The 72,089-nt window shown below is 43.9% G+C and overlaps 1 protein-coding gene across 5 annotated transcripts; it reads right to left on the bottom strand.

Moving 5' to 3' along the window:
- Window positions 1-12,639: 12,639 nt before the first annotated feature.
- LOC125449052 (zinc finger protein 239-like) lies at window positions 12,640-43,954 on the bottom strand. Of its 5 annotated transcripts, none has more exons than XR_007246806.2 (5): window positions 43,883-43,954; window positions 42,082-42,134; window positions 38,831-38,945; window positions 16,658-16,787; window positions 12,640-12,845 (listed from the first exon to the last, which is right to left on the bottom strand). XR_007246806.2 is itself a non-coding variant. In XM_048524649.2 (5 exons), exon 5 carries the CDS (start codon window positions 30,253-30,255, stop codon window positions 29,332-29,334), a length of 924 nt encoding a protein of 307 aa, XP_048380606.2. In that variant the 5' UTR covers window positions 30,256-30,362; window positions 31,985-32,133; window positions 38,831-38,945; window positions 42,082-42,134; window positions 43,883-43,954; the 3' UTR covers window positions 24,340-29,331. The 5 variants fall into 5 exon arrangements, 2 of the variants coding, with proteins under 2 accessions (XP_048380606.2, XP_048380605.2); XM_048524649.2 differs by lacking the exons at window positions 12,640-12,845; window positions 16,658-16,787 and adding exons at window positions 24,340-30,362; window positions 31,985-32,133; XR_007246807.2 differs by lacking the exon at window positions 16,658-16,787 and having other exon boundaries at window positions 12,656-12,845.
- Window positions 43,955-72,089: the final 28,135 nt, after the last annotated feature.

Here is a 72,089-nt window from a genome sequence, read left to right as displayed (position 1 = left end):
TGACCAGAGCCCCTCTATCACCAGTCATCCAGAGTTCCCTACTTCTGTCAGCATTGTCACTGTCAGCACTAACAGGAATATGCTGGCCATGACCTCTCATTTTATCTACTTCTGAAAGTTTCCCACTTGCCAGATGTCTCTTTCCCTGCAAATACCCTCACCCAATCAACTTTTGAAAATTCCTCTCTAATACAATCAAAATTGGCCTTGACTCAAGTTTATAATTTTAACTTGTGGACCAGGCCTGTCCTTTTCCAGAACTACTTTCAAACTAATAGAATTGTGGCCACTTTGCCAAAGTGCTCCCCACTAACACCATTGTCTCTTGCCCTACCTTATCACCCAAGTGGAGTTCACATTCATTCCCTTCTCCAGTTGGGCCATCTACATATTGATTGAGAGCATTTTCTTGACACTTAACAAATTCCTGCCCATCCACACATTTAACCCTATGGCAGTCCCAGTCTAGGTTTGGAAAGTTAAAATCCTCTTTCATTACATGCCTATTATTTTTACAGCTATCCGAGATCTCCTTGGATATTTGCTTCTCAATTTCTCACTGACAGTTGGGGGCCTATAGTACAATTGTATCAAGGCGATCACCCATTCTTATTTCTCACTTCCACTAATATAGCTTTACTGGGCAAGCCCCAGGATTATCCTCTCTAAGAACAAAAACAAAGTTGCTGGAAAAGCTCAGCAAGTCTGGCAGCACCTGCGACGGAAAAAACAGAGTTAACATTTCGGGTCCGGTGACCCCTCTGCAGAACTGTGCTTTTTAACCCTGTCTAATGGTTTTTATCCTCTCTAAGTGCTGCTGTGATGTTTTCCCGATTGAAAAATGCCTCTCCCTCCTCTCTTGCCTCCTCTTCTATTCTTCCCATAGCATATGTACCAGGGAACTGCAGATCCTAACCCTCCTTGAGCTGCCTTTCTGACATGGAATGTTCCCATCCATGCCCTAAGTTTATTGCCTTTCCCTGTCAGTCCTCTTGCATTGAAATAAATGCAGTTTAATTCATCAGTTTTCCCTCTGCCTGCCACGTTCTTGCCTGTCTTGTCTATTTCATTTGTTCTCTTTAAGTTCCGTACCAGCCTCAACTTCCGTTCTTGCCTCACTGCTATATAAGTTCCCACATCCCTGCAAGACTAGTTTGAATCCTCTCGGGTAGCTCGAGTAATTCTGCAATTCTGCTCACCAGGATATGGTTCCCACCCACACAACCATCTCCCTCCCCCCACCCCCAAAGTGCAAGTGTCTTCACCACGCTGTCTACCTATGCTGACACCTTCAGATCTATGGACATGTCCACTAAGAACCCTTTGCTCCTCAGTACTCTGCAAGGACTGACCATTCGTTATGTATGTCATTCACTTATCATACCTCTCACAGGGTATTACTGCACACATATCAGAGTAAATTCCTTCTTCCATTACTCTGCTTAGTTGATCAGCTGACTGATATCAGTCTGCAGTTTGAGATTATCCGCCTCACTATGGATAACACCTCCAACTTTCATGTCATCTGCAAACGTACTAATGATGCCTTCTGCTTTCACATCCAAGTCATCAATGTACGCAATAAACAGCACCAGTCCCTGTACAGATCACTGTTGTATACTACTGGTGAAAGGATTTCAATCCCCCCAAAAAGCAGCTCTCCACCAATTTTGGATCCTGTTTCTGAACTTGCCTTAAAGCCCATGGGCTGTTTTGGACCAGCCTTCGTTGTGGTGCCTTGTCAAAGACCTCCTTGAACTCCATGTAAACCACATCATTTGCACTGCCCTCAGCAATATTTTCAGTTGTGATTTCTAAGAAATCAACTGGATTCATCAGGCAGGATGACCCTCTACCACATGCACGCTGACGACCCCTAATTGGTCCCTGCCTTTCCAAGTGTTGATTTATCCTGTCCCTTGAAATGTTTTCCAAGAATTTCCCTCCCACTGATGTCAGACTATTTGAAAATACCTACCCTGTCTCGGCTGCCCTTCTTGAACAAATAAACAACATTAGCTATCCTCCAGTTACTTGACACTTGACCTGTGGGTGGCAAAGTATTAAATATATCCACCAGGGCCTCAGTAATCATGACCTTGCCTCTCAATAGCAGCCTGGGATATATTTCATTGGGCACTGGTGAATTCTCCACCTCTTATATACATTTAATTCCTCCTCCTCATTGAGCTTAACGTGTTCGAGAATCTCACTTTTCCAACTGAAATCTCTGGCTATGATGTCTTTCCCCTTTGTGAACTCGGATGAGAAATATTGATTTAAGGCATCACCTACTTCCTGTGGATTCATGCACAGATTGCCACTTTAGTTTCTAATAGCCCCACCCTTGCCCTAATAATCCTCTTCCTCTAACTACATTTGTAAAATGCCGTGTGGCTTTTTCTTAACAGTATCTCCCAAAGATATTTTGTGGCCATTGTTTGCCCTTCAATTTTAATGACCTCCTTGCACACTCTATACTTTTGATGGGCTTTGCCCGTTTTTATTGCACTGTCAAACTTACGATATTGCTTGATCAGTATTTGTTGGACTTGCTGCAGTTGCCACTCACTCTTTGTGGAACATAGTGCCCCTGCATTCTCAGTGTTTCACTTTATAATGGTGCTACTTTCCAAATCTCGACTCAACTGCAAGTTGTTCCTCCCCCAGTCTATATTTGCCAAATTCTGTATAATGATAGTGATAATGTCTAGTGACTGAAATAATCCAACGATAAATTGCCTTCCCCAAATTTAGACACTTAACTTCTGCACTATCCTTATTGCTTTCTGTAATGACTTTCAAACTTAGAATTATGATCTCTATCCCCAACAAAACTATAAAAGTCTTTATCTCTGTCAACTTGTCCAGTACCTACAGGCCACTTTAACCTCCTTCAGCCCCTACAGCACTCCTGCATCCTGTCGTGCAGCAACTCACTCCCTCTAGCCTTCTACCATTGGCACAAACCTCCCTATAAAGTCCTTCGGTTCCTACAGCCTTTCCTCCCAACCGTCCCTTTGTGTAATGTTCTGAAGCTACTTGTACCCACCCTGTGTCTGTAACCTCACCCAGTCTCTGCAACCTTCTCTATCTCCTGTCACTACAATGCTCCCCATCTCTAACTCATCCAGTCACTACTAGTTTTTATAACTGTGTAGCCTCCTGCAGCCACTAAAACCATCCATGTTGTGTAACATCCTCTCTTTAGAGTTTATTCATTTATGGGTTGTGGGTGTCAGTAGCAGGCCAGCATGTATTGCCACTTCCTAATTGCCCTTAAGGTGGTAGTGAGCTGTTTTCTTGAACTGGTGCACTCCACCTGCTGTGGGTTGACCCACAATGCTGTAAGGGAGGGAATTCCAGGACTTTGACCCAGTGACAGTGAAAGAATGGTGATCCATCTCCAAATCAGAATGGTTGAGTGGCTTGGAGGGGAATTTGAAAGCGGAGGTGTTCCCAAATATTTTCTGCCCTTGCCCTTCCAGATGGAAGTGGTCGTGGAGGGTGCTGTTTGAGTTTCTTTGGTGAATTTCTGCACCACATCTTGTAGCTAGTACACGCTGCAGCTATTGAGCACCTGTTGTGTGGGAGTGGATGCTTGCGATGGAGTGTCAATCGAGCAGGCAGCCTTGTCCTGGATGGTGTCAAGCTTGTTTAGTGTTGTTGGACCCGCACTCATCCAGGCAAGGAGGAAGTATTCTGTCACAGTCCTGACTTGTGCTTTGGTGGACAGGCTTTGGGAGTCAGGAGGTGAGTTACTTGCCGCAGTATTCCTAGCCTCTGACCTGTTCTTGTAGCCATTGTCTTTATGTGGTGAGCCCAGTTGAGTTTCTGGTCAATGAGAACCCCCAGGATGTTGATAGTGGGTATTCAGTGATGGTAACACCATTGAATTTCAAGGGGTGGAAGTTAGATTGTCTCTTATTGGCGAAGGTCATAGCTTGGCATCTGTGTGGAGCGAATATTACTTTATTGCTGTAATGACTTCCAGTCCCAAAAACTGTCTCTGTTGTAACCTCTGGCAGTCCGAAGAACTCTTGCTTTGTGATGTTGTCCAGTCTCTGCAACCCTCAGTTTTACTAACTTGATCCATTCTCAACAACCATTCCCTACCTCTGTAATTGTATAGAGCATCCACAGCCCTTCCTATTGCTGTAACCTCCTCCAGATCCTCGCTTGCACACTATGTAAACTCCTCTCATTCCAACACCACACCCTGACTGTATCCGCCTCTTGTTCTTATAACCCTTGTGAACTTTATGACCTCATCCAATCTCTGCAATGCTCTATATCATCAGATCTTCCTTCAGTCCTGTCAACAGTCTCTCTCTCTTGAACCTTGCCTCGTCTGCACTACTCTCCTTATCTCAGTAAATGCCTGCAGTCTCAGAAACACTCCTGCCTATGTAAGCTTCTGCAGTCCTTACAAAGATCCAAGTGACTGTCACCTCTTGCCTCATCCTGCACTTAGAATTCTCTCTGACTGCAACCTTTGCTGTGCTTTACAGCAATTCCCATCACTGTTAACTCCTGAAATTCAGAGAACCATTCATAACCCTGTAAACTGGTCTAGACGGTATAAACTCCCCTTTTGACTGTAAGCTTCTCAGTCCCCATCTATATCAATAAATTAAGTCTTGATAACCCTCGTGGTCACTATAACTGCCACACATTCCTAAAACACTATCTGTGTAACCTCTTCCCAATTGTACAGCCCTCCCTTACATGGTTTATATCAGTGTAACCTTCTCCAGTAAATACAACCTTCCCTCTGTAGGTAAACCCCTACAGCAGTCCCTATCCCTGGAATACAGCCCTCCATAACTGTGAATTCGCCTTCAGTGCCTACATCCCTTCCTATCTGCATAACCTTCTCCATGAAAAATGTTCTGGTCTCTTCGGCCATCCACATCTGTGTAATCTCCTCCTAGCCATGAAAACGCTCCCTATCTTCAACTTCCGAAAGCCACACAACCCTCGCTATTTGTAACCTGCTTCTCTCCTTTAAAAACTCCCTGTCTCTATAAACGGTTCCAACCTCTCCAAATTTTTCTATCTCCATCAACTCCTGTAGCTCCGACAACCGTCCCTGTCTACCAAACCTCTTCCGTTCCCAAAAACACTATCAATCTGTGAAGACCCTACAATCCTCCCTATTTGTGTAATCTTCCTGGGTCCCTGGAACAATCCCGATCTGTAGAACCCACTCCAATGCTTGAGAGTATCTGGATCCGGTTCCTACAAGACTTTGTGATGGGAGGATGTGACATAGAAACTATCACCCACTATGTCAATGTAAGCTCCCTAAGTCTCTCCATCCATCTACTCATCTCCATATTCTTTTCCAGCTCTTAACCCTGTCTGTGTAAAGTTCACCCTCCCCTACAGCCCTTCTGTCGTGATGACCTCCTCTAATTTGTTCAATACTCTTTTATCTGTGAAACTATCTCTAATCCCAATTGCTGTCCCTACCCCAGAAAATCTGCCAGACTCCATACCCTGCACATCTAAATAACCCACAGAACCTAAGCCTTCCTATATCTATAAACATCTTCAGTCAATGCAACCTTCCATATCTCTGTATGCTCTTTTAGTACAACTGTCTTTATATCTGTAATTGCTCCATCCCTTAAACACTCCCTTTATGCATAAACTGCCCCTGTCCTACAAACATCATTATTGCTGTAAATCGCTCCATCGCTCCAAACCCTTCCATCTCAATGAACCCATACAGCTCTCCACATTTCTGTAACCTGCTGTGGCTCTATGCTTCTCCCTTTTTGTGAAACCACCTCCAGTCCCACAATCGTCCCAATCTGGGTCACTTGCTCCAGATCACACTATTGGTGTCTTGTTAATTTCCTCCATTCCTGAAAGGTCAAAGAGATGGTGTAGGAGCCAGTAAAGGTGAGTGTAGGTAGGGTTACTGTTAGGGTTAGGGATAGTTAGCCTTTACTGGCTCCATCCCTGCCTCTTTGACCTGTCTGTCTCCTCTCCTGTCCACCTATCTTCTCCTCTATCAGTCTTCTACCCACTTGCACCCCCCCCATAATTTATTTCCCTTCCCCTCCCCCTACCTCATCCCAAAACCAGCCCAGTTGTCCCCACCTCCCTAAACTGTCCTTCCTCCCACCTCAAGCCTCACCCCCGTTTCCTACCTACTAACCTCATCCCACTCCCTTGACCTGTCCATCCTCCCTGGACTGACCTATTTCCTCCCTAACTCCCCACCTACACTCACCTTTACTGGCTGCATCTCCGCCTCTTTGACCTGTCTGTCTCCTCTCCACCTATCTTCTCCTCTATCCATCTTCTATTCGCTTCCCCCGCTCTTTCTATTTACATAGAGTTGTACATAGAACATTACAGCACAGTAAAGGCCCTTCGGCCCTCTATTTATTTCAGAACCCCCCCCCCCCCCCCATTTCTGAAGAAAGGTCTAGGCCCGAAATGTCAGCCTTCCTGTTCCTCTGCTGCTTGGCCTACTGTGTTCATCCAGCTCTACACCTTGTTATCTCAGATTCACCAGCATCTATCCCCAGTCAAAGAGGAGGCGGGTCTGGAGCAAAGCCCTGAGTCAGTATTGATGGTTGGACCCAGAACACTGTTCCGCAGTAACAAGGTGTAGAGGTGGATGAACACAGCAGGCCAAACAGCATCAGAGGAGCAGGAAAGCTGCTGTTTCAGGTCAGAAATGGGGGAGAGTAAGGGAATTCTGAAATAAATAGGGAGAGAGGGGGAGATGGATAGAAGATAGATAAAGGAGAAGATAGGTGGAAAGGAGACATAGGTGCTGTTCCTGCAACCTTTGGGTGGCAGGTGCAGTTGTTTGTTGTGAACCATTTCAACTCCCCTTCCCACTCTACAGACGACATGTCCATCCTGGGTCTCCTGCAGTGTCACAATGATGCAACCCTAAGGTTGCAGGAACAGCACCTCATATTTCACTTGGGGACCCTGCAGCCCAATGATATCAATGTGGACTTCACAAGCTCCAAAATCTCTCCTCCCCTGTTAGATCCCAAAACCAGCCCAGCCTGTCCCCGCCTCCATGTCCTGCGTGTCCTCCCACTCATATCTCCTACCTTCCAGCCTCATCCCACCCCCTTGACCTGTCCGTCTTCCCCGGACTGACCTATTCACCACCACACCCCCAAATCCCCACCTACACTCAGTTTTACTGGCTCCTACACCTCCTGTCCACCTATTTTCTCCTTTATCCATCTTCTCTTCACCTCCCCCTCTCTACCTATTTATTTCAGAGCCCGCTTCCCCACGCCCATTTCTGAAGAAGTGTCTGGACCTGAAACATCAGCTTTCCTGCTCCTCTAATGATGCTTGGCCTGCTATGTTCATCCAGCTCTACATCTTGTTATTTAAGATACTCCAGCATCTGCAGTTCCTGCTATCTCTGAAACATTGTTCCGTGGATCTTGTTCACCATCACCTCATTATCATCGGGCTTTCACTGAGCAGGGCCAAAGATTTTTCTGTTGTGTCTGTGGAAGAACATTTCCGAGATGAGTGTTACAAGGAAAGCTCCAAGAGATGCAGAATTGTATGCAGAGCAGCCCCGGAGGATGCGTCAGTGTACCACTGTTGAGGAAGGACAGACTGGACCTTCCTTGGGGTAGGAGTGCAGGTTTGCTCCAATGATCCCTGGACTATAGGGCTACGTTATGAGCAGAGGTTGCAGAAATCAGTCTTCGATTCATTATAGAACGTAGAACGTAGAACAGTACAGCACAGAACAGGCCCTTCAGCCCACAATGTTGTGCCGACCATTGATCCATGTATGCACCCTCAAATTTCTGTGACCATATGCATGTCCAGCAGTCTCTTAAATGACCCCAATGACCTTGCTTCCACAACTGCTGCTGGCAACGCATTCCATGCTCTCACAACTCTCTGTGTAAAGAACCCGCCTCTGACATCCCCTCTATACTTTCCTCCAACCAGCTTAAAACTATGACCCCTCGTGCTAGCCATTTCTACCCCGGGAAATAGTCTCTGGCTATCAACTCTATCTATGCCTCTCATTATCTTGTATACCTCAATTAGGTCCTCTCTCCTCCTCCTTTTCTCCAATGAAAAGAGGCCGGGCTCAGTCAACCTCTCTTCATAAGATAAACCCTCCAGTCCAGGCAGCATCCTGGTATAAACCTCCTCTGAACCCTCTCCAAAGCATCCACATCTTTCCTATAATACGGCGACCAGAATTCCAAGTGCGGTCTAACCAAAGTTTTATAGAGCTGCAACAAGATCTCACAACTCTTAAACTCAATACCCCTGTTAATGAAAGCCAAAACACCATACGCTTTCTTAACAACCCTGTCCACTTGGGTGGCCATTTTAAGGGATCTATGTATCTGCACACCAAGGTCCCTCTGTTCCTCCACACTGCCAAGAATCCTATCCTTAATCCTGTACTCAGCTTTCAAATTCGACCTTCCAAAATGCATCACCTGGCATTTATCCAGGTTGAACTCCATCTGCCACCTCTCAGCCCATCTCTGCATCCTGTCAATGTCCCGCTGCAGCCTACAACAGCCCTCTATACTGTCAACGACACCTCTGACCTTCAGGTCGTCTGCAAACTTGCTGACCCATCCTTCAATCCCCTCATCCAAGTCATTAATAAAAATTACAAACAGTGGAGGCCCAAGGACAGAGCCCTGTGGAACCCCACTCACCACTGACTTGCAGGCAGAATATTTTCCTTCTACTACCACTTGCTGCCTTCTGTTGGCCAGCCAATTCTGTATCCAAGCAGCTAAGTTCCCCTGTATCCCATTCCTCCTGACCTTCTGAATGAGCCTACCATGGGGAACCTTATCAAATGCCTTACTGAAGTCCATATACACCACATCCACAGCTCGACCCTCATCAACTTTTCTAGTCACATCCTCAAAAAACTCGATCAGGTTTGTGAGGCATGACCTACCCCTCACAAAGCCGTGTTGACTGTATTTGATCAAGCCACGCTCTTTCAGATGGTCATAAATCCTATCCCTCAGAATCCTTTCTAAAACCTTGCAGACGAATAGTGCAGGGAATTCCATGAAGCGTGAAGAAACAATCAATGTAGGGAGGTGATTGCGTAGTAATATTATTAGCATTATTCCAAAGACCAAGTGATGCTCTGGGTTCAAATCACATCATGGCAGTTGCTGGAATTTGAATTCAATTAAAAAATCTGGAATCAAGATCCAATGATAGTCATGAAACCAATGTTGGGGAAAAACCATTTTGTTCACTAATGTACCTTCGGGAAGGAAACTGCTGTCCTTACCTGGTCTTGCCGACATGTGGCACTAGACCCACAACAATGTGATTTTGGCCTAGCAAGCTACTCAGGTGCAATTAAGGGCAACTAGGGATGGGCAATAAATGCTGGCCCAGCAAACAAAGCCCACATCCCATGAGTAAGAAAAAGTCCTGGACCAAATGTGGCTCAAGGATTCTTTATTGGACCGAGAGGTTGTCCTCTGTACCATCTTGCCAATACAAAAATAAACAAGTAAAATAAATCATTTGTTCTGCCTCTATTATGGCACAGAGTAAGTAATTTAGCCTATTTCCGTACAATAATGCCATCTCTTCAATTCTCCTGCTCCCTTTCCAAAATCTTGCGAATTTATTTATCTTGAATGCTTATCTAATTTTCTTTCTTATGTAATTGTTTTGCGTCCTTTCCACCCATAAGCAGAAAGGACTGCTTAGTTCCTCTCATTTGGGGCGGGGGGGGGGAAGAGTATTATACCACTGTATCTGTTGCTGAATAGTTCAGCTTGGGAATATATTAGCCTAAAGATAAAAAGGTTCCTGCTTCAATCCCAGCATTCGCTAATCAATTTTGGGCATGATGTTGGCCCATTGGAGAGCACTGCTGCCTTGCAGTGCCAAGAACTTGGACTGAATTCCAGCAAAGCATGACCGACTGTGTGGTGTTTGCACCTTCTCAGTGTCTGCATGGTTTCTGCTGGGTGCTGGACTTTCGTCCCATAGTCCAAGGATGTGTACTTTAGCTGGATTGGCCAAGCTAAAATTTGCCCTGTAGTGTCCTGGCCTTCCTAGAGCCAGAACTCCATACAGTACTCCAGAAGCAGCCTCAGCAACATCCTGTACAACTAACACATGACACTCCAACTCCCAGACTCAAAAGGTCTGAGCAATGAAGGGAAGTATGCCTTCTTATCCAACCCATCTACTTGTATTGTAAATTTCAAATGATTATGTTTCTGAACCCCTGTTCTACAACACCATCCAGGGCCAACCATTAATTGTACAAGTCATGTGATTGTGTGCAAGTATAGAGTCATAGAGATATCCGGAACGGAAACAGACCCTTTGGTCCAACTTGTCCATGCCAACCAGATATCCTAAATCAATCTAGTCCCATTTGCTGGCATTTGGCCCTTATCACTCTAAAGCTTCCCCATTTATGTACCCATCCAGATGCCTTTTAAACGTTGTAATTGTACCAGTGTCCACTGCTTCCTCTGGCTGTTCATTCCATACATGCACCACGCTCTGCATTAAGGCATTGCCCCTTTGATCCCTTTAAATCTTTTCCCTCTCACCTTAAACCTATGCCCTCTAATTTTGGACTCCCACACCCCAGGGAAAATACCTTGTCTATTTACCCTATCCATAACCCTCATGATTTGATAAACCTCTGTAAGGTCGCCCCTCAGCCTCCAATGCGCCGGGGAAAATTGCTGCTGTCTGTACAGAGTTATAGGAGGTTGAGGAGTGACCTTATAGAGGTTTATATAAATCATAAAGGGCATAAATAATGTTCAGCCTCTCCCTCTAGCTCAAACCCTCCAACCCTGGCAACATCCGTGTAAATCTTTTCTGAACCCTTTTCAATTTCACAACATGCTTCCTGTTAGCAGGGAGATCAGAATTCCATAACTGGCCTAACCGATGTCCTGGACAGCTGCAACATTACCCCTCCCCAAACTCCTGCACTCAATGCACTGACCAATAAAGACAAGCATATGAAATCCCTTCTTCACTTTCTATCTATGGGCGAATCTACTTTCAAAGATCTATAAAACTGCACTCCAAGGTCTCTTTGTTCAGCAGCACTCTCAGGACCTTATCAATATGTGCATAAGTCCTGACCTGATTTGCCTTTTGAAAATGCATAACCTCACGTTTATTCTAAATTAAACTCCAGCTACCACTGCTTGGCCCATTTGCCCATCTGATCAAGATCCTGTTGTACTCTGAAGTAACCTTCTTTGCTGTCCACTACACCTCCAGTTTTGGTGTCATCTGCAAACTTACTATCATACACCCTATTTTCACATCCAATTATATAAATCATTTATATAAATAACGAAAAGTAGTGGACCCAACACTGGTCCTTGTAGCACACTGCTGATCACAGGCCTCCAGTCTGAAAAGCAACCGTCCACGACCATCCCCTCCTTCTACCTTCGTGCTAGTCCCATATTCAAATGGTTAGTTCTCTCTGTATTCCATGTGATGTAACCTTGCGAACCAGTCTATGAGGAACCTCGTTGAACCCTTTAATGAAATCTATATAGATCATGTCCACCACTTTGCTCTCATCAATCTCTTTGTTAGCTCTTCAAAAAACCCAATCAAGTTAGTGAGACACAATTTCCCACACACACAGCCATGTTGACTACGCCTAATCATTCCCTGCCTTTCCAAATACGTGTAAATCCTGTCCCTCTGGATTTCCTCCGATATAGCCTGTGGTGAAATCAAGTATATACAGAACAAAAACAGAAATTGCTGAATAAGCTCATAAGGGATGATAGCATCTGTGGAGAGAAATCAGAGTTAATGTTTCAAGCTGTGTGACCCTTCCTCAGAACAGAAACGTTAACTCTGATTTATCTCCACAAATACTGCCATAAGACCTGCTGAGCTTATCCAGCAATTTCTGTTTTTCCTTTTGATTCACCGCATCGACAGTTCTTTTGGTTTTTATAGACTATATATGGGTTGAGCTGAGAAAAACAAACGGGAAGTAAATGAGAGTAAGGCTGTGCACAGACTCCAAAATGCAGTAATAATATTCGCGAAGGTATTAGAATGGAATTTAGAGATGCAAGTAATAAAGCTAGGGCCATAACTTTGGGTGAGTTCAGCTTGCATGTAAATTGAGCAAATCAAATTAGTTGTAGTTCAATAGAGGAGGTGTTCTTAGTGTGCATATGGAACTGCATATGGATCAATATATCAAAGAAATAACAAGGTTTTGGGTAATGAGAGAGGCATAATTGATAATAAAGTTGAGGGATGTTTCTGAGACCAGGGTCCTGTGATTATTTTTTTTAAATTACAATGATATGAGGTGTGAGCTAGCTGTGATAAATCATGGATCAGTATTTAAAATGGGTAATGGGCAATTGTCCATGCACTCTTTAAGTGCTTGCCTGACCTAACTACAAAAGTTATTCATCCCAATCTGGCATGAGAACAATATGAGAAACATTGTCAAGGTGTAGTAAAAAAATGAGAATGATGGTTATTCAGGAATGTACAAATTATCCAAATAAATCAACTGTCTTGAAAATTGGGAACTGTTTAGAATTCAGCAAAGGGAGACAAAGGGATTGATTTAAGGAGGAGAAAATAGGGTATAAGAGGACACTTGTAGGGACCATACTAACCAATAGTTTTTTTTTATTCATTCACATAATGCGGCACCAGAATTTATTGTCCACCCCAATTGCTCAGAGGGCTGTCAAGCGTCAACTGCATTGCTGTTCGTTTGCAGTCATACGTAGGTCACACTGGGTAAGGATGACATTTCCTTTTCCATAAAGGACATTAGTGGATCAGATGGGTTTTTCCTGATGAGAAAAAATAGTTTCATGGTCATCATTAAACTCATAATTCAAGATTGATAGTAAAATGTTAATAAAGATGAATAGAATTTCCTCCAATAAGAAACAGGGGAATTTATAATGTGGTACAAAGTAATGTTAGACCAAAAAAGATCACAAATAACATCCCCAAATTAAGGGGAAATCACAGGGTCTAATGAGTAGGGGAAACGAAAGATTAAGATCATAAGACATAGGAGCAGAAATTAGGCTATTCAGTCTATCGAGTCTGCTCCGCCATTCAATCATGGCTGATAATTTCCTCAACCCCATTCTGCCGCTGTCTCCCCGTAACCTTGATAATCAAGAACCTATCTATCTTAGTCTTAAATGTACTCTATGACCTGGCCTTCACAACCTTCTGTGGCAGTAAATTCCATAAATTCACCACTCTCTGGCTGAAGAAGTTTCTCCTTATCTCTGCTCTGATAGGTCTTCCCTTTACTCTAAGGCTGTGCCTTCGGGTCCTTGTCTCTCCTACAAATGAAAACATCTTCCCAACATCCACTCTGTCCAGGCTATTCAGTATTCTGTAAGTTTCAATTAGATTCCCCCTCATCCTTCTAAATTCCAATGAGTATAGTCCCAGAGTCCTCAAATGTTCCTCATATGTTAATCTTTTCATTCCTGGGACCATTCTCGTGAACATCCTCTGAATCTGCTGCAGGGCCAGTACATGCTTCCTGGGATATGGGGCCCAAAACTGCACGCAATACTCTAAATGTGGCCTGACCAGCACCTTACAAAGCCTCAGTAGTACATCCCTTTTATATTCAAATCCTCTCAAAATACATGCCAACATTGCATTTGCCTTCCTGACTAATGCACCTTGAGAGAATCCTGGACTAGAACTTCCAAGTCTCTGTGCACGTCAGACTTCTGAATTTTCTTCCCATTTAGAAAACAGTCCATGTTTTTATTTCTGTTCCCAAAGTGCATGGCCTCACACTTTCCCATGTTGTACTCCATTTGCTACTTTTTTTTGCCCATTCTCCTAACCTGTCCAAATCCTTCTGCAGCCTCTCTGTCCTCAATGCCACCTGCCCCCCCACCTATCTTTGTATTTTCTGCAAACTTACCCAGAATTCCCACAGTTCCTTAATCTAGATCATTAATGTATAAAGTGAAAAGTTGTGGTCCCAACACTGACCACTGCAGAACATGCCTTTCACTAGCTGCCATCCTGAAAAATACCCTTTTATCCCTGCTTTCTGCCAAACAGCCAATCTTATATCCATGGTAGCACCTTGCCTCTAACGCCATGGGCCTTTATCTTACTCAGTAGTCTCCTATGTGGCACCTTATCAAAGGCCTTCTTGATTTAGTTCTTTTTTTAAATTCATTTATTTCATTTTTTCGAGAATATTAATACCTTTACCTGGACAGGAGATTTGAAAATCAGCCAAAACAGTCCCTGATAAAATTTGGTTGAGTTCTGGATGCGATTTACATGGAAATCCAGGCACTACAGTTAATTATGAATGCACTGGTGCATCAGCAAGATGGATGACTGAATGAATTCCTTCCTATACTCAAAGCAGGAGAACAGCCTCTCCACATTTCCCACATGCAGTGAACTGGAACCCAGTTATACAGTGAAACCACCTGAGCTGTCTCTTATTAGTGAGAGAATATTGATCTTGGGGCTAGTCCCATGAACCTCCAACCAATTTCTCTCATTTAAAAGGCCTCTCATCAATGTGAAATCACTGGTGTTCCAACAGGTTGGACAGCTGAGTTTTCAAACTCAGAATGAGCAAAAGGCCTGTCTTCAGTGTGAACTCACTAGAATTGGATGATTCAGTGAACTGCCCTCCCATTCTCAGCAGATAAACAGTTGCAGCTCAGTGTGGAGTTGTTAATTTACAGTGAGCTGTGAGGGATGACTGATTGAACTCAGACTTGCAGTAACAGCATTTGAAGGATCTCTTGTCCGTGTGAACCAGCTGCTGTGGCTGGAGACTGGATAACTGACTGAAGCACTGACTGAATCCTTTCTCACATTTTGGAGCAGGTGAATAACCCATACCAAGTGTGAATTCATTGGTGAACAGTGAGTTGAAACAATTGCTTGAATGTCATTCTGTAGTGAGAGCACCTGACCATCTCTCGTCAGAGTGAACATATTGATGGGACTTCATTTTCCATGAATTTTATAGCCTTTCCAACATTCTGGACATTTTAAAGAGTTTCTTGCCAGTGTGAACTTGCTGGTGACTGAGGAAATTGTACAAATAAGTGAATCCATTCCCAAACTCAAGCAGCCTCTACCCAGTGTGAATTCATTGATGCACAGTGAGGTTGTATAATTGCTTGAAGCCTGCCCCACAATGAGACCATTGGAATGATCTCTTCTCAGTTGAACTGTTTGAGCAGGTCAGATGACCAAGTGAATCCTTTCCCATATTCAGCAGGTGAATGGCCTCTCTCCCCTGTGAACTCACTGGTGTACAGTGAGCTGAGACGGCAACATAAGAACTAGGAGCAGGAGTAGGCCATCTGGTCCCTCGAGCCTGCCCCGCCATTTAATAAGATCATGGCTCATCTTTGAGACTCTTCTCCACTTACCGGCCCACTCACCATTACCTTTACTGTTCAAAAATTTATCTAGCCTTGCCTTAAAAAACATTCAGTGAGATAGCTTCAACCGCTTCACTGGGCAGGGAATACTACAGATTGACAACACTTTGGGTGAAGAAGTTCCTGCTGACCTCAGTCCTACATCTGCTTCCCTTATTTTGAGGTGATGCCCTCTCGTCCTAGTTTCACCAGCTTGTGGAAACAACCTCCCTGCCTCCACTTTATCTATTCCCTTCATAATCTTATATGTTTCTATAAGATAAGCTAGCCACCAGGATACATGAACATCAACTAGCCACAAAACAACATGACCCACTATCACTTCTATCCTTACATACACATGACGAAGGACACCACTTTGATTGGGACAACACATCCATCCTAGGACAAGCCAAACAAAGACACGCACGAGAATTCCTAGAAGCATGGCATTCCAACCCGAACTCCATCAACAAACACATTGATTTGGAGCCAATCTACCATCCCCTGAGAAAAGAACAGGAAATGACATCACCAACCCAAGGAAACCTAAACAGATAAATAGAAAGCGGGACATAACACCAGCGCTTCGTCGGAGGCTCACTGATGATGTTACCTAGAATGGTGATGAAACGTCTGAAAACCTTCCAGCTCAGCAAGCAAACTCACATCCATAAGATCTCCCTGCATGCTTCTGAATTCCAATGAGTATAATCCCAGTCTACTCAGTCTCTCCTCATAATCCAACCCTCTCAACTCTGGAATCTCCTCTGCACCTCCTCCAGTGCTAATATGTTCCTTCTCAAGTAAGAAGACCAAAACTGCACACCGTACTCCAGGTATGACCTCACCAGGACCCTATACACTGCAGCATAGCCTCCCTGTTTTTAAACTCCATCCTTTGAGCAATGGCAGACAAAATTCCATTTGCCTTTTTAATCACCTGCTGCATCTGCAATCTCACTTTCAGCGATTCATGCACCTGAACACAATTCCACAGTAACAGCATCTCAACCGTCTCTCTACAGCGTGAACATGATGAGACACCAAGTCCTTGGAACATCTGTAATTCTTCCCACAGTCTGGGCATTTAAATGGCTTCTCCCTGGTGTGAACCCGCTGGTGGCTCAGGAGGTTTGATAATTCTCTTCCCTGTGTGAGTGAGCTGATGACATTCCAGCTTAGATAGGGAATGAAATTCATTCCCATAATTCCCATACCTCCATGGTTTCTCCCCACTGCGAATGGTGCTTCTTCCATGTTCAAAATCTGATGATGATCAGGTTAAGAAAAAATGTGTGACTCCGTCAGATCCTGATGTGATGTTCCTGAATGCCTATCTCCCTGTTCCTGGAACATTGTTTTAAAAGAGAAACAAGGAGTGAGAGAAAACCCATAAAAATAACGTATTCTGATTTGGTTCCATTTCAATGTGGTAATGTGTGGGACTGACACTGGGAGCAAAGGACCATGAAACCCCTGGATTGTCATAAAAAATTCTTTGGTTCACTAATGTCCTTCAGGAATGGGAACTTGCCGTTTGTCTGGGCCCACACAAGACTCTAGCCTTGAAGGGAGGAGTCAGAGGGAGGTAACAGGGAGGGATTTTATGCATCTATGACTTCATCACAGCTTTGACAAAACCTCCTGAGCACTACTAACCAGAAAGACTAGGATAGTAGGTTTATGTGAATAGTATCACCTCCCAATCTCTCATTGTCCTGATTTGTCTGACATTGAGTGCCAAATGAGCAGAAGTTTTGTAAATATTGGGAAGATCGAAGGCATTGACCCTGCTACAAACTCCAGTTGCTCACCACCAAATCCATCCCTCTCCCCTCATAACTGTTTGAGGCTGGACTAGACTGTTCATATTCAAGGTGAGATATTTCATTTTTATTTTAATCATTCTGATATTAATCCTGAACTCCCCTGCCTGCTATTAGTTCTATTATTTCTGATAATTTCACAATTATAGACATTACATGTTAGAATCTAACCTACTCTGTGTAACTTTGGTCGAACTTTATATTGTGGTAAATAACAGAAAAACCCTGCCTTTTGCCTGATCTTGATCAAGTTTCCATTGAGGAGATCCTGTGCAATGGAATGTCTCCAATAATCAATGAGTCATCAACTGGATGAAATCAAATTCAAATCATCACCAAAACAGCCAGGTCCGGGGTGAAATATTGAACAGATGGTACAGAAATGTTCCAGACACACTCAGTGCCTCCAGAACAATGTCCCAGACGAAACTCTTAGTTTCTGTAATCTTTGTGTTCAGTGTTGTTCTCATCATGATGATGGATGCCATCACTGGGGTATGGGGCAGGCTGAGCACCCAGTGGCTGCTTGAAACATTCTCCAGTCATACGTAGCGCACGCTAGACTTTACCACAGGTCCGGGCGCTACAGCTCAGGTTAGATACACTTTGAACCTCCTTTCACATTATCCTCATTACATTGCCATGGGAATATATAGCACAGGTGTGATCGACAGTCAATATCCATTCACATCACACTGTCCCAGGCAGTTACGGCAGAGGTTAGATGTGCAGAGAATCTGCCTTCATATTATCCCCATTACACTGACCTAGTCAGATAAGGCATAGATTTGAAGAAGAGTAAAGCTCTATCTGCATTGTTATCATCCCCCTCCTGAGCAGGGAGACCACAGTGCTTAGATACAGAGTAAAGTTTCCTCTATGTTGTTCCCATTATACATTCAAAGGACAGGTATAATGTATTACCATGAACAGAGTAAAGTTACTTTAGTACACTCCACAACAAGTATTCCCAAAACAGGTTAGATCCAGTGTAAAACTCTCTTACCTGAAGGAAATTAGCAAAAGGATGAGCTGTGTAAAGCCCAGAATTAATGGGGACAGACACAGGATAATTTCTGCTTTACTGAGTGAAAAGGCATATTGGGACAACAGTATAACCAGGGAAAGAGTACAGCCAATGAGAAACCCCAAGTTGCCAATCAGTGAGTGGAACTGAGAAACATAGCTGTGGTTCTAAAATGAGTAGTTTGCAATGTAGAGAAGGCCCATGCAGGTATAGAAATCAGGGAGAAGGACTCTGAGTATTGAAAGAATTAGCTTTTTTTTTAAAAATAGGAGATATTAAAAGATTTATAGAGCTTGCAAGTGGATGAATCCCAGACTGAGATTAGATCTACCTGAGGCTGTTGTTGGTGGCAAGTGATGAGATTGTGGGGCACTAAAATTAATCTTCAAATCCTCTGTGGCCAGCCAAGGTGTGCCAGAGGACTAAAACGTTGTCAGTGTGACAGTAAAAGGGGGAGATCATGTCTAACAAATGCATTGAATTTTTCAAGATGGTGACTAGGTGTGTCTAGAACATGTGGAATTGATGTAGCCTACATAGATTTCAGTAAAGTTTTTGACAGAGTCATGCATGCCAATTTGGTAAATAAGCTAAGAGCAATTCAGGGCAGGGCAGCTCAGGAAACTTAATCGAAAATTGGCAACTGTGACAATGCTAAAGGTGATGGATGAAGGGTGTTTTTGTGACTTGAAGCCTGTGTCCAGTGGCATAACACAGGATGGTGTTGAGACCCTTGCTGTTTGCTGTGTAAAGAAAGTATGTCCAGTAAATTTGCAGATGGCAAGAAAATTGGTTATGTGGTAAATCACAAAGAGGAATGTCCTAACCTATAAAATGACATAAACAAGCTGATGGGCAGATCTGGAATTGAATCCTGAGGAGTGTGAGGTTACATATTTTGGGAGTACGAACAAGGTGAGGATGCACATGTTGAATGGTGAGATCCTGGGAAGTACAGAGGATCAAAGGAACATGGTGTGTATAATCATAGATTTTTCAAGACAACAAGATAGGTCCATAATGTTGTTATGAAAGCATTTAGGATACTTGCCATCATCAATCAAGGCATTTTAAATAAGAACTGAAATTACTGGACAAATACAACGGGTTTAATAGCATTTGTGGAGAGAAATCAGAGTTAGTGTCTCGAGTTCAGTGATCCTTTTGCAGAACAGAACTCGAAATGCTAACTTTGATTTCTCTGCACAGTTGCTGCCAAACCTGCTAAGTTTCACCAGCAGTTTCTGCTTTTGTTTCACATTTCAAGCATGCGTAGTTCTTTGGTTTATTTTAAGGCATTTGGCGTACTTGACTTTATTAGTCAAGAACAAGCTATATGGTCATGGAATTGTGGGAGATACAGCAGTTTGGATAGGAAATTGGCTTGCTAAAAGAAGACAGAGGGTGTTCGTTGATGGGAAATGTTCATCCTGGAGACCAGTTACTAGTGATGTACCGCAAGGGTCGGTGTTGGGTCCACTGCTGTTTGTCATTTTTATAAATGACCTGGATGAGGGTGTAGAAGGATGGGTTAGTAAATTTGCAGACGACACTAAGGTCAGTGGAGTTGTGGATAGTCACGAAGGATGCTATAGGTTGCAGAGAGACATTAATAAGCTGCAGAGCTGGGCTGAGAGGTGGCAAATAGAGTTTAATGCAGACAAGTGTGAGGTGATGCACTTTGGTAGGAGTAACCGGAAGGCAAAGTACAGGGCTAATGGTAAGATTCTTAGTAGTGTAGATGAGCAGAGAGATCTCGGTGTCCATGTACACAGATCCTTGAAAGTTGCCACCCAGGTTGACAGGGCTGTTAGAAGGCATAGTGTTTTAGCTTATATTAATAGAGGGATCGAGTTCCGGAACCAAGAGGTTATGGTGAAGCTGTACAAAACTCTGGTGCAGCCGCACTTGGAGTATTGTGTACAGTTCTGGTCACCGCATTATAAGAAGGATGTGGAAGCTTTGGAAAGGGTGCAGAGGAGATTTACTAGGATGTTGCCTGGTATGGAGGGAAGGTCTTACAAGGAAAGGCTGAGGGACTTGAGGCTGTTTTCATTAGAGAGAAGGTTGAGAGGTGACTTAATTGAAACATATAAAATAATCAGAGGGTTAGATAGGGTGAATAGGGAGAGCCTTTTTCCTAGAATGGTGATGGCGAGCACGAGGGGGCATAGCTTTAAATTGAGGGGTGAAAGATAATAGGACAGATGTCAGAGGTAGTTTCTTTACTCAGAAAGTAGTAAGGGAATGGAACGCTTTGCCTGCAACGCTAGTAGATTCGCCAACTTTGGGTACATTTAAGGCGTCATTGGATAAGCATATGGACGTACATGGCATAGTGTAGGTTAGATGGGCTTGAGATCGGTATGACAGGTCGGCACAACATCGAGGGCTGAAGGGCCTGTACTGTGCTGTTATGTTCGATGTACTGAATGTTAGGTTAATTCAGCCATAGTCAGGGGATTGTGGGCAGATCATGTCACAGCACAGTAGGAAGAGCATGATTCAGTTGAAGTGGGAAAGGAACAGACTCACCGCTCCACCCACCAGCCCTACAGCCAGCGGCCTTGCCGGGTCTTTATCATACCCCTGACGGTCAGTCCTCAGTAAAGGGCTCACCTTTATCCAGTCCACCCGAAAATCAATAAATAGCGCTCACATCCGGACGTTGAACAGTTTTTTCCGCCGCATACACCTCCGCGCCTATTTCTTTAATCACACATCTAAGCCTCCCTCTGCAGACTCCTTCTCCCACCTTCAACACACACCATCCTCCTGAACACTACCCCAAGAGCTCCTACCCTCCCTCAACGTCTTCATCTCTAACTGCCAGCGCAACATCAATTGCCTCAACCTCTCCACCCCTCTCTCTCACTCCAATCTCTCCCCCACAAAATGTGCAGCTCTCCGCTCCAACCTGAGCCTCACTATCAAACCGGTGGGCAAGGGAGGCACAGTTGTGGTATGGCGCACTGATCTTTACATCGCCAAGGCCAGGTGCCAACTCTCTGACACCTCCTCCTACCACCCCCTTAATCATGACCCCACCCCTGACCAGCAAAATATCATCTCCAAGACCATCCATTACCTCATCACCTCAGGTGACTTCCCACCCACACCTCCAAAATCATCGTTCCCCCAACGCCAATCCTCCCGTTTCTATCTCCTTTCAAAATCCATAAACCTGACTGCCCTGGTCGACCCATTGTCTTTGCCTGCTCCTGCCCCACCGAAGTTATCTCCACTTATCTCGACTCCATTTTCTTCCCCACCCCCCCCAAGTCCAGCAACTCCCCAACTATGTGTTGGACACCACCCACACCTTCCATCTCCTCCAAAACTTCCGATTCCTTGGCCCTCAACACCTCATCTTCACCATGGATGTCCAGTCCCTGTATACTTGAATTCCCCAAGCCCTCTGCTTCTTCCTCTCCCACAAGCCCAACCAGTCCCCCTCCACTGACACCCTTGTCTGCCTAACTGAACTCGTCCTTACCCTTAACAACTTCTCCTTCAACTCGTCCCATTTCCTACAGACGAAAGCGGTGGCCATGGGTACCCACATAGGCCCAAGCTATGCCTGCCTCCATGTAGGATACGTGGAACAGTCCCTCTTCCACAGCTACTCTGGCACTATCTTCCACCTCTTCCTCCGCGACATTGATGACTGCATTGGCACCGCCTCGTGCTCCCATGAGGAGCTTGATCAGTTCACCCACTTTACTAACACATTCCACCCCAAACTGGACCATCTCTGATACCTCTCTCTCCTTCCTGGACCTCTGTCTCCATCTCTGGTAACCACCTTGAAACTAATATTTATTTCAAAACCCACAGCTACCTCGACTCCACCTCCTCTCACCCACTTTCCTGCAAGAATGCGATCCCCCATTCCCAATTCCTGTCTCCGCTGCATCTGCTCCCAAGATGAGGCATTCCACTCCCAGACATCGCAGATGTCCTCCTTTTTTAAGGACTGCAATTTCCCCATCACAGTGGTTGAAAATGCACTCAACTGCATCTCTTGCGTTCATAAAATCATAGAATCCCTACAATGTGGAAACAAGTCCACACTGACCTGCAGTGCATCCCACACAGAACCCATCCCCCTTTACCACTCATCCCTGAACACTATGGGCAATTTAACATTGCAATCCACCTAGCGTGCACATCTTTGGACTGTGGGAGGAAACCCACGCAGACATGGGGAGAATGTGCAAACTCCACACAGACAGTCGGCCGAGGGTGGAATCGAATCCAGGTCCCTGGCGCTGTGAGGCAGCAGTGCTAGCCAATGAGCCATTCTGCTTCCCGCACCTCAGCCTTCACACCCCCTCCCTGCAATAAAACAAAGACAGAATTCCCCTTGTGCTCATGTATCACCCCATTAACCTCTGGATTCAACGCACCATTCTCCACCACCTGCAACCTGACCCCCCACAATGAAGGATACATTTTCCTCCCCATCCTAATCACTTTCCAGAGGACCCCTCTCTTCCGTGACTCACTTGTCTGCTCCACACACCTCACTAGCTCCAACACCTTTCCCTGCAACTGCAGGAGGTGCTATACCTGCCCCTACACCTTGCCCCTCACCTCGATCCCAGGCCCCAAGAAAACCTTCCACAATAAACAGATGTTCCCCTGCACATCCGCTAATGTGGTCTATTATATTCCGCTTTTCTTGATGTGCCGTCCTCTACGTTGGTGAGACCAAACGGAGACTCAGAGACCGCTTTGTGGAGCACCTACCTCATCCTCGGACCAGCCCCACCACCTTGGCCTGTCTGTCTTCTCTCCCACTTATCAACTCCTCCCACCTCACTGACCAATCCCTACCACTTCCTACCTACACTCACCTCTACTGGCTTCATCCTCGCCTCCTTGACCTGAACATCATCTCTCCACCTATCGGCTCCACTTTCCCCCTTTTATCACGGCCCGCTCTCTATTTATTTTAGAGCCCCCTTCCCCTCCCCCATTTCTGAAGAAGGGTGCAGGCCTGAAACGTCAGCTTTCCTGCTCTTAATGATGTCTAGTCTGCTGTGTTCCTCCAGCTCCAAAACCTTGTTATCACCAGGAAGTTGCCTAGCCTGAAGTAATTTAAGTTTGACGAGTCACTGGACAGGCTGGGGCTGTTTTCCTTAGAGAAGGGAAGAATGACGGTGAACCTAACAGGAGTATACAGTAATGAGGGACAATGTGGATGTCAATAGACAGAAACATTTTCCCTGAATAGCACGTTCAATACTTTTAAGGCAAGGAGCAGAAGGTTCAGAGTGAATTTGAGATGGTGGTGAGCATCTGGTACTCATTTCCTGTAGGAGCATTAAAACGGTTGATCTTTGAGGACGTTGAAGAACTATGTCATGGAGGCTCCCCACTTGGTACTCCAGTCCCGCCTCTCATTCATCCCCAGTTGGTCCTCCAAGCCCGCCCCCTACTTTTTTATTGGTCTGGAGCTGCTTTTGATCGGCGGGGTCTCATTGTGAGCTGGAGCACGTTCAGTGCTAGCCCCACTGATGGATTCCAATGGCTGCATTGTGCTGTTACCCAGTGAGGGCCCTCGACAGACAAGGATGGAACGATTGAGCCCGTGGTTTAGTTGCCTAGATCCTGAAACACACAGACGAGAAGACTGAAACCTACTTGTATAACTTTTAATCTGAGGGTAGCTTCTCATGAGTTAACTGCCACCCTCCTGCACATAGTCAGAAGTCACAGGACACCAGGTTATAGTCCTTGTGATTTCAAATAACCCTATTACTGGACTATAACCTGATGTCATGTGACTTCTGACTTTGCCTACCCAGTCCAACGCCAGCACTCCACATCATCTTCAACGTGAGCTGGTGAACAACACCAGGACAACTGGTTTCACCCCTCATTCACTTCCATTGGTTGGTGCACTGTCGACGTTTGCTCGGTCCCATAAACCGACTACTACTACCACCACCACCACCACCACTCCCCCCCCCCCCCCCCCCCCCCCCCCCACCGCCCCCCGCCACCAACTGGTCGATCAGTCACTCAGCTGGTTTGAAGGAGATTTGCTGAACATCGGTTAGTGCATGCTATAAGCGTGTTTTACACAGAAGTTTGATTCTCAGATGACCTTACCATACAAAGTTTTGTTTTGCAAGCAGTACAGATAGATCATAACAAACAAAGATACACAGATCATGGGGTTGTTAGGGAGCATACAAGGTTACAGTTGAAATAGGAGGGGTCCGTTCCACAGGGGTAGGCAATCACAATTCATGTATACAAAAATATGAAGGGCAGGGACAGGGAGAAACATTTCCTCCTAATGGAGGGATCAATCGAATCAGTGTAAAGAGAAGGGTTAGAACAGTATTTAAGGAAGAATGTTTTCACCCAGTGAGTGGTGGGGTATCTAGAACTCACAGACTGAAAGATTGGTAGAGATGGGTACCATTTAAAACATTGAAGTATTCAGATGATCACTTGAAGCATCAGAACACACATGGCTTTGCACCAAGTGCTGAACAATAGGGAAAAAGTAGATAGTTGCTTGATGTAGATTAGCCAAAGGGCAGCAGTAATGCTTTAAACCTCTATGACTCTGCGAGAGAAGGAAAGTTTGTTTTTTATTGAATTTCATTCTTCTTTGGAGAGCATCAGGTGATACTACTTTTTCAGAAGGAATAGGGAGAGTGAATGTATCCTGAATGGCACAGATTGAAAGGCATGCAGGTACAGGCAGACCTAGATGCTATGGTGAAAAACCTTCAATAAGTGACAGGACATATTAAGAGAACATTTAGAGAAACATGCAGGATCCTGTGCTTCAGGATTACAGGTAATGTGATCAAACTCTGGGAAAGATGTAGAAATAGAAATCATAGAATCCTTACAGCGTGGTAAGAACCCAATTGGCCCAAAAAGCCACAGTAACCCTCCAAACAGCATCCCACCCAGACTTACCCCTTCCCTGTCACCCTGCATTTCCCATGGCTATTCCACCTTACACGTCCCTGGACACCACAGGCAATTTAGCATGGCCAATCCACCTAACCTGCACATCTTTGGTCAGTGGGAGGAAAGAGGAGCACCCAGAGGAAGCCCACACAGACATTGTGAGAATATGCGAACTCCACATGGTCAGCCGAGGGTAGAATCAAACTCGGTCCCTGGTGCTGTGAGGCAACAGTGCTAACCACTGAGCCACCATGCCACCCACTTTATAAGGATCTGCTTCGGTCACAACTGTGCCCACTTTTGGTTACTAGATGAATCCTGGAAAACAAAAGGACATTTAGATATAAAGAGTTAGTTTGGAGAAGCTGGCATTTTCTCCTTGAAGAAAACGTGTTGACGGAACATTGGATAGAGATGTGCATAATTATAAGAGGTTTAGGTAAGGGAAACAAAGCGAAAGCTGTTTCCAAATATGAAAATGTTGCAAAAAAGGTAGATGAGTGAGAATTTTTTTAAATGCAGTGACTGATAGTATGCAGAACGAGCTGCTTGTGAGAGTGATGCAAGTACAGATGATAAATGCACGAAAAAGGAAATCAGATCAGTAAGCTTGCACGGCTTTCAGAACAGAGTAGGGAATGAGATAGACTGGATTGTGCTCCAGAGATGCAACTTGCTTCAAGTCTATAATGAATCCCCTGTGCACTTTTTAACATGTGCTTATAATATAAATGTGGAATCCTGTATCGCTTTTGTAAGTACACTGTGCACTCCATGAAAGGCCAAAACGTTTTACACTTCCTCATCCCTGTGACTTGATTAACAGGTCTTTTTGTAATGTTTGTTTTGAGCTTCATGTCTATGAATCCTGTTCTACTGTTCTGTAAAAGGTGCTACATATGTCAATGTTAACCCAGGAAAGAAATGCAGAATGAGCAGATGTCTATGATTTCAGTTTGTGTATAAATCCTCACCTTCTAATCTCATGTTAAAATCTGATGGTGAGGGATTTGAAATTCAGAAATCACAAACATGGATTGAACTTACTGTGTGTGGGTGTCAACCTATTCCTCTTGACTCAAAAGATAGGTTGTGTGCATGCCCTATTCCACATTACACCTCACTAAAAATAGTGATCATAATTGCATCTTACACAATATTGACCCCAGTAATGCTAGTGGTGGTAACCTGGGCCCTTCACTGCGTGAGAAGGGTAGCCGTTTTCCTTTATGCTGGAAATGCGGGACCAAGAGTTTCTGATTTGGGTATGGCAGGGTGTACTGGGTGTTTATGAAACCTCCTATTTCACTTTGACTCCAATTTGCTGTCACCTCTCCATCATTGTTAGTTTTCGGTTTCAGCCCCAGGACGCATGCAGGGGAGGATGGTCATATTGTCAGAAACTAGCTCCCACCCTTAATTCACACCCAATGGTGCAAGAACTAGGTCCATCCCCACTTATGAGGCTCATCAGAACATATAGAACAGTACAGCCCCTTCGGCCCACGATGTTGTGCCAAAGTTTTACCCTAATCCTAAGGTCTATCTAACCTCCAACCCTTGTACTGTCATCCATATGCCTATCTAATAGCCACTTAAATGCCCCTAATGAGGCCAACTCCACTACCGTCTCCGACCACACCCCTACCATTCTCTCAGTAAAGAACCTACCTCTGACATCTCCCCAATATCTACCTCCACTCACTTTAAAACTACGCCCCCTCATAATAGCTACCTCCACCCAACGAAAAAGTCTGTGGATGTGCATTCTATCTACACCTTTGATCATTTTGTACACCTCTATCATCCTTCGTTGTTCTAAAAAGAAAAGCCCTAGCGCTATCAACCTTTCCACGGAAGACCTTCCCTCCATTCCAGGTAGCATCCTGGTAAATCTCCTCTGCACCTTTTCCAGCATTTTTCCTGTAATGAGACGACCAGAACTGGACATAATACTCCACATGTGGCCAAACGAGGCTTTTGTATAGCTGGAGCATAACTTCACGGCTCTTGAATTCAATCCCTCTATTAGTGAAAGCTAACACACCATACGCCTTCTTAACAACTCTATTCAAGTGGCAGCTTTCAGAGAACTGTGGACATGAACCCAGAGATCCCTCTGCTCCTCCACACTGCCAACAATCTTTCCATTAACCCTGTATTCTGCTTTCAAATTTGTCCTTCCAAAATGAATCACCTCACATTTTTCAGGGTTAAACTCCATTTGCCACTTCTCAGCCCAGCTCTGCATCCTATCAATGTCCCTTTGTAACCTAGAACAGCCCTCCGTACTAGCCACAACTTGACCCACCTTTGTATCATCCGTGAAATTACTAATCCACCCCTCCAGTCTTTCATCCAAATCGTTTACGAAAATCACAAATAGAAGAGGACCCAGACAGATCCTTGTGGTACACCAGTGTGAGTCACAGTTCTAAACTGCAGAAAAGACTGCTAGCCCTCAGTAAATAAAGGGTAACTAGGCAACGGGACCCAGCCTCTGTGCAGTTATTTCACAAAGACAGCAAAATATTTTGTTATTTAATCCACCATTTTCTTGTTATTTACTAATAACATCCCATTTTCATTATCAATAAAATCAATTTTCACTCACTCTTTTCCTTTTATAATGCTTGTGGGAATTTTGCTTACATTTCTATTTCAATTATTACTGCCTGTTTTAGTTAATCTCTTTAAAAGAAAAAAAGACCATCAATCCTTCGGTTTTCAGGCCATTCACAGAGTCAGAGTGGTCTCAGCACTCGTAGACACCTTACAGTCCATCGGAATTTCTCCCTGGATCTTTCACCACCGCCCACTAAGCAGTTTGTAATTAAATCTTGCCCCTTTAACAGGAAAGTTATATTTTACCACTTGCTTGGTGGACTCTTTTCTGTGGTTTCTGACTAAATAAAGTTGATTATCTTTAATAGAACAAATGGCTGTTGTGGCTATTTCTAACCAGCTAGACTCTGCCGGCTGAAGTTTTTGATAGCATCAGTAAATGCAGTATGAAGCAGCATTGAACCCTGAACAAGCTGCTTTTTCAAAATTCTGTACTTTAAATGCAGTTGAGTGAAATTGTGTTATCAAGCCTCCTTGGGGGTCTGGGGTTCGAGGGGTTGTGGTAGGGGCAGGCAGTAACCACCAGACTTGCACTGCTGATAAACAAAACAACTAAGACCCATCTCTAAGGTTAGGACAGCTTCTCGTTGGTAGTGTAAGTTGCAGTCCTCTTTTGTGAGGGAATTATCAAACAAATTCTGTCTTTATGAGTATGTTGCACAACAGTTTCACAATGCAGTTTCAGTAAAGGGTATATGAAATGCTGATTCTCTGGCTGACTTTCACTTCAAAGGAACCATGATGGATTACTGTTAATTCAAATAATGCGATTATAGCAGCTTTCCTTGTTGGACAGTTCACTGTCACTATACGTACATGTAAATATGTACTAAAGGTTATTTTAAACCAATTTGTAACAATAAATATTAGGAAAAGCAAATGACTCAACACTTATCCCTGGCAAACTCCACTACAAAATTTCCTCCTGCCTTTAAAATACTGATTCATCACAATGTTCTGCTTCCTGTCAACCAGTCAAATCTACATTGTTGCTGTTACTATCTGTTTTTCTCCATGAGTTGTAACTTCACTCACAAGTCTATTGTGTGGCACTCTGGCAAATGCTTTTTGGAAGTTCATACACATCACATCAACAGTATAGGGGTGATCAATCTTTTCTGTTATCTCTGAAAACTCTAGGAAGTTGTTAAGACATAATATTCCCTTAAAATTACATTGGCTCTCCTTAATTAACCAGCAGTTGTCCATTTGAGAATTTCTTAAACTCAAATTATTGTTTATAAATCTCCCAACCACTAAAGCCAAGCTGATTTAACCACGATGTAATGTTTATAAATCCCTAATTCTCTGGCATCATTAATAAGTGTCAAAACTGAAAAATACAATTGACAACAGACTCTGCAATTTCCCTTCTCATATCCCTGAGTATCCTCGGATGCATCTTCTACATTTTCAGTTGATAATTAACTTTAAGAATAGACAATATTCCATACCACCACCTTATTAGTTATTAATCACTCATGTCAGATTTAGCAACAACTTCCAAAGACTGTAGTTTCTTTTCAACTCGCTGGTGTCTCAACAAATGGGATAACTGAGAGAATCTCTTCCCACACTGGGAACATAGGAATGACCTCTTCCCAGTGTGAATTCGTTGGTGAACAGTGAGTTGAGATGATCGCTTGAACCGAGTCCCACAGTGAGAGCATCTAAACGGTCTTTCATCAGTGTGAACACGTTGATGGGACATCAGGTCCCCAGAACTTTTATAGCTCTTTCTACAGACTGGACACTTAAAAGGTCTGTCTTCATTGTGAACATGCTGGTGTCTCAGCAGGTCGGAGGAGACAGTGAATCCCCTTCCACACTCTGAACAGGTAAATGGCCTCTCTCCTGTGTGAACTCGCCTGTGTGACAGCAGACTGGATAACTGAGCGAATCCTTTCCCACACTCAGAGCAAACGAATGGCCTCTCACCAGTATGAACTCGTTGGTGTTTCAGCAGGTTGGATGAGTGAGTAAATCCTTTCCCACACTCAGAGCAGGTAAATGGTCTCTCCCCAGTGTGAACACGGTGATGTTCCAGCAGGTGGGTTGACTGAGTGAATCCTTTCCCACACTGAGAGCAGGTAAATGGTCTCTCCCCGGTGTGAACTCGCTGGTGTTTCAAGAGATGAGTTGATTGAGTGAATCCTTTCCCACATCTGGTGCAAGTAAATGGCCTCTCTCCAGTGTGACTGCGCCGGTGCATTTCCAACTTTGAAGGTGATTTAAATCCCTTCCCACAGTCTCCGCATTTCCACGGTTTCTCCCCAGCATGACTGCACTTGTGTTTTGATAGACCAGACGATTGGCTGAAACCTCGTCCACACATCGAACACATGTATGGTTTTTCCCCACTGTGAACCGTGCTTTTTCTTTCCATGTTCACCATCCAAGGATATTCAGGTTTTGATAAATTGAATAACTCTCTCAGACCCTGATGTGATGCTTGGCTTCAGTCTCCAAACTTTAAAGATCTCATTTTAATACCCTGTGAAACTGATTCAAACAGAAAGAGTGAATGAGATGAAGCCAAAAAAAAAATCGCAAAAGCAGGTTGTGCAGTTGACCTGAATGAAACTGACAATTTGTGAGGCCTGCCTTGGAAAAAAGTGACCAGCATAGCTGCAGAATTATGATAAAAACCTAAATGATTCATGAAAATCCACAAGGGGAAGGGACTTTCCAATCAGTCTGGTCTTACACAAGAATATGGAGACTCTGGGAGGAGAGGGGTAGAGGGATAGAAAGGATGGATCTTACACATCTACAACAACATGATCAGAACTTTAACAAACTCCCAATGTCCACCATACAGAAGGACCAGAATGTAGTTGTATGTGAACATCATTATCTCCAAGTCGCACAGCGTCTTGACTTGTTTCACATCCATCACCTGATGAGCAGAAATTTCCAACATTTAAATGATTGGGAAGTCTGAAGCCATTGATATCAGTCCCTGCTCAAAAAGCCACTGCCTCAACAGGAACTCCATCGCTCATTTGGGCAACTCTCTGAGGCTGAACCAGACTGTTCATAACCAATGTAAAATATTTCACCCCAAGATGAGCTTCCAACCACATATCTCCATCATCACCAAAACCGCCTATTTCCACCTCAGTAATATCATCTGACTTCATTACTCTCAGCTCATCCGTTGCTGGAACTCTCATCCATTCTTTTCGTACCTCTCAACTATGTTACCACACTCTCAGCAGGCATCACACTTTGAGCTGGTCTGTAATTTGAGTGCTTCCAAATTTCTGCCGCTTGTGTGCAGACTCACACCAAAGCTAGTTCACCCATGATTCCTGTGTTTAGGATAAAGGCTGCTATTTAAGAAGCACCAACATTTATACATTGTTGTTCTCATTTCTCTTCTTGGTTATGATCATATCTGTTTCTGTGTTCTCTTCCAGTCAAAAGACCTTAGAAATTCAGTTTTTAAAAAAGTATTGGAATTTATCAGGTAGAATTAGATCAATTTTTGGTGTATGGACATCAACTGAAATGACAGCAAGCTGGAAAGTGGGATGAAGACCACAACCAGATTTGGGATGATTTTATTGAATGGAAGAGCAGGTTTGATGGGTGTGAGAGATAAGGATGATTAAACTGCAGTGAAAAGAATTACTCAGCTTTGAACAAAAAGACATCTAGTACTGAGCCAAGTGATAAGAAAAGGAGGTGAGGGCCAAGTGGTTAGAAACCAGAATGAACCAGTCCAAAACCACGGGCAGACACCCAGAGGATGAAAGGTTAATCTTGCACAATAGATGTAGTTGAAGCGCATGCCTAACGAGAGAATGCATACTAACTTTTACGCCCATGCTTGCGAAGCTGATTAATTAGCATAATATGCGATGTATGAAGGAGGTGGGACAAGGGAAGTAACGGGAAGATTGTGCAGCTTGGAGCTCAGATTGGACGGAGCCAAAAGGGGAGGATCTGGCCGGAAAAATGATCTATAAAAAGGGGAGGCTCCCTGGCCTGTGTGTGCCTCAGGCAACGGGGGGGGGGGGGCACCCGATTCTGCAGACTCGTAATAAAGCTTAAGTTACTTGTTTCCAAGACTTTGTTTCCACTGACTCTGATTGTGAGCACGTGAATCTATATCTCACAAGCTTGGGGGCTCGTCCGGGATCCACACTCTGAGTCGTCTGGTGGTGGGCTCGGAAGAAGGGAAGGCGTGCCCCGCTGAGTTCAGCGGTCCCCGACGTCCTTGTTTGCCGTTGGGCAGCTCAAGCGAGTGGTATCCGGATAGGAGACTCTAGAAACAAGTGGGTTTCGGTTAAGGGCCCTTGGAACGAAAATCAATCGAGCAATTCTTGTGCACAAGACCCGGGTAAGAAAATTGACTATTAAGTATTATCTGGGCGATTGGGGGTAATCTGTTGAGGGAAAATATTCGACAGGGATGGGGGATCAGCGCATGAAAGCTAAAAGACCCCGGGAAGAGGAGAAGGGACCGGGGGAAAGGGGTCCCGAGATTCCGCCCGACAGTCCGCTGGGGCGGATGCTAGAGAACTGGAAGGGAGGAAGGACTAGGAGTAAGAATAAAAAGAATAGTTAAATATTGTTACTAAGGACGAAGCCCCGACAGCTTTTTTATAGAGGTTGCGGAGAAATATGAAGCAAGTTTTGGGCATCGACCCAAACTCAGAATTTGGGCAACAACTTCTGAGGACAAATTTTGTAATCAAATCCTAGACCGATATTGAGTGGAAATTAGAAAAGATGAATGATTGGAATAAAAAGCCTCTAGACGAGTTATTGTCCGACAGGAAGATGAAAAACAAAAAGGGAAAGCAAAAATGATGACGCAGGCGGTAGAGCAAGTTGTTGAAAAGAAGTGGGAACGTGAAGGACAGCGGGCGGCCCCGAGAAGAGGAGGAAGCGGTGCGGCGGGAGGCAAAAGAAGGGAAAGGGAAAGAGAACAAATACGGAAGACGGGACCCTTAAGATGTTATCACTGTAATGAGGCGGGACATTTCAAACGGGAATGTCCTAAACTAAGGAGGGAGGCCCGCTCCTATGCCTTGATGGAGGAAGAAGATTGGGGGGGGGGGGGGGGGGGGGGGGTCAGGGGTTCCCTTCCTTGGGGTCAATGGGATTTCAACAGGAACCCCTAGTAAACTTAAAAATTGAACACCAAGGAGAAGAGATGGTGTTTCTGGTTGACTCCGGAGCTGAAAGATCGAGTATAGTACAAATCCCACAGGGCCTGGCAGTGGGAAAGGAAAGTATAAAAATTTCCGGAGTTGGGGGAAGGGTGATGGAGATGTCGGTGATTGAAGGAGCACATGTAAAATATCGAGACCGGGAGACAGTAGAGGACCTGATTCTAGTCCCGCAAGCCGGGGTAAACCTCATGGGACGGGTTCTACAAATCCGTTTGGGGGTAGGGACCGCCCCCATGGAAGGACGCATTGTGATCCAGCTATACCACCTAAGGGAGGAAGAAGAAAAAGAGATCGAGGACCGAGTCTGGTCTGGGGAAGGGAAGAGAGGATGCCTGCAGATACCACCGCTTCAGATAACCCTGAAGGAAGGATGTGGTCCAGTACGAGTTAGACAATATCCCATATCGATAGAGGGATGGAAGGGGCTCCAATCGATTATTGAAAATCTCTTGCGAGATGGACTGATAGAAGGATGCGTGTCTCCCTATAATACCCCGGTCCTACCAGTGCGGAAGGCCGATGGGACGTTCCGCCTCGTCCAAGACCTCAGAGAATTAAATAAAATTGTCCAGACTCGACATCCAGTTGTCCCGAATCCTTATACCATCCTGAACCGGATTCCTCCCAATCATGAGTGGTTCAGTGTGGTTGATCTGAAGGATGCTTTTTGGAGTTGCCCGCTCGAAGGGAGTCAGGACCTGTTTGTCTTCGAATGGGAGGACCCCCAGACTGGGAGAAAGCAACAATACTGGTAGACAGTTCTTGCCCAAGGATTCACTGAATCCCCTAACCTGTTTGGCCAAGTCTTAGAGCAGGTATTAGAGGAATACCATGGGGACCCAGATACCCAACTGATACAATACGTGGATGATCTTCTAGTCTCAGGAGAAACAGAGAGAGAAGTACGAGATTCCACTATAATGTTATTAAACTTCCTGGGAAAGAAGACGTTGAGGGTGTCTAAGAACAAGCTGCAATTTGTCGAGCAGGAGGTGAAGTACCTGGGTCATTTAATCAGTCAAGGGAAAAGAAGAATAGGTCCTGAAAGAATCGCTGGAATTACTAGTATGCCCCTACCGAAGAGTCGGACAGAAATTAGAAGGTTCCTAGGGCTCATTGGGTACTGTAGATTGTGGATCGATGAATACGCCCGACGAGTCAGGTTTTTGTATGACAAACTAGGAGGAGAAGATGAGAAGATAACATGGACTCTGCACGAGCAACAAGAGTTCACTCGTTTAAAAAACAGCCTGGTAAACGCTCCGGTTCTGGCTCTACCCTCAATCAATCAACCATTCCACTTGTTCGTGAATGCCAAGAACGGGGTAGCCTTGGGGGTGCTAACTCAGAAGCGAGGAGGGCAACAGCACCCCGTGGCTTTCCTCTCGAAGGTTCTGGATCCAGTATCCTGCGGCTGGCCGGTGTGCATTCAAGCGATTGAAGCCACGGCAATCCTGATTGAGGAAAGTCGGAAACTCACTTTTGGAGGAAACCTGGTAATGTCCACCCCACATACTGTCAGAACGATTCTGGCCCAGAAATCTCATCGCTGGCTGACAGATTCCAGGATATTGAAGTATGAGGCTATTTTGATGGAAAAAGATGATTTAATCATCGTCACAGACAAGAGCTTAAATTCTTCCCAGTTCCTATATCCGCCCGAGGGAGGGGAAGAATCTGGGAACCCGGAGCACGACTGCAGTGTGGTAATAGAGCTACAGACAAAAAGCAGGGATGACCTGGAGGAGGAACCCCTTGCAGAGGGGTGTAGGTGGTTTATAGATGGGTCATCCCACTGCGTTGATGGAAAGAGATACAATAGATACGCCATCATCGAAGGGACTACGGAAACCAAACTGATACAATATGTGATAATAAAATGTGAGGCTGGATGAACACAGCAGGCCAAGCAGCATCTCAGGAGCACAAAAGCTGACGTTTCGGGCCTGGACCCTTCATCAGAGAGGGGGATGGGGGGAGGGAACTGGAATAAATAGGGAGAGAGGGGGAGGCGGACCGAAGATGGAGAGTAAAGAAGATAGGTGGAGAGGGTGTAGGTGGGGAGGTAGGGAGGGGATAGGTCAGTCCAGGGAAGACGGACAGGTCAAGGAGGTGGGATGAGGTTAGTAGGTAGCTGGGGGTGCGGCTTGGGGTGGGAGGAAGGGATGGGTGAGAGGAAGAACCGGTTAGGGAGGCAGAGACAGGTTGGACTGGTTTTGGGATGCAGTGGGTGGGGGGGAAGAGCTGGGCTGGTTGTGTGGTGCAGTGGGGGGAGGGGATGAACTGGGCTGGTTTAGGGATGCATCCACTGCATCCACTGTACCCGGTGCGGCTTTCTCTACATTGGGGAAACCAAGCGGAGGCTTGGGGACCGCTTTGCAGAACACCTCCGCTCAGTTCGCAACAAACAACTGCACCTCCCAGTCGCAAACCATTTCCACTCCCCCTCCCATTCTCTTGATGACATGTCCATCATGGGCCTCCTGCACTGCCACAATGATGCCACCCGAAGGTTGCAGAAACAGCAACTCATATTCCGCCTGGGAACCCTGCAGCCATATGGTATCAATGTGGACTTCACCAGTTTCAAAATCTCCCCTTCCCCCACTGCATCCCTAAACCAGCCCAGTTCATCCCCTCCCCCCACTGCACCACACAACCAGCCCAGCTCTTCCCCCCCACCCACTGCATCCCAAAACCAGTCCAACCTGTCTCTGCCTCCCTAACCGGTTCTTCCTCTCACCCATCCCTTCCTCCCACCCCAAGCCGCACCCCCAGCTACCTACTAACCTCATCCCACCTCCTTGACCTGTCCGTCTTCCCTGGACTGACCTATCCCCTCCCTACCTCCCCACCTACACCCTCTCCACCTATCTTCTTTACTCTCCATCTTCGGTCCGCCTCCCCCTCTCTCCCTATTTATTCCAGTTCCCTCCCCCCATCCCCCTCTCTGAAGAAGGGTCCAGGCCCGAAACGTCAGCTTTTGTGCTCCTGAGATGCTGCTTGGCCTGCTGTGTTCATCCAGCCTCACATTTTATTATCTTGGAATCTCCAGCATCTGCAGTTCCCATTATCTCTGATACAATATGTGGATGATCTTCTAGTCTCAGGAGAAACAGAGAGAGAAGTACCAGATTCCACGATAATGTGATTAAACTTCCTGGGAAAGAAGGGGTTGAGAGTGAACTAAATGTTTGCCGATAGCTCTGCTCAGGAAACGCACCGCTCCACGCAGAGATATAGGGGTGTCCCCTTACGAGATGTTGTTCGGGCTCCCATACATGGGAAAGATAGAAGGGGTGCCCACTATTGAGGGTAATGATGTATTTCTAAGGAACTATTTACTGGCAGTCTCTCGTTCCCTTACAGAGTTAAAGGCCAAAGGGCTGTTGGCGCAGAGTCCTCCTCGCGATTCTTCTATCCACCCGGTCAAGGCGGGAGACTGGGTTCTGGTCAAGTCGTGGAGGGAAGAAAAACTCTAGCCGCAGTGGACTGGTCCATACCTGGTGCTGCTGACAACAGAGACAGCAGTCCGAACGAAAGAAAAAGGGTGGATGCATGCGGCATGGATAAAGGGACCAGTGGATCCGCTGGCTGAGAAAGAGTGGGAGGCACGGGAGGGGGATAACCCATTGACGTTAAAATTGAAGAAAAAGATAAAATGAAGGGTTTACACTGTAGTTATTTTATTGTCAATTGTAGCCTGGGGAGAGGGAAAGAATAATTTTTACCACTTTATGTCAAAACTATGCTAGACAAACGGGGCGTACCAACTGCTGGGTGTGTGCTGCGATCCCACATCATGGGGAGTCCAGAATTCCTCTTACCGTTGTACCTCTGACCAAAGAAGAAATAGGCGAGGTGCTGCAGTTTGACTCCACTTTAAATGATACGTGGGAGTCGGGCAGGGGTGCATGGAATTCTAGTTACGGGAATTGGTGGCCGCGTTGGGGAAGGTGGAACGGGGGCAAGGGGAATTATAGTTTCAAAGGATGGTTTCCTCAGCCGGCCCCACGGACCCAAGGTGCAATTGACGGTCTCAGAGTTTCGCCACCTGGGGGACAGGTTAACTCAAAGTGTTTCTATAACTGGAATGATAGAGCCCCGTTCCAATTGGGGAATTCGTCTTGTAAACTAAACATTCTAGCCTCAGACACCACCCTACCCCGAGTTTTGAATGGGACGCGCTGGGTTTGCGATAAAAAGGCGTATCCATATCTACCCGGGGACATGCACCAACACCAAGGGGAGGAGGGGTCCGGGTGGGGGAGATCCTTGCCCCATGATCAAAAGGGATGGAGTGGCTGTTGTTATCTGGCCTATTTGGTTCCACATATGAGACTTCTGGGGCGGGCCCCTAAGCTAAACCAGAGACAAGGAGGAGGGAGACGTAACCCCTGAAAGATAACTGAGGGGGATCGTCTCCTCTGGACCCTGTTACCCATGTATGGGACCGCCTGATCAGGAAGAGAGATACAGAAGTTGGCGGCCTCTCTGGAGGAGTTGGCCAATGATACTGCTGATGCGTTAGCCGATACCCAATCCCAGGTGAAGGAAATAACAACTGAGATGATTGCCACTGGGCCAACGGCTCTTCAAAATCGGATGGCCCTAGATTTTGTTCGAGCTGAAAAAGGCAGTACCTGCGCTTTAATTGGAGTGGAATGTTGTACATACATACCGGATGTCTCCCCCCCAATATTACTGATATCTCCCAGCACGAATGAGATCAGATCGCCAACATAAGGGAAGCCGGGAACAGGTACCGGAAAGAGAAGGGATGGGAATGGGGAAACTGGGGATTGACCAGTTGGGGAGATTGGCTGGTCAATTTGGCCATTTATGGATTGCCGATACTAGTGGGTCTGGTGGTGGGGCTCAATGTCCTGAAATGTGTGTTGAGCCGATTGATGACATCCCTTGAAGGGGGGACCCAGGTTCACCGCCAAAGGCTTCTGCAATCGGAGGATAGTACACAGCAAATAGAGATTCAGAGGATGCTCCAGGGGTTCGAGGGACGGAATCCCAAGGTGCAGTATAATCATGATGCGTAGCAAAAAGAAAAAGGGTGGATTGTGAGAGATAAGGATGATTAAACTGCAGTGAAAAGAATTACTCAGCTTTGAACAAAAAGACATCTAGTACTGGGCCGAGTGATAAGAAAAGGAGGTGAGGGCCAAGTGGTTAGAAACCAGAATGAACCGGTCCAAAACCACTAGCAGACACCCAGAGGGGAAAAGGTTAATCTTGCATAATAGATGTAGTTGAAGCGCATGCCTAATGAGAGAATGCATATTAACTTTTACGGCCATGCTTGCGAAGCTGCTTAATTAGCATAACATGCGATGTATGACAGGGGTGGGACAAGGGATGTAACGGGGGAAGACTGTGCACCTTGGAGCTCAGATTGGACAGAGCCAAAAGGGGAGGATCTGGCCAGAAAAATGATGTATAAAAAGGGGAGGCTCCCTGGCCTGTGTGCGCCTCAGGCAACGGCGGGGGTGGGGGCACCCGATTCTGCAGACTCATAATAAAGCTTAGGTTACTTGTTTCCAAGACTTTGTTTCCACTGACTCTGTGATTGTGAGCACGTGAATCTATATCTCACAGTGGGCCATAATGTCTGGTCCTGCTCTGAATTCATACACTCCTATCTCTGCAACTCAACTAATTCTGCCTGTTCTTGCATTCTCAGTGTGCATTGCTCCAAACTTAGTGGCCTTCTTTCACCTGCCAATGCCATAGACTCTGGAATTTCCTCACGAAACGTCTTTTGTTCCTCACCTCAATATCATTCCTTGAAGCATTCCGTGAAACCAATCTTTTACACCAATGTGTTATTCATCCTCCTCAGTATTTGCCTGTGCTTCTCAGTGCCGAATGTTGCTTTGCAACGATCCTGTGAAATGAGTTGCAATACTTTGTTACATGAACAATGCATTGTAAATATAAACTAGTGACACAGACCTGGACATGGTTACAATACACCTATTACTACAGACAGACTAGCTAAACAATGGTGGAGAGATAATCAGGGAGAACAGTGGCGAAACAGAGTAATGAACGGACATGGATTCAGATCCACAATAACAAAAATCACACCAGCCCAGAGTCATGGAACTTATCAGGGATAACAGACCACAACAATAAACCTTCCACATCGTAGCTGAATGGTCAAAAATACACTCCTCTGAAACCATTTCAATTTTGGAACTTCCTGCTGGAGTCTGTAGCTGGATGGATATCAGAAACACTAGAGTCAGAGAAAAATCTCACAGTTGAGGCAATCCTCGCAGAGGGGGTGATGTCACTGTGCAATTGTTGCTGTGTGATGACTGAAGGATGAGACTGGGGAGTTAATAGTTGGGAACACAGAAATAACAGAGACACTGAATCAAATATTTTGCCTCAGTTTTCATGTTGGAGAACACTAGTAGAAATAGTAACAGGTAGTGCAGACATTATAGCAAGGGAAGACTTAGAACAACGATCACCACAAAGGGAAAAAGTACTGAGCAAACTATTGGAACAGAAAGCAGACAATTCTCTGGGCCCTGATTACAGACATCCTGGGTCTGATGGGGAGTGGCAGGAGAGAAACTTAATCCATTTCTTACAACTTTTTTTTTCTCTGGATATGGGAAATGTCCCAGAGGAAAGGGAAAATGCTAATATAACATCCCTATTTAAAAAGGGAAGGAAGCAGAAAGGAAACAAAAGACTCTGTCAAGCTCCTGAAGAATCATGTATGTTTCAATGAAATCACCTCTCATTCTTCACTTTGCGCAGTTGCAGAGCGACTTCTGTACTCTATACTCCAACCCTCCATTAGCCTTCCTGATTATCTGCTACACCTGTGTCCTAACTTTGTATTACACATGTAAGTACCACAAGTCTTTGTATTGCAGTTTTTTTGCAAATTCTCTCCATTTAAACAATAATCCGTTCTTTTGTTCTGCCTTCCACAATAACAAGTTCAGTTTTCCACATTAGGTTCCATTTGACAACTTTTTAATCCACTGACTAAATCTATCAATATCTCTCTAAACTGTTTATATCTCGCCCCCTCAAAGCCTGCCACCTTCTTTTGTGTCATCTGCAAATTTGGCTCCAGTACATTCACTTTCTTCCTCCAAATCATTTATATTGTCAAACAGTTCTGGTCCCAGCACTGGTCCCTGGGGAACTCTGCTGGTCGCTGTTCACCAGCCTGAAAAAGAATCCCTGTTTCTGACTATTAGCCGATTCTCTATCCATGCCAATATACCACCCCCAGCATCACAGGGTCTTACCTTACAACTTAACCTTTTACACAATATCTTGTTGAATGCCTTCTACAAGTCCAAATGCATATCTACTAGTTCACTCTACACACTATGGTTGAGACAGTCTCGAAAACCTCCAATAATTTCGCTGCTATTTCACTTTCATGAAGCCATACTGACTCTGCTCAATTATGCTGGTTTTTCCAAATGTTCTGCTATTACTTCCTTAATAATGAATTCCAATACTTTTCCAACAACAGACGTTAGGCTAATCGGGCTGCGGTTATCTGCTTTTTGCCTTCCTCTCCTTCGGCACAGGGAGGTTTAGGATAAGGGGTAGCAGATTTAAAATAGAAAGGAGGACAAATTACTTCTCTCAAAATCCCCACGATGGGTATCAAGACATGGAATAAATCTAAGGATGTGACAGATGTATTTTTAGTTAGCAATGGGTTAAAGGATTATAGAAAACATGCAGGAAAGTGGAGCAGATGCTAAGTTGATGGCAGAGCAGGCTCAAGGGGCTGAATTACCCACACTTGCTCCTAGGTCTTATGTTTCTAACTGCAGTAACTAATTCTAATGAACAATTAATAATGTAACACTGCCTCCTCATTTACATCCCTCGCTGTTCCACCTGAAAATACTACATCTCAGAATGTTGAGTTCTTAACTGTTGATCTTGCTTAAATACTAAGAACAATTAATGCAAAATGTACATGTAAACTGGAGTAAAAGCATCCACAGAAATGACTGTTCCTAAAGGAGCACCTTATTACGTTGTATGCACAGCATCCATTTCACAACCTGGTCTCCCCAAAAATCTTCCACTCTTTACAATCAGAGATCAGAAATTCTGAGACCTGAATGGGTTTCAAAGGCCTCAGGATTAAACTCTAAAGCTCCTCTAACATCTCCACTTCAGCCCAAACTGATACATCCTCAGGATTAAACCCGCCAGCTCCTCCTCCACTTCCATTCCAGGACAAACTAATTCAACAGATGCTTTTAAAATAGAACTGGAAAAACACCTGAAGTAACAAAAAAATGTTGGGGTATAATGAAGAGAAGCATAATGAAATTCACTGGTATGTTCTGAGAGAGAGCCAGGGGCACCATGTGTGAAATGGCCTTCTTCTGTAATCAAGCCTTAATTTTGTGTAAAAGGATCTAAACTGGAGACAGGGAGTAAACCTCTGGAAGCAACACTGGCCTACTGCAAACCAGACCTTAACTGGTCTGTCTCTGTTTCTAGATTGTTCTGTGAACAACCTGTGGAATAAAACAAGGAAAATACTGTAGATGCTGGACGTCTGAAACGAAAAAAAAAAGACAAAATAGCAGAAAGCTCAGGTTGTATTTGTACAGAAGGCAACAGAGTTGACATTCAGAGACGTGCAGAATGAATATGGTGAATGAAAATAATACAGAATATGATAGTTTACATCAGATCAGCAGGGGAATATAAATGATTGCCAGCTCAGGAAAATTCCTAAGCATGTGAAGGTAAAGGTGCTGAATCGGTAGAACATAGTCAGGAGATGGACAGCAATGGAAATCTCAATTAGTCATATTTGGTAACAATAATACCAGACAAGGTTAAAATACACCTTGTATTAAAGTAAAGCAATGATCAGGATGAGTTGTAAAACAAAAGAATGGACATAGATTCGCATCTAGTGTAAAAGACTTACAACAGGCCCAGAGTAATATTTTAAGAACATCACACAAAAAGTTGTAAATTGAGGATGGATAATCAATAGTACTCACTTCTGAAACAATTTCACTGATTTCAAAGTTATTTCTCCTGCTGGATGTCAGAGCTAGAAAAATAGCAGAAGAATGGTTGTTAGAAAAAAATCCCCCAAGTTTTCAAAAATCTTCGGCTCCCTGTAAAGTGTGATATCAAAAATCATAAAGGTCAATTACATTTGAAATTCAGAGAAGACAAATGTTTCTATTGGCTGGAGTTTGCCACGTGTAAATCTTTGCTTTCTAAAGCCTGGTGAAAGGAGTTTCCAAAATCCATCACTGTCACACCACACTGGATATTCACAACATGACTTGAAGGACAAGAAATTTTAATTGTAAGCTTAGGTTGGAGACACTGTGGCAGATGGGAGATTTGAGAGATGAGTTCAAGTTTAGAATATATTTACATACTGAACACAATCTTATTTCAGGATGAAGTTGTGTTGATGTTACATGACCCTTTGCCCAGAGTGACCAGTGAAGTGCTTTTTAATGCCCTGAGATTGTGAGTGATGTTATAAATGCAAGTTTTTTAGGGTTTGTTTCTTTTGGTTTGAACTTGACAACAGTCCTCACTATCCCAGTGTGAGTCTTCTTTGGAGTTTTGATCTTATGTACAATCCCAGATCATTTTGTTTGCCCAAGAGGAGGAATGGTCCCCTGACTAATCCTGAAGGACACAACTGTTTACATTCTTACGTCTGTATAAACTCAACAGTATAAGCAATCCATGCATTAACACCAGAAGTCCTCCAACACGCTTTACTGAAGTTGTGTCTCTTTTTGGAAATGATGTACTTCAGTCACTGTTCCAAATTACATTCAGAACCTCCAAAAATAATTACCTTCAAAAGAACTGATCAAAATCACGATACATCAAGTGCTCATCCAAGTACTGTTAATCATCATTTGGTTATCTCGGTCAATTGACGATCGAGGCTGTGCATTTCAGAGACTCAGAATCGTCTGTGTGAAATTTGTTTTCCTCAAATCCCCTCTTATTCTCCTATCTTGCACTTTAAAATTACACCTCCTTATTAATAACCCTATGACTAAAGCGTCTCAATTGGCTTTAATGATTTGTACATTCATTGGTCAACATTATTTTCATATTTCCCAGCCTAAATTGTAAGACAAAATGATCACCAACCCATATACTTGATCCCCCTCATTCTCAAGAACCAGGTCCAATACTGGGGTAATAAAATGTGAGGCTGGATGAACACAGCAGGCCAAGCAGCATCTCAGGAGCACCATACTGCTTCCTTTCTCACTGGACAGAGAACACATTCTGGGTCAACATCCTGAAACTCCCACCTTAACAGAATGAAATGTCTTCCCACGCCAAATGGATTGCAGCAATTCAAGGAAGCACCTCTTCACAACATTTTCTAATACTGTCCAGGATGAGCGATAGACGATGACAGAGCCAGCAAGGCCCAGATCCTCTGTATAGAATACTTTCCTGCAGTTTCCCAACCGTCTCTGGCCTTTGTGCACGGACCACTCGAGTGTAATGTTCGTCTTGATTTGAATCTATTGCTAGACCCATGGCGGCATCCGTAGCCGCCTTCCCCCGCGGTGACGAATGCCCCATATCCGCCACCGCCGCCGCCGCCGCCACCACCACGGAGAGTGGTGCGCATGCACAATAAATATGACAATAGGCACAGACGCCGTTTATTTTCTCAACTGTAAGGGATGAGAATGGAGACAGCGGAGGAAGCGCTGGAGCCGGTGGGAGGTCGGAAAAGGTTCACAGACACTTATTAAATACCTCAAACTCAAGTAACAACCTGCAAGTCCCAAATTGACAAACCTGGCGCTTTTCCCCGGGAAGAACTGCTCATTAACAACTGCCATCTTGGATCCGCGAGGACGAGCACGCTTGCGTCCCAGCGTCGTGACGCGGCTTGAGGACGGGTCTTCAGGTTCATTGGTTCTAACTGGGTCCTAGTGCACAGGTAGTGACAGTCAACCTGATGTTGCCACAATTGCTGGGTACCATGAGAATGGAGTGTTTCAGACTTTGGAAATAATGTTCTGGCTTAGGTCGGAAAGGCCCCTTTGCTTTTCTGGAAGCTTTGTTACTAATTTTGACTTCATTTGGTTTGATTAGTTTCCTTTTGAGATAACAGGATGCAAATGAATGTTCTAGATAGACTGGAATTGTCCGGTCTGAATTTCTTTTGTGGACTGATAGTGAGGGCTTTTGCAAAGTTCTGGCAGAGGATTGCTGACTGTAAATCCAAACTAAGCACTACATCTATATCTGACAAAGTCACTCTATTCATTCAAACCTGAATATCATCAGTCTCTGAACGTTGAAGGAGAAATGGGCAACATGGTTTCTGTTCTGTCTAAAAGAGACAAGATTAAACGTTAGTATGTCTGGAAAAGCAACAACACAAACAAACCTGAGCAAGATACACATCCTTAAAAAAAGTCACCTCATTTACAACAGAGAGAACTGTACACATGGGGATCAAATAATCATCCAGACTGGATAGACACATGGACACCTGTGCAGTGGAGAAACCATGGAAATGTAATGATTTTGGGAAAGGATTCAATTACCCATCTCAACTGGAAGTTCATAGGTGCAATCACACTGGGGAGAGGTCATTCACCCTATCTGTCTCTGGGAACCGTTTCACCAATTCATACAACATGCTGACACACGAGTGAGTTTACACTGAGAACAGGCATTTACCTGCTGTGTGTGTGGTATTTGCTCGATTATTCCACGTTGGGACTCACCAACTTCTAATAGCAAACTGTTTATTTGTTCTGACTGCAAGAAGAGCTTTAAAAACAAACAAAAAAAGAAGTCTGCTGAAACAGCAATATACTCAAACTGGGTAGAGGCCATTCACCTGCTCTATGAATGCCATCTGGTCCACTACATCGCCAGTGGATTCACTCTAAGGAGTGGTTGTAATCCTGGACTGTGTCAAGGAAGGGATTCGTTAATTCATCCAAGCTTCTGATACAGCAGCAAATTCACACAGGAGATAGACCTTTCATCTGCTCTGTTGGTGGGAAGAGATTTATCTGTTCATGTAGCCTTCTGATTCAGCAGCAAGTCCACACTGGAGAGAGGCCATTCACCTGTTCCATTGTGTGAAAAAAGGATTCACTCATCCTTCTAACCTGCAGCCACCAGAGGATTCACACCAGAGAAGAGTCTGTTTTAGCTGCTCCAAATATGTGAAGGAATTTTCTCACTCATCCTCCATGATGAACCACCAGCAAGCTCTAGGGAGAGGCCATTCACCTGTACTGTGTGTGGCAAGGAATTCACTCAGCCATCTCATCTGCTAACAAACCAGCAAATTCACAAGCATCTGCAAGATTTGTATTTCAGCAGATGCAGTTAATCATATCCAGGACTGAAGCATGTTCATCTTGATTATTCCGATTTGTTGATGAGGTTTTACATTCTGGAGAGGTGTGAAATAATACCTTTGGAGACATGCTGGGAATCTTTGTCTTCCCCACCTGAGTGTTTAATGTCAGAATGTCGCCTAGAGTCTCAAAGAACAATCTGGGAGCAGGAACACATGTCAAAAATAGCTCTTCAAACTTGACACAGTCCATCAGTGTCACGCTCACAGGGACTTCTATTTTTCTTGTTTTGCTTCACTGATAGCTAAGTCCTCATGTTTGGTGCTAAGGTGCCTAATCAGTTTGGCACAGTCACTTTCTTCCACTGTTTAGAGATTCTAGTGAACCATTTTCCAAATGTGTTCAGAGTCGGAAAGAATGGCAGTGAATGTTAGAAATGTGCTGAAAAATCAGAGACTAGTGTCAAATTGTGGTCTGCCTCATAACATAAAAGAGGTCTGATCACATACATTTGAATGTTTGCAATCTATTCCTGACTGAAAATGAAATGGCAGAATTAAGTTTCCACTCTGAAAATGGTACTTGATAATTTTCAAACATTTGGACCAGCTTGTGTTAAAATTTTGACTTATTGACCAGAAACCCATTTAAAATACTTTAGTTAAAATATTCAACAACATCACAGTTGGAGAAGTTTACTTGCATCTCTGAGCTCCTTTGACAGTGATAATACTTTTATTCCCAGATAAAGAAGAACCCACATTGTGTCCAAGAATTTCCCCTTGAATTGATACGTGTTTCCCACACACGTCCTTCTAAATATTTGTTACCCCTACTGATGAGTTAATATGAGCTGTCATGTCTCTGAACAGTGGAAGAGACTGTGCCAAACTGATTTTCATCTTAGAACTAAATGTGAGGACTTAGCCATCAGTGAAGCAGAACAAGAAAAAACAAAAGTCCCTGTGATGATGCAAACAGATTCAAAAGTAACTAAATTTGAAAAGGAAGCATTGTAAGAGCTTTGGAGAAAGATTGCAAAACTGCAACTGCTGAACGATTGCTTCAAATAACTGACTTAATGGGCATGAGGGCCTTGTATTCTTTCAAATTCCATGACTCTAGGAATTTTTCTCCATTTTTCCAACTTCCTTTATTTTTTGCAGCAGCAGTGGGAGTGGTGAGAGTGAGGACCAGGAGACTGCCGGGAGGTAAGTTTCCCAGTTAAAAACTTGCGTCATGCAATCAGCGGCCTCCATTATTTTTTGCTGCAGCAGCCGGACCAGCGAAACCGAGGATCAGGGGGCTGCGGGAGGTAAGTTCTTTGTTTTGGAAGCAGAGCTGAGTGGGAGTGGTCAAACTGTGCTCTGGGAAGGTGAGTGAACTGATATATTTGGGCAGTGGTTACGTGTCAGGCAGTGTCAGAGATGCGGCTGATGTCCCTGACTCCTACACATGCAAGAAGTGTGTCCAGCTGCAGCTCTTGTTAGATGCATGACAGCTCTGAAGCTGCGGATGGACTCACTTTGGAGCATCCATGATACCGTGGAAGTCGTGGAAAGCACATTCAGCAAATTGATCATACCACAGATTAGGATTGCTGAGGGAGAAAGGGAATAGGTGACCAAAAGGCAGAAAAAATGCAGGAAGACAATGCAGGTGTCCCCTGCAGTCATCTCCCTCCAAAACAGGTATACTGTTTTGGATACTGTTAGGGGAGATGGCTCGCCAGGGGAAGGCAGCAATAGCCAGATTCATGGCACCGTGGCTGGCTCTGCTGTACAGAATGGCGAGAAAAAGAGTGGAAAGGCTATAGTCATAGGGGATTCAATTGTACGGGGAGTAGAGGGGGGTTTTGTTGTCAAAAACGAGTCTCCCGAATGGTATGTTGCCTCCCAGGCACACAGGTCAAGGATGTCTCAGATTGACTGCAGGACATGCTGAAGGGGGAAGGTGAACAACCAGCTGCCATGGTGCATATAGGCATGAATATTATAGGTAAAAAACGGCATGAGATCCTACAAGCAGAATTTAGGGAGTTAGGAGCCAAGTTAAAAAGTAGGACCTCAAAGGTGTAATCTCAGGATTGCTACCAGTGCCACATGCTAGTCAGAGTAGAAATGAAAGAATAGGCAGGATAAATGAGTGGCTTGAGACATGGTGCAGGAGGGAGAGGTTCAGATTTTTGGGACATTGGGACCGGTTCTGGGGGAGGTGGGACAATTACAAATTGGACGTCTACGCCTGGGCAGGACTGGAACAAATGTCCTTGGGGGTGCTTTTGCTAATGCTGTTGGGGAGGGTTTAAACTAATGTGGCAGGGGTTGCGAACCAAATGAGGAGGTTAGTGGACAGTAAGGTGATAGCAATCAAAGCCTGTAAGGAACTAGATAATCAGTGTGATTAAAGGGAAGAGTTAGCAGACAGCAGATGATGAATGCAAAGGGACAAGTGGTCTGAGATGAATTTGTTTCAATGCAAGAAGTGTAGTTGGTAAGGCAGATGAACTTTGGGCTTGGATTAGTACCTGAGAGTGTGATGTTATTGCTATTACTGAGGCGTGGTTGAGGGAAGGGCAAGATTGGCAACTAAATATCCCAGGATATAGACGCTCCAGGCTGGATAAAGAGGGAGGTAAAAGGGCTGCATTATTGGTCACAGAGGATATCACAGCTGTGCTGAAGGAGGGCCCTATGGAGGACTCGAGCAGTGAGGCAATATGGGTAGAACTCAGAAATAGAAAGTGTGGTAACAATGTTAGGGCTGTACAACAGGCCTTCCAATAGCGACCATGAGTTAGAGGTACAAATATGTAGACAGATTATGGAAAAATGTAGGAGCATCAGGTGATGGGAGATTTTACTTTTCCCAACATTAACGGGGATTCACTTAGTGTTAGGGGTTCAGATGGAGCAGAATTTGTAAGGACCATCTAGGAGAGTTTTATGGAGCAGCATGTAAATAGTCTATCTCGGGAATGGGCCATACTGGACCTGGCATTGGGGAATGAGCCTGGCCATGCAGTTGAAGTTTCATGAGGGGATTACTTTGGGAATAGTGATCACAATTCCACAAATTTCAGAATATTCATGGACAAAGATAAGAGTGGTTCCATCAGAAGAGTGTTAAATTGGGGGAAGGACAACTATAGCAAGATTCAGCAGGAGCTGGAGAGTATAGATTAGGAGCAGCTATTTGAGGGTAAATCCACATTTGATATGTGGGAGGCTTTTAAAAAAGAGGTTGATTAGAGTGCAGGAAAGACATGTCCCTATGAAAATGAGGGATGAAAAGGGCAAGATTAGGGAACCATGAATATCAGGTGAAATTGTGAGACTAGCAAAGAGGAAAAAGGAAGCATACATAAGCTCTAGGCGACTGAAAATAGATGAAATTTTGGAAGAATATCAGGAAATTAGGAGCAATCTGAAAAGAGGAATTAAGAGTGCTCAAAGGGCTCATGAAATATCTTTAGCAAACAAGGTTAAGGAAAATCCCAAAGCCTTTTATCCATACATAAGGAGCAAGAGGGTAACTAGAGAAAGGGTTAGCCCGTTCAAGGGCAAAGGAGGGAAGTTATGCGAGGAGTCAGAGAAAACGAGTCAGATTCTTAATGAGTACTTTGCATCAGTATTCACAAAGGAAAGGGACATGACTGATTTTGAGGTTAGGGACAGATGTTTGATTACTCAAGGTCATGTTGGCATGGGGGAGCCGGGAAGTGTTGGGTATTCTAAAAGGCATTAGAGTGGACAAGTCCCCAGGTCTGGATGGGACCTATGCCAGGTTATTGAGTGAAGTGAGAGAGGACATAGCTAGGGCCTTAACAGATACCGTTCCAGCATCCTTGAGCACGGGTGAGGACCCGCACGACTGGAGAATTGCTAATGTTGTCTCCTTGTTTAAGAAGGGTAGCAAAGATATCAAGTAATTATAGACTGGTGAACCTGATGACAGTGGTGGGGAAGCTGCTACAGAAGATACTGAGGGATAGGATCTATTTATATTTGGAAGAAAATGGGCTTATTCTTGATAGGTAGTATGGTTTCGTGCAGGGAAGGCCATGTCTTACCAACTTGATAGAATTCTTTGAGGAAGTGACAAAGTTGATTGATGAGGGAAGGGCTGTAGATGTCATATACATGGTGTTTGATAACGTTTGATGGTAGGCTGATGGAGAAAGTGAAGTTGCATGGGTTCCAGGGTGTACTACTAGATGGATAGAGAACTGGCTGGGCAACAGGAAACAGAGTTGTAGTGGAAGGGAGTTTCTCAAAATGGAGAACCGTGATCAGTGGTGTTCCACAGGGATCTGTGTTGGGACCACTGTTGTTCATGATATGCATAAATGATCTGGAGAAAGATATAGATTGTCTGATTAGCAAGTTTGCAGATGACACTAAGATTGGTGGAGTAACAGATAGTGAAGGGGACTGTCAGAGAATGCAGCAGAATATAAATAGATTGGAGAGTTGGGCAGAGAAATAGCAGATGGAGTTCAATCCAGGCAAATGCGAGGTGAATGCATTTTGGAAGATCCAGTTCAAGACCGAGCTGTATGGTGGATGGAAAAGCCATGGGGAAAATTGATGCACAGAGAGACCTGGGTGTTCAGGTCCATTGTATCCTGAAGGTGGCAATGCAGGTGGATAGAGTGATCAAGAAAGCAAACGGCATGCTTTCAGTCATCGGACGGGGTATTGAGTACAACAGTTGGCAGGTCATGTTACACTTGTATAGGAGTTTGGTTCGACTGCATTTGGAATACTCGTACAGTTCTGGTCGCCACATTACCAAAAGGATGTGGATGCTTTGGAGAGAGTACAGAGGAGGTTCACCAGGATGTTGCCTGGCATGAAGAGAGGTTGATTAGATTCGGATTATTTATATTAGAAAGACGGAGGTTGAGGGGGGACCTGATTGAGGTCTACAAAGTCATGAGAGGTACAGACAGGGTAGATAGGAAGAAGCTTTTTACCCCAGAGTGGGGGACTCAATTACTCGGGATCACGATTTCAAGGTAAGAGGGGAAAGGCTTAAGGGAGATATGCATGGAAGTTCTTTACACAGAGTGTGGTGGGTGCCTGGAACGTGTTGCCTGTGGAGGTGGTGGAGGCAGGCACGATAGCATCATTTAAGATATATCTAGACAGATACATGAATGGGCAGGGAGCAGAGGGATACAGATCCTTGGGAAATAGGCAACAGGTTTAGATAGAGGATCTGGATCAGCGCAGGCTTGGAGAGTTGAAAGGCCTGTTCCTGTGCTGTAATTTTCTTTGTTCTTTCTTCTAATTACACTCATATCTAACCATATCGAAGCAACTTCAAGAGTGAATTGCAGTTTGAGTTATCAGCATATGGAATTTTAATAGCAGCAATGTAAGCAATGTTATGGGAAAGCTGTAGTCATGTAAGGCCACCTTCTCATGATTTGAATTATTTGAGAATCACTAGCTTCTAGAATTGATTTCTGTTTCAGAACCTGATCACATCAATCAGTTCTTGAGTAGCTGCAGAGCTGAAAAAAGTATGACTCTTTCTGGCCATCATCTGAACTAATAAAAGCATCAGTTTTATCACGGTTGTGTTACATTAGGACATGTAAAGAATTGATCCTAATCATACTGTAATAGATCATATCACACGTAATCCTCCAACAGTTATCATTGCAGTTGATCAGGTTTTGTTTTATGTTGATCTGGATCTTGGATCAGGAATTTCCGAGGAAGAGACCGTGTTGGTGGTGATGGAGTCCATGTAACCAAGGAAAGCTAAGCTGTCAAGCAAAAATCTGCAGGATTTTGCACTTATGTACATTTAATTAAGAACAAAAGGAACTAAGAGCAGAAGTAGGCCATCTGGCCCAGCAAGCCTGCTCTGCCATTTAATGTAATCAGGCAGACCTTTTTGTGGACTGAGATCCAATTACCCATCCGCTCACCATAACCCTTAATTCATTTACTGTTCAAAATTTTCAATGAGGTAACTTCAAAATGTTTCTTTGGACAGGGAATGCCACAGATTCACAACCCTTTGAGTGAATAAATTCTTCCTCAACTCAGTCTTAAATCTGCACCCTGCTATTTTGAGGCTATGTTCCCTAGTTCTAGTTTCACCAGCCAGTGAAAACCACCTCTAGTCCCTTCAAAATTGTATATGTTTTCACAACATCCCCCCATGCCAACCAATTCCTCTAAATTACAGTGAGTATATTTCCAGTCTACTCAATCTCTCCTCGTAAGCCAATCCTCTCAATTCTGTAATCAACTTAGTGAACTTCCTCCACAACCTCTCCTGTGCCGGTACATCCTTTCTCAAATAAGGGCACCAGCACATCAGTGCAAAAGACAAGGCTGAAGACTTCACTGCAATCTTCAGCCAGAAGTGCCGAGTGGATGATCAAACTCGGCCTCCTCCGGTTGTTGCCAGCATTAAAGATACCAGTCTTCAGCCAATTCAATTGTGATATCAAGAAACAGTTGGAGACACTAGATACTGCAAAGGCTATTGGCTCTCATATCATTCTGGCAATAACACTGAAACTTGTGCTCCAGAACGTGCTGCTCCCCTAGCAAAGCTGTTCCAGTACAGTTATAACACTGGTATCTACCCAGCAATGTGGAAAATTATTCAAATATATCCTGTACATAAACAGCTGGACAATTCCAACCCAGCCAATTGCCACCCCATCAGTCGACTCTTGATTATCACTAAATTCATGGATGATGTCATCGACAGTGCAGTCAAGCAGCACCTGCTCAGCAATGCCCAGTTCGGGTTCCCCCAAGGCCACTCAGATCCTGACATCATAACAGATTTGGTTCAAACATGGGCAAAAGATCTGAGTTCCAGATGGCAGGTGGGAGTGACAGCTCTTGACACCAAGGCTGTATTCGACTGAGTGTGGCATCAAGGAGCCCTAGCAATGCTGGAATTAATAGGGATCAGGGGAAAACTTTCCAGTGGTTGGAGGCAGATCTGATACACAGGAAGATAGTTGCAGTTGTTGGAGGTCAATAATCTCAGCTCCTGGACATCTCTGCAGGAGTTCTTCAGGGTCGTCTCCTCAGCTTTACCATCTTCAGCTGCTTCAGCAGTGACCTTCCCCACATCATAAAGTCAGATGTGAGGATGTTCACTGATGATTGCATAATGTTCAGCACCATTCGTGACTTCTGGGAAACTGAAGCAGTCCATGTTCAAATACAACAAGATCTGGACAATATCCAGGCAAATATCACTGGCGCCACACCAATACCAGGCTACTACCATCATCATAAGAGACAATTTTACCACTATCCCTAGGCATTCAAAGGTGTTACCATCACTGAATCCCCCACTACCAACATCCTGGGAGTGATCATTGAGCAGAAACTCAACTGAACTCACCACATAAAGACAATGGTTACAAGAGCAGGTCAGAAGATAGGAATACTGAGGCAAGTAACTCAACTCCCAACTCCCCAAAGCCTTTCCACCATCTGCAAGACACAAGTCAAGAATATGATGGAGAACTCCTGACATACCTGGATGAGTGCAGCCCCAACAGTACTCAAGAAGCTTGACACAGCAGCTGGCTTGATTGACACTATGTCTGCTCCTTCTACCACCAACGCTCAGTAACAGCAGTGTGTACTATCTACAAGATGCACCGCAGAAATTCACTAAAAGATCCTCAGACAGCACCTTCCAAACCATGACTACTTTCATTGAGATGGAGAAGGGTAGGAAACATCACCACCTTCAAGAGCCCCTCCAAGTCACTAACCATCCTGACTTGGGAAATATATCATTGTTCCTTCACTGCCACAGGTCACAATCCTGGAATTCCCTCTCTACTGACATTGTGACAGCTCACCACCTTCACAAGGGCAACTCGGGATTGGAAATAAATGCTGGCCAGCTAGCCACATCCACAGCACACAAGATGAATAAATAAAAAGAAGCCAAAACTGTACGCAATACGCCAGGTGTGGCCTCACCAGCACCCTATACAGATGCAGCATAACCTCCCTATTTTTAAACTCCATCCTTCGAGCAATGAAGAACAATATTCCATTTGCCTTCCTAATTACCTGCTGCACCTGCAAAGCAACATTTTGCGAATCATGCACAAGGACACCGAGGTCCGGCTGCACAGCAGCATATTGTAATTTTTCACTATTTAAATAATTGCCAATTTTGCTGTTATTCTTACCAAAATGGATGACCTCACATTTGCCAACATTGTACTCCATCTGCCAGATCCTTGCCCATTCACTTTATCTACATCCCTCTTGCAGACTTTCAGTTTCCTGCTTGTTCTTCATCTTAGTGTCATCTGCGAAATGAACACCACACTTGGTCACCACCTCCAAATCATCTATGTAAATAGCATACAATTGTGGTCCCAACACTAATCACTGAGGACACCACTGATCACCAACCAGAAAACCACCCATTAATCACCATATTTTGCTTTCTGTTGGCTGACAAATCTTCTATTGATGCTCATACATAACTCAGAACACCTTATGCAGAGCCTTTTGTGCGGTGTCTTGTTGAATATCTTCTGGAAATCCATAACAAATCACTAAGCCCAATTAACAAAAAACACATTTAAAATATTCATTCAGTAGATAAGGTTTTATTTATTTATCCATCCAGCTTTTTTTAAAAAAAACATGACTCAAACCCTCCAATCCTGACAACATCCTGCTAAATCTTTTCTGAATCCTCTCCAGGTTAATAGAATCCCGCATATAAAAAGACAACCAGAGCTGCACACAATACTCCAGAAGATGCCTTACCAAAGTCCTGTACCACCTCAACATGATTTTCCAACTCCTATACTGAAAGGTCTAAGCAATGTAGGCAAACCAGCTAAACATGTTTCTAACCATTCTAACAATTCTGTCTACCTCTTATGCAAATTGCAAAGAATTATGGACCTATAGGTCTCTCTGTTCTACAACACCACCCAGGGCACTATATATAGGGCATAAGTTCTGCCCTTGTTTGTTTTAACAACATGCATTACCTCACATTGTCCAAATTATGCTCCATCTGCCACTTCTCAGCTTATTGATTCAATTGATCAAAGCCTCTTCATAATCCTCAATAACCGTCTCCACTGTCCACTATACAACCAATTTTGGTTCATCCATGAACTTACAAACCACTCTGCTATATTCTCATTCAAATCATTTTTTAAATGACAAACAAAATTGCACGCAGTAACAATCCCTGCAGGATACTGCTAGCCACAGGCCTCCAGTCTGAAAAACCACCATCACCATCACCCTCTGTCCTATATCATAAAGTCAATTTTGTATCCTATTTGCAAGCTCACCACAAATCCCATGTGATCGAGCTTTACTAATTTGTCAATTAACCTTATCAAAGGCTTTGCTAAAATTCAGACAGACAAGGTCTATCACTCTGCCCTCAATCTTTTTGGTGTCTCAAGCTATCCTTGATTCCTGTGGTCCTCTCTCGTCACTGCTTGCCACCCTGAAAAAGACCACTTTCTTCAGACTATTTCCTATATGTGTGCTGAAATGAATTGAGAAATGGTCAGCAGTCTCCAATCTCATGTGCTTTGATATTGCATGCTGAGCTCTTATATGTGATGTCATTGAGTGTCCTTCTGATTGCCCAAGTAAACAAGATCACTGGCTCCCTCATAGCCAATCTACTAGTTACATTCTCAGAAAAATTCAGATTTCCTCAAGCATGATTTCCCCTTTGTAAATCCATGTCGACTCTGTTTATTCTTAGGACAGTGTTCAAAATGGTTTGCTATTACACCTATTATAGTGGACTCTAGTATACTTCCCATCACCATGACATGTTCATTCCCTGTTTTTTCTCTGTCTCCCTTCTTAAATACCGGGCTTACATTAGTTATCATCCAATCCACAGGAACTCTTCCAGAGTCTGCAGACTTTTGAAAGATAACTACCAGCATATCTACTTTTTCCAGGACCACTTCCTGAGGTCCTAAGAAAAGATTATCAGGCACTGTGGATTTATCTGCCTTTAATCCCATTAGTTTCCCCAATATCATTTCCCTACTAATTTCTTTCAATTCCTCCTTCAATTTAGATCCTGTGATTTTCAACATTTTTGAAATGTTATGTGTGTCCTCCTTTGAAGGCAAAACTAAATAACATCTTTAATTGGTCTGCTGTCTCTTTGTAACCCATTATAAGTTCCCCGGGTTCTACCCCATATTAATTTTTACTGATATTTTTTCTCCTCACAGACCTTTTGAAGCTTCTGCTACCAATTTGGAATCAAAAGTCTAATTGTAAGCTTGAAACCCTTTCAGGAAGGAAACTGCTGTCCTTATTTGGTCTGCCCTATAAGTTATTCCAGGCCAACAGCAATGCACTTGACTTTTGACAGCCCTCTGAGTGATTAGAGATAGGCATTAAATTCTGGCCTAGCCAGTGACACCCATTTCTTGCAAATGAGTTTTTTTTAAAAATGTCTATCGGTTTGTATAGTTGCTGCAAGCTTGTTGTCATACTTTGTGTTCCCCCTCTTAATCAATCCCTTTGTTTTCCTTTGTTGAAATGTAAACTGTTCCAAATGCTCATGCCTGTTGCCTTATTTTTGTATGCTTTTTCCTAAGATTTAATACTAATCATAACTTCCCTTATTTGCCACGGTTTGACCAGATTTCCTGTATTGTTTTTGTGCTGGACTGGGACAAATTACTTTTGTAGCTGGTCCACTCTTTAAATGTTTGCAATTACCTATCTCCCATTGTGCATTTGAATAGTAATGTACAATTTATCACAGCTATCTCACATCTCGTACGATTATAATTTCCTTTATCTCATTTCAGCATGCTGATCTCAGAAGGAATGACATCAGTCCCCACTTTAATGAACAATTCTATCCTATTGTGGTCATTCTTCCCTCGAAGTCCATTCTCAACTAGATTGTCATTTATTCCTTTCTCATTACCCAATACTCAATTGTTTCCTCAACATATTGTTTCGTAAGAAGATCACATATACACTCTTGAATTCCTCCTCAATTGTTTTACAACAGATCTGATTTGCCTAATCTTTAGGCAGATTAAAATCACCCAAAATGCTATATCTTTATTACTTGCATCTCTAGATTCCATTCTAATCCCTTCACCAATATTACGACTGTAGCTTTGATTCTATATACAACACTACTGTTGTTTTCTGTCTATTGGTATTTCTAAGATCAAGCCATACAGATTCCACTTCACCACAGTCTATATCCTTGCTCACAAACACATTAATGCCCATTTTTCGTCATCAGTTCTACCCCCTCCTTTCCCTTATTGTCCTCCTTAGGCAACATGCTGAATACAGGAATCAATCTAGCAAACCTCCTGAGAACTTTCTCCAATAAATTTACACATTTCCTGAAAGGTGATGATGAAAATTGTGCACAGCATGAGAGGTACAGTCTCACCAATGCCGTGAACAAATTAAGCAGAACATCCTTACATTTATCTTCAATTCCAGGCACAAAAAGGATAGCAGCCCATAAGCTTTCTATATTACATGCTTTATCTGCACACTAGTTCTTCATGACACACACTTTAAATCCCTTTGCAACTCAGAATTCTGGAGTCATTTTCCATTTAAGTGTATTCTGCCCTTATTTATTCTTCTTGCCAATGTGAATGACTTCACATTTTCCCACATTATACTCCATCTACAAGATATTTTGCCCATTCACTAAACCTATCTATATCTGTCCTAAAAAAAAAACAGAAGTTGCTGGAAAAAGCTCACCAGGTCTGGCAGCGTCTGTGAAAAGAAATCAGAGTTAATCTGTCAAGTCTATAGGCTTCTATAGGTATTTAAGGAATAAAAGAATGACGAAAGTAAGATTAGGCCCAATCAAGGATAGTAGTGGTAAGTTGTGTGTGGAGTCAGATGAGATAGGGGAAGCACTAAATGAATATTTTTCAACAGTATTCACTCTAGAAAATGACAATGTTGTCGAGGAGAATTCTGAGATACAGGCTACTAGACTAGGTGGGATTAAGGTTCACAAGGAAGAGGTATTAGAAATCTTTCAGAGGGTGAAGACAGATAAGTCCCCTGGGCCAGGTGGGATTTATCCTCGGATCCTCTGGGAAGCCAGGGAGGAGATTGCCGAGCCTTTGGCGTTGATCTTTAACTCGCCATTGTCTACAGGAATAGTGCCAGATGACTGGAGGATAGCAAATGTGGTTCTCCTGTTCAAGAAGGGGAGTAGAGACAACCGTGGTAATTATATACCAGTGGGCCAGACCTCAGTTGTTGGTAAAGTGTTGGAAAAGGTTGTAAGGGATAGGATTTATAATCATCTAGAAAAGAATAAATTGATTAGGGATAGTCAGCACGGTTTTGTGAAGGGAAGGTCGGGCCTCACAAACCTTATTGAGTTCTTTGAGAAGGTGACCAAACAGGTCGATGAGAGTAAACCAGTTGATGTGGTGTATATGGATTTCAGCAAGGCGTTCGATAAAGTTCCCCACAATAGGCTATTGTACAAAACGCAGAGGAATGGGATTTTGGGAGACATAGCAGTTTGGATCGGAAATTGGCTTGCTGAAAGAAGACAGAGGGTGGTAGTTGATGGGAAATGTTCATCCTAGAGACCAATTACTAGTGGTGTACCACAAGGGTCGGTGTTGGGTCCACTGCTGTTTGTCATTTTTATAAATGACCTGGATGAGGGTGTAGAAGGATGGATTAGTAAATTTGCAGATGACACTAAGGTCGGTGAAGTTGTGGATAGTGACGAAGGATGCTGTAGGCTGCAGAGAGACATAAATAAGTTGCAGAGCTGGGCTGAGAGGTGGCAAATGGAGTCTAATGCAAACAAGTGTGAGGTGATGCACTTTGGTAGGAGTAACCAGAAGGCATAGTACAGGGCTAATGGTAAGATTCTTAGTAGTGTAGATGAGCAGAGAGATCTCGGTGTCCATGTACACAGATCCTTGAAAGTTGCCACCCAGGTTGACAGGGCTGTTAAGAAGGCATAAAGTGTTTTAGCTAATATTAATAGAGGGATCGAGTTCCGGATCCAAGAGGTTATGGTGAAGCTGTAAAAAACTCTGGTGCGACCGCACTTGGAGTATTGTGTACAGTTCTGGTCACCACATGATAAGAAGGATGTGGAAGCTTTGGAAAGGGTGCAGAGGAGATTTACTTGGATGTTGCCTGGTATGGAGGGAAGGTCTTACTAGGAAAGGTTGAGGGACTTGAGGCTGTTTTCATTAGAGAGAAGAAGTTTGAGAGGTGATTTAAGTGAAACATATAAAATAATCAGAGGGTTAGATAGGGTGGATAGGGAGAGCCTTTTTCCTAGGATGGTGATGGCGAGCACAAGGGGGCATAGCTTTAAATTGAGGGGTGAAAGATATAGGACAGATGTCAGAGGTAGTTTCTTTACTCAGAGAGTAGTAAGGGAATGGAACACTTCACCTGCAACAGTAGCAGATTTGCCAACTTTAGGTACATTTAAGTTGTCATTGGATAAGCATATGGACGTACATGGAATAGTGTAGGTTAGATGGGCTTGAGATCGGTATGACAGGTTGGCACAACATCGAAGGCCGAAGGGCCTGTACAGTGCTGTAATGTTCTATGTTCTATGTTCTCTGTTCTATGTCTGAAACCCTTCCTCCAATTTCTCATCACAGATGCTGCCAGACATGTAGAGCTCTTCCAGCAACTTCTGCTTTTGTTTCAGATTTAGAGCATCTGCAGCTTTTTTGGTGTTTTCATATATATCCTCAACTTCTTTTTGGCTTCGTTGTATTTTTCCATCTTTAGCTACTATGCTGTCCTTCTCTGCATTTAAGTAATTTATGTAAATTCTAAAAGGTTAGACCCAATCACTTACTAGTGACACAGGGGTATTAAAGGATTTTTTTATTTCCCCCGGAATGAGATGTGCTACACAATCCTCTCCAGATATGGGTGGAAATGAAGAGAATCAATGAACTAAAAAGAAGGAAATCAGACAAGCATTTCCGTGAAATAAACTTGCAGACCTTTGGAGAGGGAGCAGGGGAGTGAAACGACAAGGTGTAGAGCTGGATGAACACAGTAGGCCAAGCAGCATCAGAGGAGCAGGAAGACAAACATTTCAGGCCTAGACCCTTCTTCAGTAAAAGCCGATGACAGTGAGGTGCTGGTGAATGGAGTGATTCTGTTAGTTCTTGCTGTGGTATCTGGTTGGAATTGAGGATCTGGAAATGCTTCCCCTTCAATGTGCTGTAAATACAGTAAACAGAAAGTCATTGTTCCCTTAATCTGTAAGACAACATTTCTGAAGATGGGTCCAAGCCCGAAACATCAGCTTTCCTACTTCTCTGATGCTGCTTGGCCTGCTGTGTTCACCCAGCTCTACACCTTGTTATCTAAAAAAAACTGTATGGCTCCAGGACCTCTTCAGCGCATGCTCCACTCACTTCACCTGGCCCATTTCATCATTCACTGATTAGCTGGATAACTAACCCCACCCCCACACTCTCTGATACATTGGTGATCCAGCCTGCCCCTCATTCACTGATAACAAAATGTGGAGCTGGATGAACACAGCAGGCCAAGCAGCATCTTAGGAGCACAAAAGCTGGCATTTCGAGCCTAGACCCTTCGTCAGGAAAGGGGGATGGGGAGAGGATTCTGAAATAAATAGGGAGAGAGGGGGAGGTGGACTGAAGATGGATAGAGGAGAAGATAGGTGAGGAGGAGAGGATAGATGGATAGGTGAGGAGGGGATAGGTCAGTCTGGGGAGGACGGACAGGTCAAGGGAGTGTGATAAGGTTGGAGGTAGGAAATGGAGGTGCGGCTTGAGGTGGGAGGAGGGGATAGGTGAGAGGAAGAACAGGTTAGGGGGTGGGGACGAGCTGGGCTGGTTTTGGGATGCAGTGGGGGGAGGGGAGATTTTGAAGCTGGTGAAATCCACATTGATACCATTGGGCTGCAGGGTTTCCCAAGTGGAATATGAGTTGCTGTTCCTGCAACCTATGGGTGGCATCATTATGAGACTGCAGGAGGCCCAGGCTAGACATGCCATCTAAGTAATGGGAGGGACACCACCCCTAGGCCTCCTACCCTCCCACAACCTCTTCATCTCCAACTGCCATCAAAATATCAATCACCTCAACCTCTCCACCCCTCTCACCCACTCGAACCTCTCCCTGTAGAATGTGCAGCCTTCTGCTCCCTGCGCTTCAATCCCAACATCACCATATAACTCGCAAGACAAGGGAGGCGCAGTTGTAGTATGGCGTGCTGACATTTACATTGCTGAGACCAGACGCCAATTCTCTGACACCTCCTCCTACCGCCCCCTGCATCATGACCCCACCCCCAAGTACCAAACCATCAGCTCCCAAACCATTCACAGCCTCATCAACTCAGGTGACCGACCACCCACCACAGCCTCAAACCTCATTGTTTCCCAACTCCGCACCGCCAGCTTCTATCTCCTTCCCAAAATCTACAAACACACCTGCCCTTGTTGATCCATTGTTTCTGCCTACGCCTGCCCCACCAAATTCATCTCCACATATCTGGACTCCATTTTCTCCCCTTTGGTCCAGGAGCTCCCCACCTACATCCGCGACACCACCCACGTCCTCCACCTCGTCCAGAACTCCCAATTCCCCAGTCCCCAACACCACATTTTCAACATGGGCATCCAGTGTCTATACACCTGCTTTCCCCAAGCAGATGGCCTAAAGGCCCTCTGCTTCCTCCTGTCCCACAGACCCGATCAGACCCCCTACACTGACGCCCTCATCCGCCTAGCCGAACTCGTCCTCAACCTCAACAACTTCTCTTTCAATTCCTCCCATTTCCTACGGACAAAGGGGGTGGCCATGGGTACCCACATGGGCCCAAGCTGTGCCTGCCTCTTTGTAGGTTACGTGGAACAGTCCGTCTTCCGCACGTACACTGGCCCTAAACCCCACCTCTTCCTCCGTTACATTGATGATTGTGTTGGCGAAGCCGCTTGCTCCCAAGAGTTGCTCGAACAGTTCATCCACTTCACCAACACCTTCCACCCCAAAGTTAAGTTCACTTGGACTATCTCCAGTGCATCCCTCACCTTCAAGGACCCCTCTGTCTCCATCTCAGGCAACCACCTAGAAACAAATGTCCATTTCAAGCCCACCGACTCCCACAGCTACCTGGAATACACCTCCTCCCACCCACCTTCCTGCAAAAATGCCATCCCCTATTCCCAATTGCTTTGCCTCCACCACATCTGCTCCCAGGATGAGGCATTCCACTCCCGTACATCCCAGATGTCCTCGTTCTTTGAGGACCACAACATCTCCCCCATGGTGGTCGAGAATGCCCTTGACCGTGTCTCCCACATTTCCCGCACCTCATCCCTCACACGCCGCCTCTGCAATAACCGCCAAAAGAGAATCCCCCTAGTCCTCACAGGTCACCCCACCAACCTCTGGATACAACGCATCATCCTCCGACACTTCCGCCATCTACAATCCAACTCCACCACTACCAACAATCAAGAACCTATCTATCTCTGTAATAAAAAAAACTCACTGACTTGGCCTCCACAGCCCTCTACAGCAGTGAGCTCTGCAGAATCAGCACCCTCTGGCTGAAGAAATTCCTCCTTGTCTCAGCTGTAAAGGATCATTACTTCACTCTGAGGCTGTACCCTCAGTGGCTGGTATGTTGTACTAGTTGAAGCATCATCTTCACATCGACTCTATCCTAACTCTCAGTGTTCTGTAAGTTTCAAACACAGAGTCAGACAGCACAGAAACAGACCCCTCAGTCCAAACACTCCAGGCTGACCATGTTCCATGCCTGCATTTGGTCCATATTGCTCCAAACATTTCTTTCTCATGTACTTATCCAAATATTGTTTAAATGTTGTAACAGTACCTACATTCACCATTTTCCCTGGAAATCTATTCCATACATGAAACACTAATTTTTTTTAGAAGTTTCCCCTCATGTCCTTCTTAAATCTTTCTCCTCTAACTTTTAACATGGCCCTGAGTCTCGAAAAGACACCTGCCGTTCCCCCTATTTAAACACCTCAGGATTTTATAAACCTCTATAAGGTCACCCTCAATCTCCTGCACTCCCACAGAAGAAGTCCAAGCCGATCCAGCCTCTCCTTATAACCCATCACTCCATTCCCAGCATCCTCATTGTAAGTCTTTTCTGAACTCACTCCAGCTTGATAATATTCTTCCCATAACAAGGCGGACAGAACTAGACACAGTACTCCAGAGGAGAACTCATCAATGCCCTGTACAAACTCACCATGATGGCTCAACTCCTGTAGACAATGGTCTGAGCAATGAGGGTAAGATTACTAAATGCCTTAACCAGTCTGTCTACATGTGAAGCAAACTTCAAAGAATGAGATAACTGAAACCGGATGCCTCTCTATTCGACAGCACTACCCAAGGTCCCACCTTTAATTGTATAAGTCCTGCCTCCCTCGTTTGCTCTACCAAAATGCAATATCTCACATTTATCCAAATTAAAATCCATCTGCCACTCCTCAGCCCATGAGCCCAATTGACCAAGATCTCTTTGTATTCTTAGATAACCTTCTTTACTCATTGGCCTACCATGTGGAACTTTGTCAAAGGCTTTGTGAAAGTCCAAATAAACAATGTTCACTGTTCTGGCCTCATCAATCTTTTTAGTTACCCCATCAAAAAGCTCAATCAAATTGGTGAGATGCAATTTCCCCTCAAAAAAAAACTGACTATCTCTAACCATTCCTAGCCTCTCCAAATGCTATCTTTCAAAATCACCTCCAGCAACTTACCCTCGACCAAAGTCAGACTTGTAGGTCTATAATTCCCAGGCTTCTCCCTACATGTTTTCTAAAGCAAAGTCATAACATTAGTGACTCTCCAGTCATCCATCACCACCCCCATGTTTATAGATGATATAAATATTTCTGTGAGGAGCCCTGCAATCCCCTCCCATTATTCCCACAATGCCCTGGGCACACTCGATCAGGTACTAGAGATGTGTCTTCGAATTTTCTAAGACCTCCAGCACTTCCTCTCCTGCAATGTGAACTGTCTTCATAACATCAATATTTATTTCTGTGAGTCCTCCAGCCTCCTTTGGCCCAAATTGTCTGTGTCGATCAGATTGCTCAAACTGAATTAGCCCTACTTGCTTGCATTTTGACCATGCCCCTTTAAACCTTTCCTATTCATGTACCTGTCCAAATGTCTTGTAAATGTTGTAACTGTACCTGCATCTACCACTTCCTCTGGCAGATCATTCCACATACAAGCTACTCTTTCTTTGTAAAGGTTGCCCTTTGGGTCCCTTTAAATAACTCTCCTCTCACCCTAAAAATATACTGTCTAGATTTGAACTCTCCTATCCAAGGGAAAATGTACTTTGCTGTTCTTCTTATCTCTACCCCTCATGATTTTATGAATTTCTGTGAAGTCACCCCTCAACCTTGTCTGCTCCGGTGGAAAAAAATGATTTTATGAATTTCTGTGAAGTCACCCCTCAACCTTGTCTGCTCTGGTGGAAAAAAAAGGTCCCAGCCTATCCAGCCTCTCTTCGTAACTTAAACCCGCCAGTCCTAGTGACATTTAGATTCTAAGTGTAGCATGAAGCCGCACAGTGGCTTCCAGCTGCTAGAAACATCACCCCGTCTCCATTTCTTTGGGCTTTGGTCAAACAATTTGGCAACAGGTACTGTCCGACTTCATACATGGAGAGTGAACATTTGGGCTAGCTTTTTTCACAGTCAAAACTGATGCAAAATATTCTTTAATACTTCTTTCATCTGCTGAGTTTCGACATGAAGATGTTCTCCTTGATCTTTAAGGTACCCAATCTCTCTCTCCAGATGCTGTCTTGCGCTATATATACTTGTAGAATCTCTTTAGATTATCTTAGTCTTGGCAGATAAAGTTATCTCATATCCCCTCTTAAGAATGACCCTACACTCTTTTATACTGTTCAAGAAATTCATTTCAACCCAGTTGTCCACATTGAACATATGATTCTTTTTCAATCTTGGCTGGAGCCCCAATATCTTATCTGTTCATTGTTCTCTAATCATACTAGCCTTACATTTCACTCTAACAGGCACAGCAAGGAACATAATTGCTCTGAACTCGTTTGAAGGCTTCCCACTTATTTTACAACTGTTCACTTGCAGACAGTATACTCTAATTAACTTCTGAAAGTACTTGTCTCATTTAATTAAAAATTGCCTTACTCCAATTGAAAACTTTTAACTTTTATGGAAGGCTTTTCCTTTTCCTTAACTGTTTCGAAACTGATAGAATTATTATCACTCGGCACAAAGTGTTGCTGTACTGTCACTTCAGTCACGTCTTATTACCCAAGTGGAGCTCCAAGTTTTTTCTCTTTCTTGAGTAGGAAGATTGACTTATTGATGAAGAAAATTTTTGTGAACACATTTAATACGTTACTCACCATCCAAACCTTTAACACTATGGCAGTCTCAGTCAATGTTTGGAAAATTAAAACCACTTCCAGTTACAACCTTATTATTCTTACATATATCTGAGATCTCGCTATGTGTTTGTTCCTCAATTTCTCTCTTGGGCCTATAGTACAATTTTATCAGAAGATAATTTCTTTCTTATTTCTAATTTCAACCCATTGGGCGATTTTTCAGAAACATCTCTCGTAATTACAGTTGTAATGTTTTCCTTAATTTAAAAAAAAAACACTCCCTTTCCTCTTTTGTCTTTTTTTCTATGCTTCCTATAGATTCTGAAACCCAGAGCATTAGTAGGGGCAAAATATCTTGCATAATGTAGGAAAATGTGAAATAATTCACTTTGGCAGGAACAATAAATAAGAGGAAAATATTCCTAAAATGGTGAATGAGGTGCAGAGGGATTTAGAGTTCGTAAAGTATGAGTTACAAAGTTAACATGCAGATATAACATGTAATCAAAGGGTCATGCAGCATGGAAACAGACCCATTTGCCCCACTAGTCCATGCCAACAATTTTCCCATCTTCCCATAAATAGCCCCATCTTCCTGCATTTGGCCCATTTCGCTCCAAATCTTTTGAGTTCATGAACTTATCCAAATGTTGTTTAAACACTGTAACTGTGCCTGCATCCATCACTTCCTCTGGCAGTTCATTCCACGCACAGACCACTCTCTACATCAAAGAAAAGTTGCCCTCACGTCTTTTAAAAATCTTTCTCCTTTCACCTTAAGAATATGCTCCCCACCTGAGGGAAAAAGAACTTCTGCTATTCACCTTATCAATGTGTCTCATGATTTTATAAACCTCTATAAGGTCAACTCTCAACCTCCTATCTTTCAATGAAATAAGTCCCAGCCCATCCAGGCTATTTTTAGAACTGAATCCTTTCATTCCCAGCAATATCCTGGTAATTATTTTTTTCTGAACCTACTCCAGTTTAATAATATCCTTCCCATAACAGGATGACCAGAATGGCACACAGTACTCCAGAAAAGGTCTCACCAACATCCTTGACAACCTCAACATAATGTTGCCACTCCTGTACTAAATGCCTTCTTAACCACCCTGTAAATTTCAAAGAATGAAGTACCAGAACCCCAGGTCTCTCTGTGCCACAACACTACCAAGAGCCCTACCATTAATCATTTAAGTCCTGCCCTTGTGAAGTATTGCATTTTGGTAAAACAAACATTTATCCAAATAAAACTCAATCTGCCACTCCTCAGCCCATTCACCTAAGGTCTCTCTGAAATAAAGTAAACCAACAGGCTGTATCCTTTATTATCACAGGAATTTAACATCCATGTAAGAATGTTCTGTTTCATTTGTACAGGGAAGGGGTGCATCTCAAATACGATATGTGGGTTTTGGTTTTCTTACATTTATTCGAAGTGGTTCAGATGAGGTTTACTAGATTGAAACCTAGAATCAGTGGGTTGACCCCAGACCCTAAGCTGCAGTAATATTGGGGAAGATATTAGAATGGAATTTAGAGATAAAAGGAGTAAAGTTATGGCTGTATGTAGATTGAGCAAATCACATCTGTAGCAATACGTTAAAAGAAGAATTCCTAGTATTTTTTTGGTGTAATTTTATGAATCAATACATTGAAGGGGCAAATGGGTAGTGGTTAATGAGAAGGGAATAATTGACAATCAAGTTGAGCCTGGGCCTTTACGGAAGCGTGATCACACTAGGATAGAATTATTTATTAAGGTGAAAATGATATTGTTGTTTCTCTGAGATAAGAGTCCTGTAATTAAATGAAGTAGGTTAAAATGGTATGCGGTATGAGCTAGTTGTAATATATTGTGGATCATTATTTAAATTGATGATGGAAGGTGATCATGCCAAACATTGAAAGAAGGCATGGACAAGTGACAAAAGTTATTCATTCCAGTCTGGTATAAGAACAATATGGGAAACATGGTTAAGCCATGGCACAAAAGGGGAAATAAAAGGGTATTAAATTTAATAAAATAGAGTGCCAGTTAGGCAAATAAAGCAGCAGACCTGAGGATTGGGAACCATTTATATTTCAGCAAAGGGAGACAAAAGGATTTAGTAAGTGTGAGAAAATAAAGCATAAACACAAGCTTGCAGGGACCATACAAACCAATAGCAATGTTTTTTATTCATTCACAGGATGTGGGCATCGCTGGTTAGACCAGAATTCATTGCCATCTCTGATTGCCCAGAGGGCTGTCAAGCAGCAACTACATTGCTGTGGTATTGGAGTCATATATAGGCCAGACTGGTAAGGATGGCAGTTCCTTTCCCTAGAGAAGATTAGTGAACTAGATGGGATTTTCCTAACGGCCAACAATGGTTTCATGATCACCATTAAACTCAATTGAAGGTAGACAGTAAAAAAATAACCAAGAAGGGTGGCATGGTGGCTCAGTGGTTAGAACTGCTGCCTCACAGTGCCAGAGACCTGGGTTTGATTCCACCCTCGGGTGACTGTGTGGAGTTTACACATTCTCCCCATGTCTGTATGGGTGCCCTCTAGGTGCTCCGGTTTCCTCCCACAGTCCAAGGATGTGCAGGCTTGGTGGGTTGGCCATGCTAAATTGCTCATGGTGTTCAGGGGTTTATATTAGGTGAGTTATAGGGGGATGGGTCTGGGTAGGATCTGGTTCTGAGGGTTGGTGTGGACCTGTTGGGCCGATTGGTCTGTTTCTACTCTGTAGGGGTTTTATGATTCTATGATATGGTTCCTATAGACCCCTCATACTTCTCAGCTCCTTTAATATAGCTCCAGAGTCCTTGCTGCTATTTTTATGACAAGCCCTTCATCCCAGGATCATTCTTGTAAACCTACTCTGAATCCTCTCCAACGCCAGCATATACTTCCTTAGATACAGGACCAAAACTGCTCACAATGTTCCAAACATGGCCTGAATAGAGCTGTCACAGCCTCAGCAGCACATCTCTTGTATTCTTGGTCCCTTGAAATAAATGTTAACATGGCATTTGCCTTCCAAACTTCCAACTGAACCTGTGTGTTAATCTTAAGAGAATTCCTGAGCTAGGATTCACAAGTCCCTTTGCATTTCAGATTTCTGAAGCCTTTCCCCTGCTCTATGCCTTAATTGTTCCTATCAAAGTGCGCAACACTTTCCATCTGTCATTGTATTCCATCTGTCAATTCTTTGTCCACTCTCCTAGCCTGCCCAAATTCTTTTGCAGCTTCCCTGCTACCTCAACACCACCTGTCCTTCCACCTGCCTTTGTGGCATTTGTAAAAGTGGCAACAGTGCCCTCAGCTCCTTTCTCCAGATTGTTAATGCATACTGTGAATAGTTGTGATCCCAACACTGACCCTGGTGGAACCCACCAAGTTACCAGGTGCCACCTTGTAAAATACCACGTTATCCTGGCTTTCTACTTTCTGCCAGTCAGCTAATCCTCTACTTTGCCATTAACACCATGTGTTTAACTTATTTAGCAGCTATTGTGTGGTACCTTATCAAAGGCCTTGTGGAAATCCAAATAGATCATGCCCACTCGCTGTCCTTTATCTAACTTGCTTGCTGCTTCCTCAAAGAATTCTAGCAGATCTATTGGGCATGACTTCCCCTTGAGAAAGATGTGCTGACTCTGCCCTATTTCACCATGCATTTCCAAGTACTCTACAATGTCTTTTTTAAATAATGAACTCTTAAAAGCTTACCAATAACTGAGGTCAGGCTACCCGGGCAATAGTTTCCTGCCTTTGTCTCTCTGCTTTCTTAAACAGGGGTGTTGTACTCATCATTTTCCAGTCATGTGCGGCCCACCCTGATTCGAGTGATTTCTGAAAGATCACCACCAATGCCTCTACATCTTGTCCGTTATCTCCTTCAGAAGTATGGGGTGTAGTCCATCAAGTTTGGGTGACTTATCCAAATTCAGACATTTCAACTTCCCCAGCACCTTCTCCAAAGTGATGGCCAGTGCACTCATTTCCAACCCAGGTCTCCTTCTATGCAGCTGGTGACTTGCGCTGTGAAAACTAATGCAACGTATCTATTCAGTTCCTCTGCCATTTCTTTGTTTTCCATTACTACTTCTCCAGCCTCATTTTCCAGTGGTCCAGTGTCCGTTCCTGCCTCTCTGCAACCATTTAACTATCTAAGAAATCCCCTGCATTCTTCCTTTACATTAGTAGCTAGCTCATGCTTGTATTTCATCTTATCCACTCTTATTGTTTCTTTATTTATCCTCTGGTTTTTAAAGGCTTCCTAATGCTCTGGCTTCCATTAATCTTCACTACGTTGTATGCTTTTTCTTTTGCTTTCATGCTTTCCCTGACTTTCCTTATCAGCCCCAGCTCATGAATGTGAGCCAGAGTTCCTCAAACAGCCAACACTTTCTATAGATATAGTCACTATAAACCACAATGGGATCCACCAGCTCCCAGCAGTTACAACACATTACATGGCTAACCATCTCTGCTTTCAGTACCTCATGATTAATTTGATTTTTTTTTAAAAAATTGTGCTGAAAGAACATTCACTATCATGGGGAGATTAACTGCACATGCTCAAGAGGCCAGAATTAAGCAAGTACTTGAAGGAGTGTGTGGCCAGCAGAGGAGATTGCAGAGATGGGAATGATCGTTTCCATTGAGGGATTTGAAAACAAAGATGATAATTTTTCTTTTAAAATGCTGTTGTTTCTCAACTGGCAAACTCTTCTGGTTAGTGAGCTCAGGTAAGACTCGGTGCAAGTGAGCAGATGGGCAGCAGAATGCTGGATGAGATCAAGATCACAGTGGGGTTTGAAAGTGGGAGGTGGAGTAGAAGTGAGTTAGGGTCATTCATTCTTGTGGTTACAAAGGACTGTGTGTGACTTTTCAATGCATGGAACTGAGGCATCGTTCTGGAGCCAGGCCATGTCCCTGAAATAGAAATAGAACATTGCAGTGAAAATGTGGCTCTGCGGTTGAAAGCTGATCTCCAAAACCAATATTCTACCAATGTTGTGAAGAACCTTGTTCAGACTGTTACTAGAGTGAGTGATACAGTTGGTGTTAGGAAGTTTGAAAGCTATTGGCTTCAGTCCCTGAATGAAGGATTAGGAGTTGGCCATTTGGCTGCTCTGCCATTGAATGGAATCATGGCTGATCTGTGGCCAAATCCATAAACCTGTCTGTGGCCCATATCTCTGAATACCTTTGCTGAACAGAAGTTTATCAATCTCAGATTTAAAATTTAACAACTGATTGAGTATCAACTGCTATGTTTGGAAGAGAGTTCCAAACCTCTGCTCTCCTCTTATTTTGTACCAAAGTAATTCCGAACATCTCTCCTGAACAGACTGTTGAATTTAATGCAGAAATTATATGAACAGGAGGAAATTTCTATTCATCCAGCACTGGATGGCAGGATATTTTGTGACATGGAGAGAGCTTTTTGGTGGTGATGGTCCTATAGGCTTGCTCTCCTGATCATTCATGGTGGTGGAAGTGCCTGGTTTGGGAGGTTTTGCTAAAGTTACAGTTGAGATGTTCATCGATATAACCCTTCTCGTTCACCACTGCCTACTCCCTGCCCTCTGTCATAGAGATGTACAGCATGGAAAAATACCCTTCTGTCCAACTTGTCCAGACCAACCAGATATTCTATTATAAATCTAATCCCATTGCCAGCATTTGGCCCAAATCAATCTTAAATCCTTCCTATTCCTATATCCATCCAGATGCCTTTAAAATGTTGCAATTATACTAGCCTCCACCACTTCCTCAGCTCATTCCATACATTTACCAATCTGTGCATGAATAAGTTCTCCCTTAGGTCCCTTTATATCTTTCCCCTCTCTTCTTAAAACTATGCTGTCCAGTTTTGACATCCCCACCCAGGGAAGAGGTTGACTATTTACCATGTCCATGTCCATCATGATTTTATAAGCCTCACCCCTCAGACTCAGACGGTCCAGGGAAAATAACCTCAGCCTGTTCAGCCTCTCTCTGTTGCTTAAACCCTCCAAGCCAAGCACCATCCTCTTAAATCTTTTTTGAACCCTTTGTGATTTCACAATATCATTCCTATAACAGGGAGACAAGAACTGCACGCAATACTCCAAAAGCGGTCAAACCAATATCCTGTATATCTTCAACATGACCGCCCAACTACTATACGCAATGCACTGATTGTTAAAGACAAACATACCAAATGCCTTCTCCAATATCCTATCTACCTGTGACTCCACTTTCAAGCATGAACCTGCGCTCCAAGTTCTCTTTGTTCAGCAACACTTCCCAGGACCTTCATCAGTAAGTGTAATTCCTGCCCTGACTGACCTTTCTAAAACACGGCACCTCATGTTGATCTACATGAAACTCTGCCTGGCACTCCTTGGTCTATTGGCCCATCTGGTCAAGATCCTGTTGTACCCTGAGGTAACCTTCTTTGCTTTCCACCATACCTCCAATTTTAGACTCATCTACAAACTTATTAACCACACTTCCAATGTTCACATCCAAATCATTTATATAAATGACAAAAAGCAGTGGACCTTTCACTGATCCTTGTGGCATACTGCTGATCACAGGCCTCCAGTCTGAAAAGCAACCCTCCACCACCACCTAGACGCAGTAAGAACTGCAGATGCTGGAGTCAGAAATAACCGTGTGGAGCTGGAGGAGCACAGCAGGCCAGGCAGCATCAAATGGGCAGGAAAGTTGACGTTTCAAGTCAGGACCCTTTTTCTGAAGAAGGGCCCCGACCCAAAACATCAACTTCCCAGTTCCTCTAATGCTGTATGGCCTGCTGCGCTCCTTCAGTTCCACACTGTGTTATCTTATGTCCAGAGATCTATGAAAACAGACTGCAAAGGCATTAGCTGTGTAGGTTACTGCTGGGTCAGACAGTAGTATAGGTTTCTTTCTCCATTTGACTCACTTTCCATGTCGTCACTGCCCTTTGTCTGTCTTCCTCCTTTTTAAAGTGAAATTATTTTGATGATTTTTTTTCATCCAAAGTTCCAAAACAATGAAACAGCTTATTTTTAAAAAAGTCATCACAGCTCCTAGAATACAAGGAAATCAGCTCCAATACTGAAGACACCTCAAAAAAGGAGCTTACATCTTACTTCCACTATTTTTTCCCCATCCTTCATCTTGGGTTATCCAGAATCTCTCAGATATGATGTACAGCCATGAATCTGTTAAGAATGGAATTCCAGGATTTAGATCCAATG

The sequence above is a fragment of the Stegostoma tigrinum genome, chromosome 43 (genome assembly GCF_030684315.1).
Source record: "Stegostoma tigrinum isolate sSteTig4 chromosome 43, sSteTig4.hap1, whole genome shotgun sequence".
Lineage (NCBI taxonomy): Eukaryota > Metazoa > Chordata > Chondrichthyes > Orectolobiformes > Stegostomatidae > Stegostoma > Stegostoma tigrinum.
Note: the sequence above shows the minus strand (reverse complement) of the source record. Positions and strands in the feature narration are given on the sequence as shown.

Coding starts and splice junctions, on each gene's coding strand:
- LOC125449052 (XM_048524649.2), bottom strand. CDS start 30,255: ATGGTGAACATGGAAAGAAAAAGCACGGTTCACAGTGGGGAAAAACCA.